Source organism: Peromyscus leucopus, chromosome 8b (assembly GCF_004664715.2).
Source record: "Peromyscus leucopus breed LL Stock chromosome 8b, UCI_PerLeu_2.1, whole genome shotgun sequence".
Classification (NCBI taxonomy): domain Eukaryota; kingdom Metazoa; phylum Chordata; class Mammalia; order Rodentia; family Cricetidae; genus Peromyscus; species Peromyscus leucopus.
This window is the reverse complement of record NC_051086.1, coordinates 53,407,288-53,476,310: the sequence shown is the minus strand read 5'-3', so window position 1 is coordinate 53,476,310 and position 69,023 is coordinate 53,407,288. Positions and strand designations below refer to the sequence as shown.

At 47.8% G+C, this 69,023-nt stretch overlaps 4 protein-coding genes and 1 long non-coding RNA gene across 5 annotated transcripts; 2 read left to right on the top strand and 3 right to left on the bottom strand.

The window, feature by feature from the left end:
* Positions 1–21,486: 21,486 nt before the first annotated feature.
* Zmynd15 (zinc finger MYND-type containing 15) lies at positions 21,487–27,979 on the bottom strand. Its single transcript, XM_028862165.2, has 13 exons — positions 27,390–27,979; positions 26,531–26,750; positions 26,275–26,430; positions 25,876–26,036; positions 24,961–25,113; positions 23,615–23,695; positions 23,336–23,452; positions 23,159–23,247; positions 22,965–23,063; positions 22,660–22,813; positions 22,518–22,576; positions 22,154–22,314; positions 21,487–21,781 (listed from the first exon to the last, which is right to left on the bottom strand). The coding sequence occupies exons 1-13, from the start codon at positions 27,961–27,963 to the stop codon at positions 21,610–21,612; spliced, it is 2,196 nt and encodes a 731-aa protein (XP_028717998.1). The 5' UTR covers positions 27,964–27,979; the 3' UTR covers positions 21,487–21,609.
* Positions 27,980–28,832: 853 nt separating this feature from the next.
* Cxcl16 (C-X-C motif chemokine ligand 16) lies at positions 28,833–33,769 on the top strand. The gene is made up of 5 exons (XM_028862159.2): positions 28,833–29,183; positions 29,421–29,559; positions 29,769–29,851; positions 32,483–32,923; positions 33,174–33,769. The coding sequence occupies exons 1-5, from the start codon at positions 29,114–29,116 to the stop codon at positions 33,218–33,220; spliced, it is 780 nt and encodes a 259-aa protein (XP_028717992.1). The 5' UTR covers positions 28,833–29,113; the 3' UTR covers positions 33,221–33,769.
* A 1,395-nt stretch (positions 33,770–35,164) lies between these two features.
* On the bottom strand, positions 35,165–37,116 carry Med11 (mediator complex subunit 11). The gene is made up of 3 exons (XM_028862167.2): positions 36,932–37,116; positions 36,659–36,789; positions 35,165–35,606 (listed from the first exon to the last, which is right to left on the bottom strand). The coding sequence occupies exons 1-3, from the start codon at positions 37,014–37,016 to the stop codon at positions 35,469–35,471; spliced, it is 354 nt and encodes a 117-aa protein (XP_028718000.1). The 5' UTR covers positions 37,017–37,116; the 3' UTR covers positions 35,165–35,468.
* A 17,440-nt stretch (positions 37,117–54,556) lies between these two features.
* Positions 54,557–62,893, bottom strand: Arrb2 (arrestin beta 2). The gene is made up of 15 exons (XM_028862158.2): positions 62,725–62,893; positions 59,540–59,570; positions 58,885–58,945; positions 58,727–58,771; positions 58,321–58,517; positions 58,151–58,210; positions 57,721–57,788; positions 57,445–57,583; positions 57,155–57,239; positions 56,793–56,865; positions 56,408–56,545; positions 55,702–55,785; positions 55,535–55,614; positions 55,367–55,421; positions 54,557–55,059 (listed from the first exon to the last, which is right to left on the bottom strand). The coding sequence occupies exons 1-15, from the start codon at positions 62,745–62,747 to the stop codon at positions 54,966–54,968; spliced, it is 1,233 nt and encodes a 410-aa protein (XP_028717991.1). The 5' UTR covers positions 62,748–62,893; the 3' UTR covers positions 54,557–54,965.
* Positions 58,511–60,683, top strand: LOC119086921. Its single transcript, XR_005090320.1, has 2 exons — positions 58,511–58,906; positions 59,914–60,683. It is a non-coding gene; the product is annotated as an uncharacterized LOC119086921 (long non-coding RNA).
* Positions 62,894–69,023: the final 6,130 nt, after the last annotated feature.

Sequence of the window (69,023 nt, the reverse complement as noted above, 5' to 3'; positions counted from 1 at the left end):
CAGCTTTCCTGCATGTTTCATTTCTTTCTTCCTTTTTGATTTTTTAAAATCTATTTTGTTACAGTGTTCTGCCTGTATGTATGCCTGCAGGCCATAAGAGGGCGCCAGATCTCATTACAGATAGCTGGGAGCCACCACGTGGTTGTTGGGAATTGAACTCCGGACCTCTGGAAGAGTAGACGGGGCTTTTAACTGCTGAGCCATCTCTCCAGCCCACGCTGCATGTTTCATTTCTTCTGTACCTGTCATTTCTTCATTTCTGAGTCTCCCCAGTCAGGTTTCCAGGACCAAGCCATGCAGGATGTGGCAAGTGGTTCCTGAACAGGGACTCCTGCCTATGGAGAGCTCAAACTGGTCAGATTGCTCCCATGAGATATACAAAAACAAAGGTTAAGATAAGGAGAAAAACAGAGGTTACAGAGTAGAGTGCAACTCTATGCGTTGGGTGTAAAACGTTGGACAGACAGGACTAGAGACAGGCAGTCAAATGCTGGTGCTTTGAAGGAGATTTTGAGGAACCTCAGACATAGAGTAAAAGGTCTATAGCTCCATCAATTCTTGGACTAAGTCTAGGAGACGTGCCCTTGGTTTCTCGAAGAAGGGACAGTAAGTTTGGATACCTAGGAAAGAATAGGCGAAGAGTTGGGGTACAGAACATAGTGGAAGGACCCAAAGGTTTTCACATTTCAATTTTGGTTTATGAAGCCTTAAACAAGATTCTGTAGCTCCGAGGCCATTTCCTCACAAAAGTCAGGATCTGTGGAACTGGATCCCAGAGGAGTCCAACCTCATAGGCCTTGCTCCTTGGGCTATGAAGGGGCTGAAAAGTATCTTTTTTTTTTTTTTTTTTTTTTTTTGCAAGTTTACCAATGAGCTAACACAGTTGCCCTAAAGGAATTATTCTCCAAAGGGAAAAACCCTTATTATTAACTGGGATTCACCACCAAGGTCTGAAAGAATTATACACAGACTTTGTGACCAGGCTCTTTTTTTTTTTTTTTTTTTTTTGTTTTTTGTTTTTGTTTTTTCGAGACAGGGTTTCTCTGTGTAGCTTTGAAGCCTGTCCTGGATCTCGCTTTGTAGACCAGGCTGGTGTCGAACTCACAGAGATCTGCCTGTTCTGCCTTCCAAGTGCTGGGATTAAAGGCTGCGCCACCACCGCCCGACTGTGACCTGGCTCTTACACGCAGCCTTGAGAGAAGCATGTTGCTGGGGAAGGAACTTACTGGTTTTTGAGATTTTTTTTCCATTTTATAGCAGGATGACCCAAATAACACAGGCCAGAGGCAGCTGTGTTCTGTTTCTCTCTCTTGTCAGTCAGGCTCTGGAGAACATGGAGAGCTGCCACTGTGCCAGAAGTCAAGTGCACTGGGAGCATGTAAGAAATGAGATGGGGAGGGATGTGGGGAGCCGATGAAGTCCTGAGTAAACATGAGCTGTTGACATGGGCGCAGCTGAGTTAAGGACTCTGACGCCTAAGAACCATAGATGTGGCAAAGCCTTCTCCCATCTGAGTTCTGGGGAGTGGTAAGGCCTTCCTCTGGTTTAAGTACCACTGTTTATGAGTGACTGACATTCTACAGCATGGCATGGTTCTTGTAGACTGCAACTTACTATACTCAAAATATATTTCCAAACAACTAGGGTGAGTTTTAATTCTTCCAACAAACACATGGACATGATAACATTAGGGTGGAAACTCTGATTACTCTGACTTGATCACTGTATGTGGCAGATGTGTATTTATTATATTATTTAGTATTTAATTAGAATAATGTAGCCGGGCGGTGGTGGCGCCCGCCTTTAATCCCAGCATCAGGAGGCAGAGGCAGGCAGATCTTTGTGAGTTGAGGCCAGCCTCGTCTACAGAGCAAGATCCAGGAAAGGCACAATACTACACAGAGAAACCCTGTCTCAAAAAACAAAACAAACAAACAAACAAAAAGAAAAAACCAAAAAAATTAGAATAATGGATCACATAAAGAAGTACAAATACTATGCTTCAACTTAAAAAATAACACCCTGTGGGGCTGGAGAGATGGCTTAGTGGTTAGGAAGGTAAGCTGCTTTTGCATATAGGACCCAAGTTCAGTTTCAAGCACCCACATCGGGTGACTCACAACTGCCTGTAACTCCAGCTACAGGGGATCCAATGCCTCTGGCCTCCACAGACACCTGCATTCACATGCACATAAATACACATAATTTAGAAATAATAAAAATAAATCTTAAAAAAAAAGCCCAGCTGAGTGTGATGGCACATAACTTTATTCCAACATTAGGAACTCTATGAGTCCCAGGACAGCTAGAGCTACTCAGTAAGGTCTTCTTGTCTTCAAAAGACAAAAACAAAAACAAAAAACAAACTAAACAAACAAAAAATGCCTTGGGGCTGAGGTGATGAGCAGAGTATGGGCTTAGCATGCATATGAACCTGGGTTCAATCCTAGCACAAAAACCACAACGAAATATTAAAGAAATTTTGGAAATGTTAAATAAAAACATTAGAGCCTTTAATCCCAGCACTTGAGAGGCAGAAGCAGGCAGATCTCTTATGAGTTCAAGGCCAGCCTGGTCTGCAGAGTGAGTTCCTGGACAGCTAGGGCTACACAGAGAAACCCTCCCTCAAAACAAAACAAAAAAGGAAAAACATTAGAGAAACGAGCCATGGGATGTCAGGTCTTTTAAAACATCAGAGAAGATGAGCGCAAAGGCGTCGTTTTGGGTTTTTTTTTTTTTAATTTTTATTTTATGTGAATCGGTGTTTTGCTTACATGTATGACTATGCATCATGTATGTGACGGGTGCCAAAGGAGCCGGAAGAGAGCAGCAGGTCTCCTGAGCCTGGAGTTACAGACGGTCGGGAGCCACCATGTGGGTGCTGGGAATTGAGTCCAGTCCTCTGCAAGAGCATCCAGTGCTCCTAACCACTGAGTCATCTCTTCAGAGCATTGTTTGTTTGGTCTCACTGTGTAGCTCTGGCTGGCCTGGAACTCACTATATAGACCAGGCTGCCTCTGCCTCTTGAGTGCTGGGATTAAAGGTGTGTGCCACCATGCCCTGCTACTTTGTTTTTGAGATAGGGTCTCACCATGGAACCCTGGCTGGCCTAGAAATTGCTATGTAGATCAGACTGACGTCTAGCTCACTTTACTGCCTAGCCAAAATCGAAGATAATGCACAGAGAAAATAAAAACACAACCAAAAAGAACGAAATAAGATGGCTAATCCTACCAAATATGTGGGTCACAACATGTAAATATTTTAAACTCTACAAAATAATCAGTTAAAATGTTAGAAATGCTTCTAAACTGAACTGATTAACAATATTCTGTTAGTAGTGGTTGCCCTGAGGAGGGGAACTGGGTGATGGTAAGGATGGAAAATTACTTTCGTTATTGTATCTGTGTGTGTGTGTGTGTGTGTGTGTGTGTGTGTGTGTGTGTGTGTATGTGTGTGAATTCTAGGCTGGCCTGGAACGAGCTGTGTAACTGAAGATGACCTTGAACTTCTGTGGTGTTTTGAATGACAATGGCCCGCATAGGATCATAGATTTGAATACTTGGTCACCAGACAGTGGCACTATTTGAAAGGGTTGGGAGGTGTGATGCTGTGGAGCAATCTTTTTACACTGTAAATATGTATTACTCTCATTGGTTAATAAAGCTCTTCCTGTAGCTAGGCAGGAAGAGATTTGGCAGGTGAGCCAGACTAGGAGGACTCTGGGAAGAAGAAGGGAGGAGTCTTAGGAGTTGTCAGCCAGATGCAGAAGAAGCAGGATGTGTAGAAAGTGAGGTTACAAGCCATGATCCACATGGTAGAATTTAGATAAGAAATGGGTTAATTTAAGTTGTAAGAGCTATTTAGTAACAAGCCTAAGCTATCAGACGAGCATTTATAATTAATATTAAGTCTCTGTGTAGTTATTTGGGAGCTGGCCAGCATTCCCTATGGAAAAAAATCCACCTACAGTGTGGTCTTGTTGGAGATAGTGTATCACTGGGGGTGGACCTTGAGGTTTCAAAAAACCTATTCCAAGTCCAGAGTCTCTCTCTTCCTGCTGCCTGGGATCTGGATGTAGAACTCTCAGCTACTTCTCCAGCACCATGTCTGCCTGCATGTCCCCATGCTCCCCACCATGATGAAAATGGACTAAACCTCTGAACTGTAAGCAAGCTCCAATTAATTGATTTTTTTTTTTTTAAATAAGGGTTGCTGTGGTCATGGTGTCTCTTCACAACAATAGAACATTGAATAAACCAATGTTGCCGGGCAGTGGTGGCACATGCCTGTAATCCCAGCACTCAGGAGGCAGAGGCAGGTTGATCTCTGTGAGTTTGAGGCCAGCCTGGTCTACAGAGCTAGTCCAGGACAGGCTCCAAAGCTACAGAGAAACAATACAAAACAAAAAGACAGTGTCTTATCTTCCTAGCATGTGCCACTTTGCTTGGTTTTATGTGCTTCTAGAGAGTGAACACAGGGCTTCCTGCATGCTAGGTAAACACTCTGTCAACTGAGTTACATACCCAGCACCATTTTCTTCTTTTAAACAGTAAAATACTTTCTCTGTAGAAAGTACTATAAATGATAACATTTCCCAATGAGCCCTTTTAAGCCAAGTGATAGCTGAATTATACATATAAATATTGATTAGATTCTGGGATACAGAAGAAACCTATCTTCATCTGTTCAGAGAGCTATGTTTTACTTGATGTTTTATTTTTTATGTGTTTGTCGTGTGCCTGTGTTGATGGGGATTGAACCCATGGCCTAGAGTATGTTAGGGAAGCACTCTACCACTGAGCTATGCCCTCAGCTGACACTTTTATTTTCCTTCATTTCTTGAGACAAGGTCTCTCTACAGAGCCTTGGGTGGTCTGGGACTCACTCTGTAGACCAGGCTGGCCTTGAACTCACAGAGATCATCCTGCCTCTGCCTCCCAAGTGCTGGCAGTAAAGGTGTGTACCACCATGCCCTGAAATAGCCCTCACTTTTGTCTTTTGAATTTTGCTGTCTGTTGCTTACTCAAGATAACAAAATAATAAATAAAAAATAAAAATTAAACCATATCTTACAGTGTTTTGTTAAATAGGCATTTCATTTCAATAGTATATATATTTGTAGTGGTGATATAAGAGCCATACACTTTTAGACACTTAAATCATATTGTTTTGAAATAGAAATATACTGGGAAACTGTCATAAACATAACGGCAATAGGAAATTACAGCTGAATTTATTAGTGTTTGTCAGACAAAGAAAAAATAGAGTACACAGATTTTGAGACCGTCAGTGAATGGCTAAGCATGGTGGCATAGCATTTTGGAAGGTAGAGACAGAAGGACCAGGTTCAACGCCATCCTCATGATGAGTGAGTGAGTTTGAGGAAATCCTGGGCTACATAAGACCCCAGCTCAAATAAAACATAACAAGGAGCTAGGTTCAATGGGTAAAGAGCCTGCTTTGTAAACGTAAGGACCTGTGTTCAAGATGCCCAGTGCTCGGTGCAAATGTCAGGTACTGTCATGTGAGTCTAGAATCCCAGTACTGGGGAGGCAGAGACAGGTGGATCCCTGGAGCTGTTGGCTAGTCAGCCTGGCTGAATCCAAGAGCTTGAGATTCAATAAGAGAACCTGTCTCAGAAAACAAGGCGGAGGGCCAGCCATGGTGGCACAGGCCTTTAATCTCGGCACTCAGGAAGCAGAAGCAGGCAGATCTCTGGGAGTCTGAGGTCAGCTTGGGTCACAAGTGAGCTCTGGGACAGCTAGAGCCACACAGAAAGGCCCTGTCTCAAAACAAAACAAGCAAACAAAATAGGTGTTGAATGTAAGTCTGTAGACAAGTCCTTAATTTTCTTTTTTCTTTTCTTTTTCTTTTTCTTTTTCTTTTTTTCTTTCTTTTTTTTTTTTTGTTTTTCGGACAGGGTTTCTCTGTGTAGTTTTGGTGCCTGTCCTGGATCTCACTCTGTAGACCAGGCTGGCCTCGAACTCACAGAGATCTGCCTGGCTCTCTCTCTCTCTTATATTCAACTGCTAGCTTCAAATTTTGGCTTTGTATATTTGACTTTGGATTGTCTGGAGAGGCCCGGAAGCCAGGAAGTACCTCCGAGAGGGAGGAGGGGAAGAGTTGGAAAGAAGGGACAGTAGCACTTACATGATGTGACTGCAGAGGGAAGGGGGGGAGAGGTTTAAGTGGTGACGGTTGGGGGAATGGGTCTGTTAAACCAAAGCCTCGGGGCTAGGCATGAGATACTTGTCTATGAGTCACTGATCAGGGACGCTTCAAGCCCCCCAAAGTAACACAGGCTATTGGTATTCTATTGCTGTTGGTCTGCCTGCTCTACCTAGATGGTAAGACCCTATTAATGAAGACACAACCCACTGTGATTGGAGGACATAGAGAAACCAGCCTGTCACTGATCTGGGAACTTACTCCCCGATGGCTTGTTTTGTAGTGATGGAAGTGGCAGTGTGGGCTGTTAGGGGAGAAAAGTCATCAGCAGTCTTACTCAGTGGTAGACCCTGCATGCGACAGTATCAACCTGACAGACAAGATGCGCACGAAACAGTGTCATGGATGCTTTCAGGGTAGTCAACTGTTTTCTGATAGGATTTGAGGCTTACTCCACAGGAGAAAATTCATGCCCAGTACCGTAACCTTGATCAAAGCCCATGCATGGCTGGGGAGGTCACAGGCCCCAGAGGGGTACCTAGTACTGTGGTTTTGTTAAATGGGCATGTTACCAAACTACCTTCTAGCTATGTTTATAGCCATAGATTTGTGTGCTTTCAATCTTGGTCAGAGAAGTTTCTTTTTGCAGTGGGCAGTGGTTAACACAGACTCATAACTGGTCAAAATGCTGAGAAGTGACTGGGAATGATAAGTCCTAAAGAGGACATTTATATCAACTATCCCAAAGCTCAGGGACTGTCGAGGAAGAGGGGGCAGAAAGAATGTAAGAGCAAGAGGATGGGAGAGTGCTATGAAATGCTGTCTTCTGGACCTGATATGACCATTCATATGATACTCATGAATTCACTGAATCTGTGGTTACTTACACAAGATCAAGCCTGTCAACATTCCAGCACTGATGGGGAGAGGCTCATGAGGCCCCATTCCTTACTGGTTCTGATTGGGAGAGGCCCATGAGGCCCTGGTTCTAACTGGTTCTGATAAGATGGCCCCAAAGCCATGCCATGTGAGCAGAACTAGTTGGACTCAGTGGGTTTCATTTATTATTTATTTATTTATTTTATTATTATTATTTATTTATTTTTTTTTTTTGGTTTTTCGAGACAGGGTTTCTCTGTGTAGCTTTGCGCCTTTCCTGGAACTCACTTTGGAGACCAGGCTGGCCTCGAACTCACAGAGATCCGCCTGCCTCTGCCTCCCGAGTGCTGGGATTAAAGGCGTGCGCCACCACCGCCCAGCAGTGGGTTTCATTTTTTTAAAAAAAAGGACTTACAGGCAGAAAGAGGTTGTGTTGGAGGTGGATCTGGAAAGAAGAGGAGGTGGAATTGGGAATGGATATGAGCAAGATGGGTTGTTGTATCACACATGAAATTGTCAAAGTTTAAATAAAAATATTCTTTAAAAAAAGAAAAAGGAAAAACATCATTAATTGAATTTGATTTAGTCAAATTTCACAGGATTTTGTTTTGTTTTAAATTTATTTAGTGTGTGTGTGTGTGTGTGTGTGTGTGTGTGTGTGTGTGTGTGTGGTGTGCCACCTTGCTCCTTCTTTCCTGCCTCTCCCTCACACAGTCACTCACTGTGCTCTTCGGTGTGTCACACAGTTACACTCTTTTGCCCAAACAGCTTTCCTGGCAAATGTGCATTGCAGTGAGCTGCTGGTCTGGTTCAAGGCCTTTGGCTTCTGCTACATCAACACTGGACCCTCACTGAGAGGTCTTTCTGCTCTCCTGCTGTCTCCCTGAGTCATGGACACCCTACAGTGGCGGTTCCACCAGCTCTCCCACACCCCCAGCATCGGGGCCAGCTCTCCCACGCTCAGGCCACCCCCGGCACTGCCTTGTGGCAGCCAGTGAGGGGCCAGGCCAACTCTCCCTCACCCACGCCACTGGGGCCGGCTCTCCAGTGCCAACACTGTGCCAGTGCCTCTGTGTGTGGCAGCTGGTGAGGGGCGGGACCATCTCTCCTGCAACTGTCGATGGGCAGAACCAGCTCAACATGGCTTCTGGACATCAGCATGGTTTCTGGTGGCTCCTAGACCGTAGGCATCTGAGTGGCTTTGGATAGTAATCTGGGCCACTGACATCAAACAGACCCTGGCTTCGGTGGGACCATGGATCCAGACATGGTCTTCCGCTGCAGCGTGGACCTGGATGTCACCATGGCCTCTATGACAGTGCAAGCCACTCAGATCAGTATGGCCCTCGGACATCAGCATGGCCTCTGGTGGCTGGCTCAGACATCAAATATCTGTATGGCCCTTGGTGGTAACACAGGCCACAAACCCCAGCTGCAGTAGGGCCACGGACCCAGAGGTGGCGCTCTGCACACCAGCCTGACATCACGTGGCCTCAGGTAGTTCTGCAGGCCACTCCTGTCGGCCTGCTCCTCACTCTTGTCAACAGTTCTGACTCTCCATAGCACATGAGCTGCTCTGCTCCTCTCCCATCTCTCCGTCACATACTTGCTCTTCCTAGTGGCGTCTGTCCCTGGTAGGGGCTCTGACTGTCTTCTGTGTGTCCCGTACTGTGGGGGTGGTGGGCTGGGACTGCTTTTCAACTTTTTATTGTTTTTGTTTTGTGTGTATGGATGTTCTGTCTGCACGTACGTCTGGGTATCACTGGTTTGTCTTGTGTGCACCATGGCCAGAAGAGGGGGTCTGATCCCCTAGGACTGGAGTCACCGATGCTTGTGAGTGGCCATGTGGATACTGGGGAGTGAACTCAGGTTCTCTGGGAGAGGAACCAGTGCTCTCAACCCTTGAGTCATCTTTCCTGCCCATTTGTTTCGTTCTTTTGAGATAGGAACTTGCCCTGTAGCTCAAGCTGGCCTTGAACTAACTATGTATCCCAGGCTAGCATCAAAGTAGTGATGATCCTCCTGAGTCAGGTTTCTGAGTAGTGGGACAAAGGTGTGCACCACCATGCCTGGCTCAGCTTGCAGTGTCAATAGTCCAGTAAAATGGAAAGAGGAGAACCAAGTGTACTCAGAGCTGTGTGAGGCTCATGCCCTAATCCCAGCATTTTGGAAATGGAATCAGGACAATGAGGAGTTCAAGGCCATCCTTAGCTACAAGATGAGTTAGAGGCCACTCTGGAGTACAGGAAACTTTGTTTCAAACAAATAGTATTTAAAAAAGCAAAACAAAACAAAACAAAAACAAAAAACACCACCGGGCTAGAAAGATGGCTCAGTGGTTAAGAGCACCAACTGCTCTTTCAGAGGTCCTGAGTTCAATTCCCAGCAACCACATGGTGGCTCACAATCACTTGTAATGAATCTGGTGCCCTCATTCTGGCCTGCAGGGACACATACAGGCAGAATACTGTATACATAATAAACAAATAAATCTAAAAAAAAAAAAAAAAAAAAAAAAAAAAAAAAAAAAAAAAAAAAACCACCAACAAAGTAGTATAGTAAAAGATGTTTACAGCAAAAGACAAGTGGATGCCTGGTTTAGCTGAGATGTAAGGGTAAGAAGAGGGTGATACACAGTACAAATATGAAATGCTTCGACTAAAGAGCCTGAAGGCTTGGACACTCGCTGGTAGGATGGTCCTGGAAGAGGGATAATGAGGGGATGCTTGTACTGGGCAGTCTGGAGCTGGCCAGTTCCTGCCAGAGCCTGGGTTTTGACCACGGAGTGTGTAGCTAAGATGGGGTGGAGGGAAAGATTGTACCAGAGTGCAGAGGACATGGAACTGAGATGTCAGGGTATTGGCTGGACGGTGCAGGTGGACTTGTACCCACACGAACAAACAAAGACTCATAACAGAAAAGCAAATGTATGCCAGACGCTTAAGCATTGATGAGCCAGGCGGTGGCGGCGGACGCCTTTAGTCCCAGCACTGGGGAGGCAGAGGCAGGCGGATCTCTGAGTTCGAGGCTAGCCTGGTCTACAGAGCAAGTTCTAGGACAGGCTCCAAAGCTACACAGAGAAACCCTGTCTGGTGGGGGAGAGGCAAAAAAAGCATTGATGAAATCAGTGGAAGTCCGGTGATGACAGGCTATGGAGAATGTGGTTTGTTGGTGTGTCCCTCAAAGATGCTTGGGTTTGGGAAAGAGAATATTTTGGGAGCAACAAGAAGCAAGAAAGACGCCTTCATTATTTCCAGGTACGCAGAGTGTGGGAGGAAAGGAAAATAGCTACCAGCTCTCCGTGCTGCAGGGAGAGCTGGTTTTCATGAGTGTAGGAGAGCAACAGGAAAGTTGAGAGCAGCCTGGTGACTTGGGGCAGTGTGTTAATGTCTTACCTTGAGTCCCAGAAAGCTCAACGGAAGGATCTGAGGCAGGATGGGGAGGATCTAGGAGACTGGGCTCTCAAGGGAGATGAATAGAGCTGTTTGTGGCTAAGGCTGGCTGAGGATGAAACTCAGGCACTATTATTATGTTTAATTTCATGCAAGGAGATAGATCCAGAGAAACTGGTCACTTGCCTAAGGTCATGGTTTGCTTTCCATAACTATAACAAAATACCTGAGATAATTAACCTCTAGAGAAGAACAGGTTTATCTTCGTTCGTCCTTTCTGTGTGTTCCTATTATTGGGTGAAGTAACCTAAAAATATTGATTACTCCCTGTTGGCTGAAGGTACTGAGTTTTTGTTTCCTTATTGATTTCTGTTTAATTGTTCAATCAGGGGCTGACGGGTGAGCTGTGGCTTATGACTTCAGAGAAAACTGGTTTGAAGCTGAGCTCTCCTAGCCTTCAGCAGAGTGGAGAGGCTGGCTTCTAGGAAGGTAGACAAACTGATAACAAGGTAACCAGACTCTAGAGAAATGCTTCTCAGAGCCAAGCTCCACCAGCCTCGGATGGGAAACACGAATAGGAGGTTTCTGTCCATGACCAGGTGAGCTCAGTTGTTTGGAGGCCTGTAGGGAAGCAGCTCATTCTAGCAGGAGTACATGTCAAAATGTTCACCTCGTGGCCAAGGAGCAAAAGAAAACAAGGAGAGGCCCAGGTACCACATTTCCCTTCAAGGCCGTAACCCGGTGACCTGAAAGACCTCCCATCATGCTCTACATGTTAGAAGTTCCTCCATCCTCCAATGGCAGCACTGTGAGGACCACATGGATCTTCAGGGGGGAATTCCAGAGCCTAAATATAGCTGTGATGAAACTAGCCAGCTTGGGGGGGGGGCTGGATTTAGGTTCTCCTGTGTTGTGTTTTACCTATGCCTTTACCCTTCTCACTGTGCTGGTGGGGTGGGCAGGGCTGATCGGTGATCTTAGAGCACTGTGGCTCTCCTTAAGAAGACCTGGCATGCTGGGGGGCAGTGGCGCACAAGGTGCACCCCTTTAATCCCAGCACTCGGGAGGCAGAGCCAGGTGGATCTCTGTGAGTTTGAGGCCAGCCTGGTCTACAGAGTGAGATCCAGGACAGGCACCAAAACTACACAGAGAAACCCTGTCTCAAAAAACAAACAAACAAACAAACAAAAAAGAGGACCAAGCACAAGTGTTTCTGATTTTCTGCATGGTTAATCACAGATGCCTGGTTGAAAGTGAGCTGACTTTGGAGCTGGGGAGAAAGTTTAGTGGGAAATGCTTGCCTTGTAGGCATGGAAGTCTGAGTCCAATTCCCAGACTTTGATCTCCGAAACTCATGTTTAAAAAAAAAGGGAGAAGTGCTGGCCGCTGTGATGACGCTGACTTGTGATCCTAACACTGGGAGACAGACAGGCGGAGCAGATCCCGGGGCTCGCTGGCCACTCAGCTTAGCCTACTAGACAAGCTCCAGACCGACGAAAGACTGTCTCAGCCCCAAACACACACACACACACACACACACACACACACACACACACAAAGAGAGAGAGAGAGGATTAGGGGCAGAGGGAAAAAGACTGGCATCCAGGAAGGAAGTGTTCCCAGGCAAAGCCTTTTTTACTGTCCTGGAAAACCTCATCCTTTAGCATGGAGGAGGCTAGTGAGGGGCATCAAGGCCCATGTCCTGAAGCTCAACTGCCTGGTGTGTTTGATTGATTAAGTCACATGGTCCCCTGTGAGTCAGTTTCCTTATCAGGAAGGGAGGGTAATGTTCCCTGACTTGTTGTGAAATTGGGGCATGTCAAGAACTCAGTGTATAATCCGGCACAGCGTGAGCACATGAGTATTTGATATTTGGGTTTCCCATCCCAGCCTGGCGGAGCTTGGCTCTGAGAAGCATTTCTCTAGAGTCTGGTTACCTTGTTATCAGTCTGTCTACCTTCCTAGAAGCCAGCCTCTCCTCTCTGCTGAAGGCTAAGAGAGCTCAGCTTCCAGCCAGTTTTCTCTGAAGTCCTAAGCCACAGCTCCCCCATCAGCCCCTGATTGAACAATTAAACAGAAATCAATAAGGAAACAAAAACACAGTACCTTCAACCAACAGGGTGTAATCAATATTTATTGACTACCTCACCCAACAATAGAATACTCGCTCTTTTCAAGTAGCCTTGGAACACATGCTAAGGTAGACCATACACTCGGGTCATAAAATCAATCCTCAGCGAGTTTTGAAAGTTGAGGTGAGGGACTAGAGAGGGCATTTGTTGATCCTACAGAGGACCCAGGTTTGGTCCCCAGCACCTATGTGACGGCTCAAAAATGTCTGTAACTCTAGTTCTAGGAGATCCAACACCCTCTTCTGACTTCTGTGGGCATCAGCCACACATGTGATGCACATACATACGTGGAGACAGAACACACACACACACACACACACACACACACACATGTGAAGAAAACATAAATTACCTTTAGAATGTTTTAAACATTGAGATCATACAGAGAGTTCTCTGATTACAGTGGGCTCAGACTAAAAACTGACAACAGAAAGGTAGCAAACATACTCTTCAAACACTAGGAAACTAAGCCCATGCCCCTGCCTCAGCACGTGGCCATCAACTAGGGCTGTTTGCTAACAACCCATAGCTTGCCAACTCTTATCTCATCTATGATGCCCCAGTGAGAAAGCAAAAGCTTTGAAAGCTGCCAGTCATCCCTGAGTGGAGGAACTCTTGTGGGTTCCTTGGAATCACTAGTACCTCCCAAAACCACCCTGTGTGTCCCCAAAAGTGAAGCCCCATTGGCTCTACAGCGGTTCTTGTCAATGGCTCCTTAGATTTCTGACTATGGTTCCTCTCTCCTGGGCCTCAGGCCTGAGGCGGAAAGGCTGAGCTGGGACTGACTGATAGTGTCTCCAGCCCCCAACCTACATATTTACCAGATGCCTATAAAAAGTTCTCTTCCTTGATCAGAAACTCCATGCAAAGTAGGGACATCGGTTCCTCGCTCAACAAGCAGGTCCAGACTGTCTTGGATCCTGATTGGTAGCAAACTGGGCCCCTTTTCACTTCATCCTTCACTTATCATGGAGAAAATTTAGGAATTGCTCACATGTCCAAAACTAGAGCTGATTACAGTGTGAACTTTAATGAGTGTGTAGTCAACCCCGAAGAGAGGCTGCTCGAAGACTTTACAAACTGGCCGTAATAAACTGAACATGAAAAAGGAAGTTGTTGGCTCCGCAGACAAAGGGCTTGCTGCCAAGCCTGATGCCCTGATTCTGATACCAACAAGATACTCTCTAACCTATGCACATGCACCTTGGTGCAAGCATGTGCCAATTAAGTAATTAATGTAATAAAAATTACAAAGGGCCGGGCGGTGGTGGCGCACGCCTTTAATCCCAGCACTCGGGAGGCAGAGCCAGGCGGATCTCTGTGAGTTCGAGGCCAGCCTGGGCTACCAAGTGAGTTCCAGGAAAGGCGCAAAGCTACACAGAGAAACCCTGTCTCGAAAAACCAAAAAAAAAAAAAAAAAAAAAAAATTACAAAGGAATCAGAATTATGCGCAGCATGATTAAAATTTTGTCTAAAACAAAGCCAACCCTACATTCTGGTGAAAAGTGTCTACAAATACAGCTACATGGTTACAGTGATTCTTCCTGTAGACCGAGACTGAGGGTCATTTATATTCATTGAGAGTGGTCAGTGGACCTGGGTGCATTTGGATAATGTTCTGTATATACAGGGTGTGGTGGACAGTTTACTGTATGCCTCAGAGCAGCATAACAAAGGATTTTGAATGTTACTGACACAAAATGATAAAAGTGATACCAGTCACTCTGATCTGTCATGGCACATTATACTTGAATAGTTGAAATTATATAACAATTAAAAAAATCAAGCTGGGCATGGTGGTGCATGCCTTTAATCCCAGCACTCAGGAGGCAGAGGCAGGAGGATATCTGTGAGTTCGAGGCCAGCCTGGTCTACAAAGCAAGTTCCAGGACAGTCAGGACTCTGTTACACAGAGAAACCGTGTCTCAAAAAACCAAAAATGAATGAATGAATGAATAAATAAATAAATAAGCCAAATATGGTGGCTCATGCATGTAATCATAGCACTCAAGAGGCTGAAGCCAGACAATTACTGAGAGTTAAATGCTAGCCTCAGCTATATAGTAAATTCCAAGCCAGCTAGAGCTAAATAGTAATAATAAGATTCTGTTTCAAAACTGGATGTGGTGGCACATGCTTACAATTCTAGCACTCAGGAGGCTGAGAATTTGAAGTCAACCTGGCCTATTTAGTAAATTCTAGACTATGGGCTGGAGAGACCTATCTCATAAATAAACAAATAAAGAAGGCTGGGCATGTGGCACACACCTTTAATCCCAGCACTCGAGAGGCAGACAGATCTCTGAGTTCAAGGGCAATTTGGTCTACAAAGTGAGTTCCAGGACATCCAGAGCTACACAGAGAAGCCCTGTCTTGAAAAACCAAAACCAAACCCAAAAACAAAACAAAACAAAAAACAAACAAAACAAAGCAAAACCCACAAATAAATAAATATAACTGAAAATATATTCACTATAAAATGCATAGAAAGTGCTAGACTACAAGATGGTGGCATTTCAAAAGTAAAATAAGCACGTTTTCCTGGTAGTTGTTTCTGTGTCTCCATAGGAAGAAGCAGGCGTAGGTATTGGAAGGAAGTGAAGGGCAGAGAAAGTTAGGGTCCCAGAGGAAGGCTCCCACACACTCCTCCTCCACCTACGTTCGATCTCCAGCCTGCCACCACCACTCTATGGAATGCCAGTTTGCTGCCAAGAGCAGCCGTCTTTCCATTTCCTACCTGGCCCACATTAACTGATGCCCTTCCTGTTTCTAGCCTCTCCTGATTTTCTGGCTTTCCCGCCCTCTCTCCTGGCTTCTCTGTAGCCTTCCTGGATCCTCTTTCTTTCCACACTATTATATTTTGCCTCCCATGTGAATTCTGCTTTTGGCTTTTTTTTCACTTTGGGGATCCTATTCGAGGCGTTGGCATGCTAGGCAAGGTCTCCACTGCTACGCCACCTTCCCAGCACTTGTGGCTTGACGGCCACCCCTCAGTCCCTTCAGGTGCTCGAATCTATTCTCACGGTCACATGAGCTGATCTTGGGCTTCATCGATCATAATCTTCCCCAGAATGTCCCACAAGGACTTCAAGCCCCAGCACAAACTGTCTTTCTCCTTCACCCTCTTTAGCTGTCAGTGCTCTGCATTCTTATGGTGTCCTGGCTGTGGCAGATAGTGCTCTCTTGTGTCCACCTTCCATTATCTGTCCTCTCTCTGTCCTTCACTTCCCTCCAGCGTGGATCACATCCATTGTTTCTACCTCTCCGTTAGCCCAGAGGGTTCTCTGCCGGTCAGCTCTGTCTTCTCCAGTTTTTCTTGCTTATCATCTCTTATAGTCTTTGTTGTTGTTGTTATTATTATTATTTTGAGACACGATCTCGCATATCTTGGGCCAGCCTTGCTGTGTGGCAGAGGATGACTTCAAACTTCTGATCCCCTGTTTCCACCTCTCAAGTGCTGAGTTTACAGGTGCACCACCAGGCATGCATGGTTTTACGTGGTGCTGGGGAACTACCCCAGATCTTTGCCCATGCAGGGCAAACACTGTACCAATTGAGCTACATCTTCCAACTCCAATAGAATAGGAATATCTTTCTAAAATTTCTGTAGTGATTGCTGAGTGGTTGTGATATCTGAGGCACTTTTCTAGGGTACGGTTATAAACAAGATGGTCTCCTTTGGGCCAGTGAGAAGGTTCAGCGGGTAAAGGTACTTGTCACCAAACCTGGCAACCTGAGTTTGATCCCTGAGACCCAGCTAGGAGGAGAGAACCAGCTCTGCAGCTTCTCTCATGACCTTTGTATATGTGCTGTGATGCATACACACAGGTAAATGAATATAATCAAAATGTGCTTTTTCAAATATGGTCTCCTTTTTCATGGATGTTATTTTTTTTAGTAGTTTTAGTGTGCCTATGATAATTAGTAAATGAACAAATGAATGAAATATGCCTAAAGAAAAGAAAAGGACTGTGATAAGAGTGGTGGTGGGGTAGCCTGGCATGGTGGTCCCTACTTACAATCTCTGCACTCTACAGTCTAAGGCAGGAGGACCCCCAGTTCAAGGCCAAGCTGGGGTTATATAGTTGAGACACTGAGAGAAAGGGAGAGGGGAAGAAAGAGGGAGAGGAAGTGAGAGAGAGGCTGGGTCTGATTTTAAACTCCAACCAGACTGGACTTCTTGTCTTTTGTCCCAAGTGCTTTGCCTACTTTTACTTTGGCCCCAGGACCTTTGCACGGGCTATGATATAGCTGCCATGTTTCTCCCCTCTCCTTGGTGAACTCCCATGTTTCCTCAGGTCGTGGCTTAAGAATCAGCTGTTCCTGGAAGTCTTGCCTGACCATCCAGAGGTTGTCTTGGTGCCTCTTCTAGGTCCCAAAGAATGTAGTTCTTTTATTCTCACACCAATCACGCTGTGTTGTAATTTTCTTGTCTGTTTCCTTCAGGCCATGGCCTATAGTAAGAGATGGCATTTTATATCACGATGCAGTGCATTTACATATGTATAAGCAGATGTGACACATGCAGGTGAACCAGAATAGTATTTACTAGTACTGCATATAATACACATATATAATACACGTTAATACTTCACTTTATTCTATTTTGTTAGACTCTATTTCATTTTAAAAGATGGTTTTTTTTTTTTTTTTGTTTGTTTGTTTGTCTTGTTTTTTAAAAAAGTCTTAGTCACCTGTATTGGTATACACCTTTAATTCCAGCACTTGGGAGACAGAGGCAGGCAGATATGTGCGTTTGAGGCCAGCATGATTTTACAGGGTGAGTTCCAGGACAGCCAGGGCTACACATAGAAACTCTGTTTCAAAAACAATAAATAAATATAAAAATAAAGTCTCACATGGCCCAAGCTAGCCTCAAGTTCTCTGTACCTGAGTGTGACCTTGGGTTTCTGATCCGCCTACCATCACCTCCCAAATGTGAGGACTACTGGTGTGTGCCACCACGTCCGCCCAGCTGAGAAAGTGTTTTGAGACCTACTAATTGGATTTGTGATTCACACAAAATGTCTTAAACCCACATTTTCAAAATCCTACCCTGTAATAGGCTAGCACACTTTTTTTTTTTTTTTTTTTTTTTTGCCAAAGGCCTGTTAGTTATTTTAGCATTTGTAGTCATGGGGTTCTTATTGTCAATCATATTAGACCTCATTGGTGTCATAAAATACCTGAGAAAGGATTTACTGCTGTTCTTTGGGTCTTGCCATCTCACAGGTTTCTGTCTACGATCTGTGTCTCTATGACTTGGGCCTGAAATGAGGCAGATCATCCTGGCCAAGAGGACCTATGGAGCTCAGCTTCTTACCTCAAAGCAACCAGGAAGCAAAAAGAGACAGACAGGGGCCTGGGACAACATGACACCCCACTGACATGCCTCCAAAGACTTGCCTTCTCCTACTTCCCACCACCTGGTAATAATTCAGTAACAAGAATCCTTTAAAGAATTAATTGATTAAGCCAGAGCTCTCACCACTGATCTCTTCCAAAAAGCCCATTGTCTGGTAGCTGAGACTTTTAGGGAGACATTTCACATCAAATCACAGCACACACAGGGTACATCCAGCTCACCCCTGCATGGTCTGGAAAGCCCCGCTCCTGTGTCTCTCCAAACCCTGCCCTCTCAGAGAATCACCGACAAGGGGTGGCTCCAGAAAGCCCGGTTCTGCCTTCTTGACAGCCATGGCAGCTCCTCCCCTGCAGCTGCCTGCAGCCCAAGTCCCCACCTAAGCACTCAGCTTTTGACTGTGCTTGGGCACAAACCCAGCTTGTGGTGGACACATCATCACCCCTCACCTACGAGCTATATAATCTCCTTGCTTTAGATTGGGTGTATGGCTTCTCTGGCCTTGATTTCTGGGGCTGGAGAACCCACCCGGAAATTGCTTTGCTCAAATAAACCTGTTGTTATACTTTTTCAGTTCAGCTTAATCTGGCTCACTGTGTCAGTAGAGAAACCTTTTATCAGGGGACAGAAAACCTATTATAGTCAATGTCTGCATTTGTGTCCTAAAGCATCAGTTGATATGCAAAGTGATGTTTATGGCTCTGTTTCTACAGCTCTACAGACACTCTAACTTGAAGTTCACATAATTTATACACTATGAAATATTCTCTTCCTGGTTTTGTTTATTCTTTTCCTTCCTTCTCTCCTTCCTTCTCTCCTTCCTTCCTTCCTTTCATTCTTTCTTCTTGAACAGAGTCTCAGGACCTGGCTTTGAACTAGAGGTTCTCTGGCTTTAGCCTTCTCAATTTATGCAATAACAGGCATGAAACCATGCTCAGGGGGAAGTGAATTCAGAAAGGAGCAGTTTGCATAGGAAACTTTTTGTTTTGATTTTTGAGACAGGGTTTCTTTGTGTAGTCCTGGTTATCCTGGAACTCTCTCTGTAGACCAGGCTGGCCTCAAACTCACTGAGATCCACCTGCCTCTCTCTCCTGAGTGCTGGAATTAAAGGCATGCACCACCACCACCCGGCTATGAAACATTTTTATTAGAAAAGTACTGTCTGTTCATGGGAGAAAAGTGAACGGGTCGGTGGAACAAAGTGAGTAAAGGAATCTTTGGCAATCCCACGGCTTGCAGATAGCATATCCTTTCCTTTTTTTTTTGCCAGGAATTTTGGGTTTATTTTTGGCTGGAGAAGGAGCAGTGAAACATTTTGTTTCTCTTCAGCTCACCCGGAAACCCAGCTTCTCCTCTCTGACTACAGAGACTGAAGCTAAGGAGAAATGATAAGGAGGGGGAAGTAGAAAGCATGAGTGTGTGGGAGTAATTAGATACACGGCATAACAAGTTCCTAGGCCTGGGCCCCTCCACACCTTTAGAGACAGATGGAGTGCCTACCCTTTGTTGGTGTGTAACCAAAAGGGTAGACTAGGAATTATGATTGCGAGAAAGGGGAAATCAAAGGTGTTTTCAGGGCTTGTGGGATGTGTCTGTCTAGCTTTCAAGTATGAAGCAGGAAATGCCTCCCTCTCTAAGGAAGTGAAATAATAATTGAGCAAGAAAATGGGTAATTCCACAATGACAGAATGCATATTGTCATTTAGAGGTGTCTGGCTTGAAGGGACAGAGGAACTAGAAGTCATGAGCTTAGCTGGTTGAGGTTGGCGAGGACGGCATGAAAACACACTGCCAATCATCTAGACCTAGTGGCGTGTTTGTGGAAATTAAAGACACGGATAAAGGACAAATGCAACCCCAAAGAAGCAGTCAGCAGTCAGTTTCAGAAACATTCTAGGGGACAAGCTGCTTCCTTTAGGTTCTCAACGAATAAGCTCTGTGAAAATGCAAGAGAAGAGGCAGAGAGAGGTCTGTTATAGAATAATAGCGGCTTTAAGACATAACCAAAGGCGGTGTGCAAATCTCAGTCCTCTCATTCTTTTTTAAAAAATGTTTTAAAAAAATCAGATTCATTCATTTTATCTGATGTGTGTACATATTTTGCCTGCATGTGTATACTTGTGCGCCTGGTGCCCAAGGAGGTCAGAAGATGGCATCCAATCCCCTCCAACTGGGGTTACAGTTGTGAACCACCATGTAGGTGCTGGCAATGGAACCTGGGTCCTCTGCAAGAGCAGCAAATTCTCTTAACCTCTGAGCCATTTATCTCTCCAGCCCCCCCGCCCCATCATTCTTTCGGTGAGGTCTCACTTTGTAGTTCAGACTGGCCTAGAATTTGGGGAGCTCCTCCGGCCTCAGCTTCCCAGATGTTGGGATTACAGCCATCTGCCATTATACTCAGCTCTCATTATTTCTTGATCGGAACAGAGCAACACTAAAGGCATATTTGAGCTAACTGGGGGAATTTTAATGTGAGCAGGACATTGTGTTAAGAAACTCCTGGGGCTGGTGAGATGGCCCCTCAACTGATGGGGCTTGTCCCCAAGCCTGACACCTGAGTTCCTTTCCTAGGACCCACATGGTGGAAAGAGAAAGCCGCCTCCAAGCACCATTTTTTTAGACAGTAGCATAGGTTGTCCTTGAACTGAAGGCAATCCTCCTGTCTTAGATTCTTGGTGATGGAACTGCAGAATAAGTCATCACACCTGACTTGGGGGGTTCTTTATCAGCTCTGCAAAGCTAATGATATGGAAATGTTTTTTTTAACATTAAAAACTTTAAAACCTATTTATCATAAACTTGTGTATGCAGTGTCTTTACACATGCCTGTGCCTGTGGAGGTGAGGACAGCTAGCAGGAACTGATTCTCTCCTTCCAGGTGGATCCTGGGGACTGAGCTCAGGTTTTACTAGGCTTGGCAGCAGGTGCCTTTCCCTGCTGAGCCATCCTGCTGGCCTCTGGAGAGGCCATCATGTTGACATAAAGGACAGTTAGTTACCAGCGCTCTTGATTGGCCGTGGAGAAATCTTGGAAAGCCAGGCTCCGTTTGCATGACCCTGTTGTAATACGGCTCACCACATCGACCCCGTACTGTGTCGCTGCTTTCCTATTCCTGTCTACCAAACCTCACTTTCAACCTACACTGGGGGTGGGGTAAGAAAGAGAGGTCCCTGAAGGGGACGTTGGCAGGGAGGTCTAGGTTCTGGATGTGTGGGATTGTGAAGAATGGGAGAAGGTGGAGTTTTGCTCTTCAAAACTCCAAACCAAGTGTGGATTGTGCCCCATGGAGGTTCTCTGCTTCCCAGCCCAGCGAGGGGTAGCCACTTTCGGCTTTTTTGGTCTTTCGTTGTTTTGGTGGGAGACCCGGATGTTACCAGACTGGAAACCGTCTTACCAACACTGGGAGAGGATTTGGGGATTACCAGGGGAGGTTGTATACCCGACTCCCCGCATAGTAAAAAGGACCGGGAGAAAGTTATCCCTAAATCCTCATCTCTATTCCCAGGGTAATGAACCGATCAGGAGGGTGAAGTCAAAGGAACTCAGAGGCTTCAAACAAGGGATTTTATTTAACCTTTCCTGTGTGCTGACATTCAGTCCTCCCCCGGGCCTTGGAGTGTTTTCCTTTCGGAAGCATGCTTGGGAAGGGAGTGGACCGCTGCCAACTCGGCACTCATCTGCGCCGGCGGGGCCTGCGCGCTGCCTTCTTTTCTCCTCGGCGCCTTCGAGCCGGGACCGGAGGAGCAGCGGGAGTCGGGGGTCGAGGCGCAGGGCCGGGTGCCGAGCGGACGGAGCCGCTTTGGGCAGGCTTGTAGACCAAATGGAAGATGAAGGCGTTGCAGTACCTGCAGCGAGGGCGTGGTCGGGGGCAGGACTGGTGAGGCTAGGGCACAGGCTCGGGGCTAGGTGCAGTTAAGGTGGCGGTGGGTGGTGTGAGGGACTCTAAACCTGACGCCTGGGTTCGATCCCCAGAAAAAAATAGAGGAGCAAAAGAGTCTTTTTAGGAGGAGTAGGGTGAGGAGTTGAGAGATGTTGTGAGCGGGATCTAAAAGGTTGTTTGTGTTGGAGGTTGTTCCAGACCAGCAAGGAGTAACGAGGACAGAGATGCAGGGTTGTAAGCCTGGGGCGGAGAGAATCCCAGGAGTACAGAGACCTTTTAGGCTATAGAGTATATGAATCAGGGGTCAGGAGAGCAACAGGCAGCCATGGGCCCTTACCACGGCATGCAGTTGTCAGCAGCTCTGAGGCGGAATGGGGAGCGGAAGGGGTTGGGCTGGGGCGAGCTGGTGCCCCCTCCTGTGGCCACCGCCATGGTCTGGTCATCCATCACACAGCCGTACTCACTGCTCTCAGTGAAGAAAGCTGGCACTCGGAGAGACTGAGGTGTGGGTGGGTCCTCAGACACTCCCTGGCAGGCTCCTTCGCCCAGATACATCCCAAGCCCCACCCTCCCAGATAGATAAAGCCTCAGAAGAGACCAGGATGCTGGAGAGGTACTCCCCGAGTCAGTGGAGCAGTTGAGGGGTGGGTGAGCCCAGTCCTTGAGAGAAAGAAAGGAACTGGGTAGGTGAGATTATCCACCTGCAGTCGGGGCAGAGAGCTCAGCCATGTGTCCTTGAGACCAAAGCCAGAGTTAAATCCTGCCAAGAGAGGAGGACACGGGTGTCCACGGTGCGCTTCTTTTACATTCCCCACATCCCCGTCCTTGAGCCCAGGCTCTTACCAATAACCAGGTCAGGCTTGGGTCCCTGGAGCAGGTGGTAGGGCCGGGTGGACACCCTGATTTGCAGATCCCTTCGCCCTCCCTTCTCCTTGGTCCCAGAGCTGAGCCGTGCTGATACCCCAGAACCAGGACGCACAGACACCTCAGGGCCATCCTGTGGGTCCAGGAGTGGGGTGGGGAAGCCACTGGAAGTCCAGGTAATGGGAGCACCAGGAAGAGCAGAGGAAGGTGGAGGGGAAGGAGAGAGGGACCCGCCAGGCTATCAGAGGCGGGGCTGGAGAAGCAGGTCCCTCTCTAGTTCTCACCCTCTGCATAGTAAAATGCTGCTGGTCACTCTCAGGTGGTAGACTGTCGCCCACAAACTGCAGCTCCAGGGCCACGTGGGGCAGAAGGACCAAGAGCTCCTTAAGAGACCGAGAGAGAGAAGGTCAGCTCGGGGGTCCCACACTACGACCACATCCATCTGTTCAAGGCACACACTCTCTGAGTCGGGGCTTACCCAAAACACCATGAGGAGATCAAATTCCTTCCCGGCCTCTACCACGTGGATCTTCAGTGACTGCTTGTTCTGGATGTTGAGCTCAGGGACTGGTGAGAAGTCCACTCATTAAAGATCCGGGCTCCCCTCCTGCCACCCCCCACCCCTCCACCCTCCCATCCTGTCTGCACGCCTTACAGGACTGGGGTACCAGGTGGGTGATGACGTAGTACACAGTCAGCGGGTAGGTGAGAAGCACAGCCATGGGGGAGTCCAGGCTAAGGCCTCTCCACGTGTAGTAATCCTGCCATGAACCTGGGGAGAGTTGTCTTAATGGGGGGCCTGATCCCAGGCTTGGGCCTCCATCTCTAATAAGCACCGCCCCACCCCCTCTTCTCAGGCACCAGGTTTCTGTCCGCCACCCCCTCCAGGATCTCTGTCCCAACTCCTAGTTCTTTCAGGACCCCTCCAGCTCACCAAAGAGGCTCCTGGGAGGGTCCAGAGGCACCGGGGGCATCAATGCAGGTCCATCTCCCTGCAGAAGCTGGTAGGGATCACCTGAGTGGATGAGAAACAGTGCCTAGGGGCTGTATGCCCCCACCTGCCTCGTCTCCCTCCTGGAAGAGCTGTGCACCCTGGGAGAAGGACTGAAGCTGAAGCAGGATTGGAGTTAGCCTGGGGACAGGGTTATTGAATGGGTCAGGCAGAATGACTCCTTTGAGGTCTACGGAAAGACTTAAAGTAGTCCTAATGGTGTTAGTACAGGGGTGGTGTGTATAGTAGTGGTTATATGGGACCTGGTCCAGTCCCCCAGCCCCCCCATGGTGTTAGTACAGGGGTGGTGTGTATAGTAGTGGTTATATGGGACCTGGTCCACTCCCCCAACCCCTCCCATGGTGTTAGTACAGGGGTGGTGTGTATAGTAGTGGTTATATGGGACCTGGTCCACTCCCCCAAACCTCCCATGGTGTTAGTACAGGGGTGGTGTGTATAGTAGTGGTTATATGGGACCTGGTCCAGTCCGCCAGCCCCACAACCTTCCTCTAGGCTTAAGAGTCCGTTCCTTAGTTATATACATTTCGATTGGCTTTGAAAATTATAAATTTATAAACTCAAGTTCCATTTGCTTTTGGGATACCATCTTACAAGGACTTCAATTTGCAGTAAGGCTCGTTAAGGAAGGGAATGGCTCAGTTGTCTTTAGCCTACTGGCTATGGGTGGGTTAGGACTTCTGTTGATCTTTTCTGTGTCGAACACACAGATTGCAAGCCCAGCGCCACTTTGAGATGTTTGGCAGCAGTTAACTCCTCAGCTCACACACGATTGAGCCGGTATGATAACGAGTATTCAGAGATGGGTAATGCCTGGGGGGTGCTCAACAACCTAAGACAGAGCACCTGTGTGGCCTGGGCAGATGTCTCCATGACGGGTAAGGTGACCTGCTGACGTCCCATGCAACCTAAGTCAGAAGCTCATTTTTTAGTAAAAGGGGGACCTGTAGGGCCCTGGCACCTGTTTTGGGTAACTGTTGCCTTGCTTGCTGACCTTGACCTTGATATCCTCCCAATGCTAATTCCCTGCTGGATTCCACCCTCCTGAATGCTTAAGGGAAGTTCCTTGTCTGTGTATCCTGCATAATGGGCGTTAACAGCTTAGATGCAAGATTGTAAAACATCGGTAGTGAACTTCTGCCCTCCGGGATTCTCCCATTGTCCTGTAAGCCTGTATTTAAGACCTCTTCCCTCCTTCAATAAACAGCATTCGGCATTAAAAAAAAAAAAAAAAAAAAAAGAGTCCACTCTTGGCAAGAGGACCCACATACCATTGAGAAGGTGACTGAGGGATGGTGTGCTGCCCCAGGGGTTCCTGGGGGCGCCAGGCCCTGGAATCAGCATGCTGAGCTGGGTCCAATAGCCACGAGTGAGGCCCCGAGAGGCCAGGAAAGCTTCCTTGTTAAAGGTTTCACTGGTCACCTCTGCAGAAGGGGGTAAAGATCGAGGGCTTGGTGGCTAGGCCCCAGGACTTTAGCTTTCCTCTGTTATCCCTAAGGACCCTGACTTTGAGCCTGGTTCTATCTAGGGAGGGAATTTTCTTTTGAGTGTCTACCATGTCCAGGCACCAAGAGCTTACATAACCTTTGAAATAATTAAATATGATTTATTATTCGCTAGTATTCCTCTTTTACAGATGAGGAAACTTGGGTTTAAAGTGGGAATTTTTTGTTTTGAGGCAGGGTCTCATTATAGCACAGGCTGGCTTTAAAGTCACTATGTAGCAGAGGATGGCTTTGAACCCTTGCTCCTCCTCTCTCCACCTTCCAGGTGCTGGGATGACAGGTATGCCTGTCAGGGCCAGCTCTTGTTTTGTCCTGTTTTAGAGACAAGGTGTCATGTAGCACAGGGTGCCCTGGAACATTAGATCCTCCTGCCTCAGCCTCCCAAGTGCTGGGAACGTGCCACCATGCCTGGCTAAGTGGAATATTTGAGGTCGTGCAACTGAACAGTGGTAGAAGTGGGCAGCAAGTGTTTGAATCAATGCCCTCAGATGCCCTGGTCTCTCTTAGGGGTCCGGTCCTTCGGCCTCAGCTGCTCTGTCTCTGATCCGTCATACCCAGTGCACCAGCTCGTATTCCAAGGATGCAGACTTCAACCAAATACTCATTCTTCGAGCCCTGGAGCCAATCCCAAAGACCTGGTCCCAGGTTCCCCTCCCTGCCACGCTGGCCTTCTTACGGTACCCGCGGTGTAGGTGAAAGGCAGGCTTGCCAGTTCTCCTGCTCGCTCCATGAAAGTGGCAAGTCTCGGGCACCAAAATCTGTGGCTCACATCATCTGGGCATCGGTGCCAGTCGGCCTGGAAACAAGCCTCTCCACAGTATAAGACAGCGCTGCACTGGGGGCTGGGGACACAGGGGGGAACTGTTCGTCCTGTCGGCTGTAATCTGCGTGTTTGTATTGCATCCTGCGGCTAACTTGTTTCTCCTAAACCTTTCCTACCTTCCTGGCCCTCCCTCTGTCTGTCTGCGGGGACCCCACCCCACCCCACCCCACCCCACCCCACCCCACCCCGCCCGCCTTTCTACTTTGGTTGTCTGACTGCTGGAGTCTTCTCTTGACTCCAGCCTTGGGGGTGCTCACCAGGGTGTCAGCTTCACTTCGAAGCTGTGCTTGTGACAGACATGGCATGTCCTAGCCCGGAGGGAAGCGAAAGTGAAGCCTGGCCGAGGGCCCCATGTCCGCATGGGGGTCTTCGCTAACTTCACGCCCAGCCTCGGGACAAGGCTCTCCAGATCTCTGCATGGGGATGAAGGTGGGTATCAGGCTGAAAGGGCTGGGGGGTGGGGGATGGGTCCGATCCCACACCTTCCCACCCTCTGATAGCAGATATGTGTACCGATGCAGGTGGGCATCTCCCACAGTAAGCTGTCGGGGCTTTCGGGGGTCCCCAGACCCCATAGGGCAGGCCATGCTATGGCAAAGGAGAGCATAGGCCCGAGGAGCCAGATTCTCAGTGGCTGGGCTCTGGCTTCCATCCATTAGCAGATCAATGCCCAAGATGGTGCCATGCTCATCTGTCACCAGCAAAAGGCAGGAGAGGTGCAGGGGGGCAGCCTCTGGGGAAAGAGGGACAATTTGGGTGAGAGAAGGGGGCAGATAGTCATAGTCAGATATTCCAAATGTAGATGCCTTGAGGGGCAGACAACTTCAATGAGTAGAAGGGACTAGATCAAAGAGGCGGTCCCCATCTAAAGGGGGGGCGCAGGGCCAGAATGTAAGTCACATAGGCACCTAATCAAAATCGGGGTTTTTGTTTCTTTGTTATTTCACGCCTATGGGTGTTTTCTCCACATGTATGTCTGTACCTCACATGTATGCAGTGCCTGCGGGAGGCAGGAGAAGGTGTGGGATCCCCTTGGAAATGGAGTCACAGAAGGTAGTGAGCCACCATGGGGATGCTGGGGATTGAACCTGGGTCCTCTGGAAGAGCAGCCAGTGCACTTAACCTCCTAACCATCTCTCCAGCCCTAGCACCTGGATTTTTCTTCAGATGCAAGGTCTCTGGACTTTCATTCTTTACAGTGCCTAGATGCTGATTCAAGTTAAAAAGACAAAAGCACACCGTAGCAGAACTTTGGGCATCAGATTTGCGCGAGGGTTACCAGCTTGTGACTCTTACTGGGGTTTGGGTGACGTGGGAGGAGTTCAGAAAGGTGTCTGGACGGGGACAGGGCAGGGCCCCCCTGGGTTCTCACCACTCCTCCGCCCTTTCCTCTTTTCAGGAGCCCTTTCATCCTCTCCTCTGTCCTCTCGGCATCTGTCATCACAGCTTGTCTCTTGCTGGGTCACCTGTGACTCGGCTGGAGGCTTTGCTTCTTGGGGCAATTCCCTGCTTGGAGGGGCCGGCTCCCCACCTCCCTGTGGTTCCACCTTCTCCGTGCCTGAACTGGCCTTTCCATTCTCCTCTTCATCTTCTTCCTCTTCCCCTTCTTCCCCATCCTCTAGGCTGACAAAACTGACGTAAGGACTCAGGTCCCTCAGATGGAGTGGAGGCTCATCTCCCAGGAGCCGGGAAGCCCCCAGGCCTGGCCCAGGACCTGGCTCTGCACCTTGCCCCAGGCTGATGCCCACACTCCGGTTTGGTAAGACGTGGAGCACCCAGAGGGCAGGGTCCTGGGGCAGCCTCCTTATCTGAGCCTCCAGTTGACGCCATCGGCCCTCAAGGTTGGTCCCCATGGTCCCCTTCTCTGCCACGAACTTGCGGAACCAGCCAAAGAGAAGGGCAGCGAAATCAAGGAACTCATCCCGGTATCCTGACACAAACTCCATGTCTTCAGACACACAGGGCCTGGACCCAGACTGAGCAGAAAGGGATGTATGGTAACCGTCAGGAACAGGGGTAGTGGTGAGGGTATGGGCTGAGTCACAAAAAGGAGAAGGGTATGTATGGGTTTGAGATAAAATCTATGGAGTCTTAGGAAATGAGAATAGGATTTGCAGGGATAAGGGTGGAGGGAAGCTGGATGGGAAAGTGGATATTTAGGGTTAAAGATGAGTACTCAGAAATGAAATCATAGTTTGGGGCACAAAACTCAATGACTCAAATCCTAAAGCAAGACTTGAATTAAGGGAAGACAGGAGGTAAGGCTAATCAATACTATGGGGAAAGGCTTGCTGAGAAGGGAAAAACTTGGGGTCTGTTGATCAGTGGGAAATACAAGCGAGAGTTAGGTACTGAGGCTTCTCCTGGGCGAGGATCAGTTTGGTGTGAGCCCCAGCACACCCAACCCCTTTCCAGCCGCTCCTCTCCTCCGGTACCTGCAGCCGCCGCCACTTTTCGAAGGTAAATACCTCGTGCTGGAGGACCGTGGTGACGTCAGGGCTGCCCGAGCCCACGGCTCATAACCTGGGTGGCATGCTTAGGCGTCTGGCCAGTGCGTGCGTGCGCACTCCCACAGGCCTGGTGACCTGCTTGACTGCTTCACCTTGGCCATGTGACTGGATCCCACTGTGACCCAGCGGACCAGGGAAGTGAAAGCATCTTGGAGCTGGGAAGCAGACAGACATCCCGAACCCAACCGAGTCATTCTTCCGGGGGGGGGGGGGGTGGGGGGGGGGACGGCTAGCCCTCTCCGATTCCTCCGGCGCCACGGTCCGAGCTTTCTTTCGATTTTGTTAGGCAGTCTTGGCTGACCCCACGACTGCTGGTGAGTCTAGAGTCGGGTGAAGGAGCTCCGCCTTCGGGGGTTCCCCGACGGACGTGGGACGTGGGAGCTGGGCGCAGCGCAGGCTCCCCGGTACTGACCAGGCGGTCGGTTCGGGATATCGCGCGGGGGACGGAGGGCACCACCACCTCGCGCCCTCTCCCCACCTGAGCTCCGCAGAACTTGAGGCAGGCGGGGTGAAGAAGCGAAAGCAAGAGAATCAGCTGGATGTCGGCGAGGTGCCCTGGCGGCAAGAAGCTCCGCAGAGCCCGGAGATGAGGCGGGGCCTCGGACCCCGGCCCCTAGCGCTCTTTTTCTTCTTGCTGAATCTGCTGGCCCGGCCAGGTTAGTCAAGGGGCTGGACTGGGACAGAATGGAAGCTGTGGAGGGGCACAAGAACTGAGAGATTAAGAACTCAGCCCAGAGCTGCCAAAGGCATCAGCCAGGACTAGGGGAAGGCTGTCTGGGGTTAGACTGGGACTGGCCTTACACTGGTCTGGCGGGTAGGGGAGGCTGAGTGCGACAGCTGAGTTAGAAACCGAATAGTCTGAGCACCAAGGCCGATCCCTGTTTCCCCTTCAGGTGATGGCAACCAGGGCAGTGTCGCTGGAAGCTGCTCCTGTAGTAAGAGAATTCGTTCTGGCACCCTGGTGCCGCCTGCTACTGTGGATCATATCCGAAAACACCTGAAAACATACGATCGCTGTCCATTCTCCATCAGGTACGGATCCCTACCCCACCCCACCCCCGGGAGTTACAGGACCTGAACACCCAGTCGGGATGGGGGAGCCTAGCTCCTTACCAGTTTCACTTATGTGGGGATTTCCAGCTCTAGTGGGACTCACCTTGGGGTGACTTCACATCTTTGGAATGAGGAAAAGTAGGAAGGGGAAGGAGTGGTCATGGGAGACTAGATTGATCGTCTTGCAGGTTTCAGTTACCATCCACGAGTGTGTGTGGAGGAAGCCAAGACGCGTGGGTTCGTGAATTGGTAAGCTGCTTTGACAGCAAAGGTGAGAGAGCCTTTTCTTTTCTCCAGTGGGCCTCCATCTTACAATTTCCTTTGCCTCTGCCACACAGCACTTTCCAACTCTGGCTGAAGTGCTTTCTTAATTCTGAGCCTTCTCAATATCTTTTCTGTCATCTTCCTGGTTTCGGCCAATTTGCTCTACCACACACGCCATTTTCTTCTTCTATATAATTTATTTTTATTCCGTATGCATTCATGTTTTGTGTAAATGTATGTCTTATGAAGGTGCTGAATCCCCTAAAAATGGAGTTACAGGCAGTTATGAGGTGTCATGTGGGTGCTGGGAATTGAACCCAAGTTCTCTGGAAAAGCAGCCGGCACCCTTAACCACTGAGCCATCTCTCTAGCCCTACTTTATATTTTCTTGAAGTCACTACTATAATATAGCGTGTACCCGAGATTGGTCATGCTAAAAAAGTGCTCTACCACTGAGCTATCACCCTGTTTTTAAAACATTTTCAGACAGGGTCTGGCTAAGTTGACCAGGATGGTCTTGAACTTGGTATCCTCCTGTCTCAACCTCTCTAGTAGGTTGAGGTCTCTACAACGGGCTTGGCTTTCACTATTGTATTGTAATTGAAATCACTTGAAGGTACTCTTTTCATTTTCTAATACTTAATGATGAAAATAAATGTTAAAGTTGAAAGAGTTTATCCAGGTGTGGATAACCCTAACATTCTGGGAGGCAGAGGCAGGTGGATCTCTGTGATTCTGAGGCCAGCCTGGTCCACAGAGTGAGTTTTAGGACAGCCAGGGCTCAAAACAAAACAAAACAAAAAGCTGAAAGAATTATACAGAGAACAACCTCTATGAACATCAACTACATTCTTCAATATTTGATTTACAATTTTATATTTATATAAAGCAAATACACGATCAGTAACATTTACAGTATTGGTTCTACAGCATTTTACTAGACTTGCATTATTGCAAACCTGTTCTGTTGTCTATCCATCTCTCTACCCATCATCAATCTTCCTGCTCCCCCCCCTAAAGTGATCCTCACAAGTGCTAAGATTACAGGCATGTACTATCACTCTCCTTTCAACTCACCTTATTTTAAATGTTTTTCACCATAAATTGCAGATATTATTGTATTTAATCACCAAACATTTTCAGCATGTATTTTACTGAGTTCAATTTTTTTTTTTATTTGTTTGTTTTGGTTTTGGTTTTGGTTTTTCAAGACAGTGCTTCTCTGTGTAGCCTTGGCTGTTCTGGAATTTACTCTGTAGACCAGGCTGGCCTTGAATTCATAGACATCCGCCTGCTTCTGCCTTCCTGAGCACTAGGATTAAAGGCCCAACTCTGAGTTCAGTACTTTATAGCTCTTTTTTTTCTTTCTAGGTTAAAAAAAAAAAAACAACCTCAATCAACTAAATGAAAAAACCTTAAGTATTCATAAGCCAGTTTTCAAACATACAAGAAACATACAAGCCAGATGTGGTAGTACATACCTTTAAGCCCAGCACTTGGGAGATAGAGGTGGATGGATCTCTGTGAGTTTGAGGCCAGCCTAGTCTACAGAGTAGTCAGGGATACACAGAGAAACCCTGTCTCCAAAAAACAAACAAACAAATAAGAAAGATAGAAAACAGGAAATGTTCTTCAATAGTCTACCTGGTGTCAACGCTACCCACACTGCCTTTCAGGCTACGGAGACCTACATTATTTCCTTCAACCCTCCCAGATGCCCTGGGCCTTGTTACCAGGAAGTGAGTCCCAGAACAGCTGTAGATGAGGAGTAAAGTCCCTCCAGAGTCCAATGCAGTGCAGCACCCCTGCTTGCCCTGTGACTTTGGGGTTTGTGGTTCGTGATCCTCGTCTGTCTGTCCCTCTGCCTCTGTCTTCCTCCCCTGGCCTTCAGCTGCCCTGCCCCAAATCTCTTTGTGCACAGAACTGGGGAATGAGTCCAGGACCTCACCTCATACATGCTAGGCAAGAACTCTGCCACTGAGGTGTAGACACAGCTCTTAACTGTCCCCTGGATGCTCCCCATGCCCTCCCTCTGCTGGGCTCAGAACACGACACCCAAATAGGTGATTTCAGCAGTTGAGAGACTCAACAAGGCAAATCACTCTGACTTTTCTCCACCTTTCTGGGTGCCAGCAGGCCACAGAGGAATTCCATGACTTATGTCACCCGGAACTGAGGCATAATAGATACTTTCATGCTATAGGAGTCCTGGCCAGGACTCGGAGGCCAAAAAGAATCTGGCAAGGCCATACTGGTCCCCTCCCTGTTACCCTGGGGTGGGGGTGGGGACTGGAGATTTAATCCAGTCTTGTACATGCTACACCCCAACCCCCGCCCCCCTTGTTCACAGCCACTACTCAGAACCCTTCCTGTCCAATCATACAACTGTCCATTCCTCATCCAGTCTAAGCACAATGGAATAGGTTCCTGTGTCCCATCAGACTTTGACTCAACTTGTTCTGCTTTTCTGGTTAATCTGCTTTTTTTTTTTCTTATTGGCGGCAGTGGCAGGGTGTGTGTGTGTGTGTGTGTGTGTGTGTGTGTGTGTGTGTGTGTGTGTGTGTAAAACCCTGAAGATAGGTGAGGAAGATACTTCAGCTGCTCCAGTAGCCCTGATCCTTGTTTGTTTTTTCTCCAGAGTGTGGAAACGGTCACGGGAAGAGTTTCCACCGCCAGGAGCATTTGCCTCATGCTAGCACCCGGACCCCAGTGGCCACGGAGGGGACACCTCCAGACACAAGCACCCCTGCAACGATTCAGAGTACCCAGCAGTCCACTTTGCCACCTGGAACACTGTCCTTGAACAATGAGCTCACCCACCACAGTGGATCCACTGCCCTCACGTCAGGCTATGAAACCACTGCCCTCACGTCAGGCTATGATCCCGAAGCTGGACCTGAGGCTGAGGCCAATAAAAACCGGTCAGAGGGCAGCCAGCAGGAAGGACGGCCAGGGGCTTCAGCTGGCATACAAGCCGCAGTACCGGTGGTGTCTCTCCTGGCCATTGTTTTCCTTCTCATGGCAGCCATAGTCTACATGCTGTGCAACAGGAGGAGAGTCAGACGGCAGAGCTCTGCAGGTACGTGAGACTCCTGAGCCTCACCTCAGGGACTGGAGCCTTCCTGGTAAGGGTCCTGCCCTGGTAGCTGCTAACAGAGGTACCAGATAGCAAGGCTGTCAGCACCATGGGCCGCGAGGGAAGTCGGCCAGCATGGACTAGGTCTTTAGGTTAATTAGTGTCTAGGAGTCTGACTTTCCATTCAGTTCATGTCCTGCCTCAGTTCTGCTTCATCTCAGAGTTCATCTCCCAATTTCTTTACTCTTTCCAGATCTGCAGCTCCATTATACACTTGTGAACCAAGACGCCAGCGCCTGAAGAACGGAAGCTTGAGAGAGAGGACTCGGGAGATAGGTGGCAGGCTGGGCTCCATCAGTGAACTGGACCATCGTTCATTCGTTCTTTCCTATGCTGTTCTGAGACAAAGTACTGAGATCACAATCCAGGGCAGCTCTGAGTTGTTGATTCTCTGCCTCTGCCGCCTAGGTTCTGGGATTACAGACATAAGTCACATCTGCTCTAATCTACTTCTGTAAAAAATGTATAAGATTTTAGAGTTCTGTTTTGTTTAGCCAGGCTCTTATTTAGTCCAAGCCTGCCTCAAATTCCCTATGTATCTGAGGATGACTATTGATTCTCCTACCTCCACGTCCATAGTGGATTACACACTTGCTAAACACCTTTTTTTTTTGAGATAAAGTTCTCTATGTAACAGCCTTGGCTGTCCTGGAACTCGCTTTGTAGACCAGGCTGGCTTCAAACTCACAGAGATCCACCTGCCTCTGCTCTTCATGATTAATAATATATGAGCAGCCCCCGCCTCCCTTAGTCCTCTCCCCTGCTGCTAATAAAATGTACTATTCTAAATTATGTGGTCTAGAAGTACAGCCCCAGGCTGGAGAAATGGCTCAGAGGTTAAGAGCACTGGCTGCTCTTCCAGAGATCCTGAGTTCAATTCCCAGCACCCACATGGTGGCTCACAGCCATCTGTAATGAGATCTGGTGCCCTCTTCTGGCCTGCAGGCAAACATGCAGGCAGATCACTGTATACAAAATAAATAAATAAATCTAGAAGTACAGCCCCTGGGTAGAGTGCCTGTCTAGCATGAGTAAAGTTCTAGGTTTAACCCTCCCACTACCAATAAATTAATTTTTTTAAATGTCTGTTTTTTACATTGTATAACAATAAACTGGCCAATTTCTGTGTCTTTAACTGTAATAGTAAAATTGCTTTTAGAATTAGTGGCTGAAGGCTGCAATTGTTCTTGCAGAGGACTCATGCAGTGGCTCACAACCGTATGTAACCCCAGTTTCTGGGGACCCGACAACCCCCCTTTGGCCTCCACAGGCACCAGGTATGCACATATATGTACAAAGGCAAACTACTATCCATACACATAAACATAAACAACTTTTTTATTTTTTAGAATTACTAACTTCTGCAGACACTGGCTTCAGTTTTTGTCCCCTTAGAAGGGCTGATGGTGCCCCCAGGCCACAAGTTCCCCTTCCCACTACATCAGCTCTTCTCCAATCCCACACCGAAAGCCCTAGGCCTTCTCCCTGCTGTGCTGACTGCTGTGCTGATTCCGTGCAGGCTGTACTCACTTCCTCAATCTCTTGGATCCCAGAGAGCAAGCCTGATCTTTATAAAAAAAAGTTACAGCTTTTATTATTAAAACAGTTCCTGTTTTGTTTCTTCCAATGAGGAACATAACCTCTCTCTCTCTCTCTCTCTCTCTCTCTCTCTCTCTCTCTAGGTTTTTTTGAGACAGGGTTTCTCTGTGTAGTCCTGGCTGTCCTGGAACCCACTCTGTAGACTAGGCTGGCCTCCAACTCACAAAGATCTGCCTGCCTCTGCCTCTTGAGGGCTGGGACAAAGGTGTGTGCCACCACTCGGGCTCCATAACTTCTTTTTGAAGAAAGGTCTTGCTATGTACTTAGCCCCGGGTGGTCTCAAACTTCAGCAACCTCCCCCTCCCTTTCCCAAGTGCTGGGATTACAGGTTCAAGCCATCATGCCTGCTTATGAGAATATTTTTACTGGGGGGCTGGAGAGATGGCTCAGAGGTTAAAAGTGGTGACTGCTCTTCCAGAGGGTCCAGGTTCAATTCCTAGCACCCATATGGTGGCTCACTACCTTCTGTAACTCCATTTCCAAGGGGATCCAACACCCTCTTCTGGCTTCCACAGGCACTGCATATATGTGGTGAACAGACATACATGTGGGAAAATCGCCATACTTGTAAAGTAAAAAAAGACCTTAACAAAAAAAGGATATTTTTATTGGATCTTCTGGAACCCCAGGCCAGGGTGTGCATGAGGAAGAGGGTTGGGCAGTTGTCTCTCTGGCTCCCCTCTGAGCTTGTGGAGTGGAAAGCAGAGCCATCTTGCTGGAGGAGCCAGAACACATCTGTGGGCAGGCGTGGGTTGGAGTCTCTAGTTCTGCTTTCTGCTCCATGGTCCTCATCTGCCCTGACCAGTACAGCACGCATCACTCTGCTCCCCAGCCTACCAGTCTCTGGCTTCGGTCCCAGGGTGCAGGTCACACTCTGCATCATCTTGACTTAGTTCTCCAGCATCTGTTCACAGGTGCGTGCCACATCGCTGATCTTGAGGCGGGCATAGTCCACTCGCTTCAGCGCCATTTGACAATCCTTCCTGGAGGAGTAGCTGGAGCCCTCGTGGGGCTGCCCTGTGGCCACCTACAGGACAGTTGGATCGATCAGTGGAGCACTGCCTTTCGTGACCACCCCACAACCAGGCATCAGGTCTCTGATCTCATTTCGGTCCTGAGTTTGACCTACTTTAGCTGTGTGCTAGCTCAGCGAGCTAAGGCAAACCACTTAACCCATGTGAACCTCATCTGTGAAATGTGGCCGGCCGTGAGTACTTCCTAGAGTTGGAGGATAAGACTGCAGAGTAAGGACTTTGGAAGTCTCCTAGTGCTGTCCCTTTACTTGGTCCCCAAGCATATGGGGCGTCATCAGGTCAAGTTTCTGGGAGCAAAGTTCAGTGGCTTCAGTTTTATGTTTTGTTCAGCACTGGGGCCTCCTTTATAGTAGGCAGGTGCTCTGTCATGGGGCCCCGCCCTCTTTTTTTACCTACTGGGTCTAAATTGCCCAGACAGGTTTTGAATTTGTGATTCTCCGGCCTCTTGAGTGGCTGAGATTACAGGCCTATACCACCTGGTCAGACTAGGTATTGTTTACACACCCTATACACTTTTAATCCCTAGCTTTTACAGGACTAAACCAGCCCTGAAATGAGGCTACTTCAAGCCGGGCGGTGGTGGCACACGCCTTTAATCCCAGATCTTTGGAGGCAGAGGCAGAGGCAGGCAAATCTGAGTTGGAAGCCCAGCCTGGTCTACAGAGCTAGTTCCAGGACAGGCTCCAAAGCTACACAGAGAAACCTTGTCTTGAAAAAGCAAAAAAAAGAAAGAAAAGAAAGAAAGAAAAGAAAGAAAAAGAAAAGAAAGAAAGAAAGAAAGAGAGAGAGAGAGAGAAAGAAAGAAAGGAGAGAGAGAGAAAGAGAGAGAGAGAGAAAGAAAGAAAGAAAGAAAGAAAGAAAGAAAGAAAGAAAGAAAGAAAGAAAGAAAGAAAGAAAGAAAGAAAGAAAGAAAAGGAAAAAGAAAATGCCTACGCCGGCATAAGAGTCAGCCTTACCCAGCTAAAGCTGGGAATCCCTAAGGCTAGGGCTGTGGTGGAGAGCTGGGGTCCCGCCCAGCACTTTCCTTGGGTTCCGCCACACCCACCTGGGTTAGGTAGCGGATCTGAGCCGACAGCTCCGCCTCCACGTGCTGCACAGAAGCGGTGAAGGCTGCCGCCTGCCGGTCTAGCAGGCGCTCGTTGGTTTTTTCCTTGGACAGTTCCAGGATCGCCGTTCCTGCCAGGGCGGGGAGAGGGCGGCGTTAGACGGAGGCTGGCCACGTAGCCCCGCCCCCAGGCCAGCACTCAGGTCCCGCCCACGCCGCGCGGGACTCCCGCCCGGCCTTCGCTCCCTGAGCTCCGCTCCTCGCCTCCCGGACCTGCGTTCTGGAGGATGGCGCCGATTTCGCGCTCGATGTCCTCCAGGGCGCGCAGCCGCTCGTTCGCCAGGCTGTAGGTAGCCATGGTTCCCGTGGAAAGTCCCGCAGGACGTCTTTTTCGAGACGAGGCGCCAAGGCCCGGAAATGCCTGTTAGTGTGCGCCTGCGCAGAGGCCACTGTAGCGAACACTACAATTCCCAGGATGCTCAGCGCGGCCTCGCCCTTCCGGGTCCACCTGGTCTAGTATGACTTCCAGGGCCTCTAGGGCCAGGTTAGATCGTGGGGGTGGAAAGAGGCGGTGTTGATGTTTTTGTTTTCTGGCAGGGTCTCGCTGTAGACCAGGCTGGGCAGGAACTCACAGAGATGGAGATACTCTAAAGAGACACTTGTGTCTCTTCATCCTGACTGTGAGACAACTGAAAGAATGGATCCCAAAGGAATGGATATTTTCCTAGACTCTCATGCTGGGAGAAGGAAAGGCACCAGCCAGAGGGGGGACTTGTCTTCCAGAGGTTTTACACAGTTCTGATAACCCGCACACCACATTACAGAGTGAGACTGAACCCAGGTAATGATGCGTCAGGGGTGGGTGTGACCACCCCTTGACTGGGACTACTTAGATGTACACATTCTTAGTCCTCTATAAATAACCTTGATGTTACTTCAGGACCGTGAAGGCTGACTGAAGGGGCTTGCTGGATCTCTGTGTCCCTCTTCCCGATGTGGCCACATTGAGTAAGCCTCCTTTTTCGTCGGCATTCCACTTTTAATTTGGCTGTTTTAATTGATTTATTGAGGAAGAGTGGCCAGACATGACTTTCGCACAAGTTTTGCCCCTCACCCCAACCCCTGCAAGTTGAATAACAAAGTCTCCGCCTCCCTAATGCTGGGATTAAAGGTGTGAGCCACCGCTGAAACAGTTCTGTGGCCCAAAAGCTGTTTAGGCCTGTCAGATTTAACTGACACTGTCTGATGGCATTATTGAATTTATAAGAATTTGTTAAGCATTGGCCCTGTGCAGGTGAGGGCGGTGGAAATTCGAGTGTGTTCCTCCATACTGGGTAGTCATGGGCTCTTTGCTGGCCAATCTCTCCCAAGGGAAGCCTGATGGAGTGTTAAGCTATTCTCCCTAAGGCTCCTTCCTGATCCGGAGCCCAGGTGGTTCTCGGGTCCTGACTCCTTTCTATCTCTGGTTATCAATTAGGTGCTGCTCTAGGGATATAAAGACAAACAAGATGGTCTCCCACTCCAGTGTTTTGTTAGTGCAGGTGCAAAGCTTTTTTATTTTTAAGATTTATTTGTTTTTGTTTTGTTTTGTTTGTTTTTCGAGACAGGGTTTCTCTGTGTTGTTTTGGTGTCTGTCCTGGATCTCACTCTGCAGACCAGGCTGGCCTCGAACTCACAGAGATCCTCCTGGCTCTGCCTCCTGAGTGCTGGGATTAAAGGTGTGTGCCACCACTGCCTGGCCCTCTGTCATTTTTGCCCCTTCAACTTTATACCCAGGTGCCCACCAAGGTGAAAACCCTGTTTTCCTTTTCCAACAAAGAAGTCTCCAAGACCTTGGGAGAAAAATTGGGGAACTCTTCATGCAAGTAAAATAAATGAAAAGAGCAGCTGGGTGTGGTGGTCCACGCCTTTAATCCTGGCATTTAGGAGTTCAAAGGCAGCCTGGTTTACATAGCCAGTCCCAAGGCCAGCCAGGACTACATAGTGAGACCCTGTCTCAAGAAACAAACAAAATGACAAAGAGGAATGGGAAAACGGGGCATATTGTCACCTGCCTATGACCCTAGCCCTGGGCAGGTAGAGGCAGGAGGATCAGAATTTCAAGGTCATCCTCAGCTAAACAGTGAGCTCATGGCCAGCTTGTGCTCAATGGAATTCTCTCTGCAAGAAAACCAAACAAACTAAAAACTACACACTAAAAAGTGAAGAAATAAGTAGTGATGGTGCTAACCTTAACGCCAGAGGCCACAGACAGCAAAGTCAAGGCTAACCTAAAGATCCCAAATGCTGGCACTGTGGCTTAGAAGCTTTGTTTGGAACTCTGGGTTTTATCCTCAGCACGGAAAAGAAAAACAGCCAAAAGAGAAAGGGACGGGAATGAGTGTGGAAACATTAGATGATGGCTGGGGGCCAGAGGCTGGTGGTGGTTGGCTCAGCAGTGAAGTGGTAACTAAACCAACAGTAAGTTCTAGGGAGCAGACTGCCCTTAAGTTAGTGGTCGTGATGTGACTTGGGGTAAAGCTGGTACCAAAATTCAAGGGCTTATTTGAAGGAATTAAACTACCAGATCTTGACTTTACACATCTTGGCAACTACCCCTTACCCCAGGAGAATACTCAAGTGTTTTTTCTTTTTTTAGATTAGAACCTCTGGGGGCCAGAGAGATGGCTCAGCAGTTAAAAGCACTGGCTGCTCTTCCAGAGAACCCGGGTTCAATTCCCAGCACCCACATGGCAGCTAACAACTACCTGTAATTCCAGTTCCAGGGGATCTGCCCGATGCCCTCTTCTGGCCTCTGTGGACACACATTCACTCAAGCACACACACATAAATAATAAATAAATAAATAAATAAACAAACAAACAAACAAATCTGGCCTCTGTGGACACACATTCACTCAAGCACACACACATATAAACAAACAAACAAACAAAAATTAGGATTTTGCTGTGTACCTGGCTGGCCTGGGAAACACTACAGATCCAACCGGCCTCAGAAATTCTTCTGTACTGTTTCTGCCTCCAAGTACTGGAGGTGCATGTGTGCCACCACACCTTGCCTCAGAGAGTTCTTTGTTGGAGATGGAAAGCAGGTCTTTTTGCTTGGTGGGTACCTGGGTACAGTTGAGAAAAAAAGCATGGCCCTGAAAACAAATCAAGTGATTGTTTATGTACTTGGTTATGGTTTCTACACTTGACAGCCAAATTTATAGTTTCCAGGTTCAAGATTCCAGGATGCTCCTTGGGAAACTTGATTACTCAGAGAAACAATCTAATTAACACCAGGGTTCTAACAAAATCCTTAGCCAGACAAGACCATGTTGAAATTCATTGCTGGTAAGTCCCGGTGTATACATGGAATAGTTAGTCAACTTCTTTTCACCTCAGGCTCTCCTGGAATTGGACATCCTCCTGCCTCAGCCTCTTGAGCACAGGGATTACAAATTCACACTACCACTTCACTTTTGAATATGACCAGACAGAAAAGGATTTCTAGATATTTGAAGAACTTTCTAGCATGAAAGCAATAAATACAGAGGAAAAACAAATCCTCGTGGGCTCAGATAAGAGATTTTGTATGTTCGATTGTTTTTTTTGAGACTGTGGCATATTCCTGTGGTCAGAGCTAACTTGAAAGACTGGGGTAGGAGGATCACTGGAGCCCAGGAGTCTGTGGGCTGCCTGGGCAACATAGCAAGAATGCCCCCATTTATTCTGTTTTATTTATTTTCTGAGACAGTGTCTTGGTATGTTGCCTATGTTCCTTGTCTCTTCTTCCAAACAAACAAACAGGGTTGATTACAGAAGAATGGCATGGAAAACTAAATCATGAAGATATGAAAAGATCATCATGGGCCGAGCAGTGGTAGCACACGCCTTTAATCCCAGCACTCCAGAGGCAGAGGCAGGTGGGTCTCTGTGAATTTGAGGCCAGCCTGGACTGTATATCAAGTTTCAGGACAGCCAGGGCTACACAGAAAAACCCTGTCTCAAAAGGAAAAGAAAAAAGTCCATCATGGGATGAAAGAGAAACTGAGGAACTCTGCATTCAGGTAAAGAAAATGAAAAGCTGGTATGTAGCAGATGGGAATTTGAGCACCAGCCAGTTCCAGGCCTGTAACACAAATTGCTAAACGGTTTTTTAATTAAAAAAAACCCGGTACCAGATATTGGGGTAAATGCTGAAAGATCAGAGAGATAAAAGAACAAGCTACTGCCACCTCTTACATCTAGGAATCCTCAGCCTGAAAAGCTCCAGCCAAAAAAGCCTTTAGTTTCTGTCTCCTCACCCTTACATACCTTTCTCTGCCCAGTCATCACTTCCTGGGATTAAAGGCATGTATGCTTCCCAGTACTTGGATTAAAGGTGTGTGCCACCACTGCCTGGTTCTGTTTTCTCTCCTAGACTGAGTCAATCTCATGTAGTCCAGGGTGGCTTTGAACTCACCCGAGTGCTAGGATTAAAGGTGTGTGTCACCACTGTCTGGTCTCTATGTTTAATCTAGTGACTTGTTCTGTTCTCTGATCTTCAGGTAAGTTTTGTTAGGGTACAAAATATATATTAGCACATTTCCCCTTTTTTGTCGAAAATAATAAAAGAAGGTTATAACTGATGTAAGAAAAACTATGTATAATAAGTATATATATATATTATATATTACATTAACAATTTCCAGTCCATTGACATTTGACAAATCCAGAGAAAATACTCCATATTATATCCTATTTTGGTGAGTCCAAAGTGTTGTACTTAATTCACTTTTGTTTGTTTTTTCTTTTCTTTCCTTTTTTTTTTTATTTTATTTTTTTCGACATTTTCTGTTGTTTGCTTTCCTGGATCTCACTCTGTAGACCAGGCTGGCCTTGAACTCACAAACATCCACCTGCCTTTGCCTCCAAGTGCTGGGATTAAAGGCGGCCGCCGCCGCCGCCTCCGCCGCCGCCGCCACCACCACCCAACTTAATTCACTTTCTATCCTAACTTGTATTGCTACCTAAAACTGTCTTTTGGTGTCTTTCGAACTTATACACTTGGGGTTGGGGATTTAGTTCAGTGGTAGAGTGCTTACCTAGCAAACACAAGGCCCTGGGTTCAGTCCTCAGCTCTGGAAAAAAAAAAAGACAAAATAACAAACTTATACACTTTATACCTCTGAAGTGTTTGAAGATGACCTGTCTATCTAAAATATATCTGTTTGAACTTTTGAAAAACATTATTCCTAACTCTGAATTACAAGTTTGATTTGTAATTGACTATAACTATGACTAACTTGCATTTCTGTATATCCTAATTAGTCTCTGAAGTGTGAAGATAACTTGTCTATCTAAAATATATTGTTTGACTGAAAAATAAATACTTAAGTTTGATTGTATGACTAACTATACTTGCATTTTTTTATTTATTAGTTGTAATATAACTTTCAAGAACTAGTATGTTGCACTACATTGTTAAATGAACTGTATAGGTACAATACCTTGAACAAGATAAGTGTATGTACAGTATATTCCAATAAAATCAATCTCAAATTTGTATCAATATACAAAATTTGTATATAATATACAAAAATCCAATGTAAAATAATTAAAACTAGTAGTTGCTTTTTAAAAGTAGATTCAATAATCTGCCTTTTTTTTTTTGTCTTATCATATCCATATCCTCCCTTTTGTCTTTTCAGAGTAGATTCAATAATCTGTCCTTTTATCCTGTCATTTCTATACCTTTTTTTTTTCAGAGTAGATTCAATATTCTACCTTTTATCTTAATCTATATTGTCTTTTTTTTTCTTTTCAGAGTAGATTCAATAATCTACCCTTTTATCCTATCATTTCTATATAATATATTTCTATATCATGTCCCCCTTTCTTCTTTTAGAAAGAGACTGACTATAACCAATAACACTTTTTAACTAATCCCTCCCTAAACAAAGACAAATATCCATAATCCATTTTTTGGGAATGTGGTTATAGTTTTCTAGGCTACTTTCTGCTGATTGGGGATACTGGTAGTCTTATGGGGACACAAAGAAAATTTAGGATTGTGGTCAAGTCCTGATTGTGAGGCTATATCATCTTAGCTAGGCATCTCGATATTGTCCTGAGCAGTTTGTAGTCCAAAGCCAATCTTTGGGTAGTGTTTGTCAGCTTAATGGTATTATCATTGTCCTGATGGAATCATCATTGTGGGGTCCCATCACCTTTTTGTAGACTTCAAAGTCACTGTTAGGCATGGTCATGGCTCACTGCAGAAAATCTTTTTTAATGGGACATTTTTTCCAGATGATTTGCCCTTTTTCTTCAGATGTCTCATTTGTCCAGTATTCATCAGATTCCATGGCTGGATGCCTTCATTCTCCTGAAAGACAAAAACAAAACCCTTTCCCAACCCTAACTTTGGGGAGTTTCTAAATCTAATCTTTATCAATTTTGATTTATGGTTTTTTGTTTTCTCTCCTGTAGCTATCACCCCAAGCAGTATGGTTTTTTACAATAGGCATTAGGTGTTATTATTTAGCTGTGTTGTGTTCTTACCCTGCAAGGAAGTGTCATGAAACACAACAAAATCCGCTTATAAGAGTTTATTAGAGATAAAGGGATAGAGAGTGCACAGGCCTGTGGGAGAGACACGTGCGTGGAGAAGAGAGAGAGAAGAAGAGAGAACCGGGAACATGGCGCTCTGCTTTAAAACCAGCTGGGGGCGTGGCCAGGTCACGTCACTACTCCACTCGTGTGCGTAGATCACATGGTCACGTTGCGCGCTTACGTGGCCATGTAACGTCACGGATCCTGGTTACACGAGACGCCTTGACCCGGAAATGGCTATCCTGACTGGAATTGGCTAGGCGAAAGTGTCCGCCTGGTATATGCGACCGTGGGGGCGTGTTGTGAACCCTTCATTAGGTTCTTTAATTGCTCTGAAAAGAAGTTTCTTCTACAATGACAGGAAAGGACTGAACCAAATTTGACATGGGGGCCTGCAAGAGGTCCCTCAGGGAGTTTCTCAATGGCAAAGGCAAGGGATTACCTTGTCTGTTCCTTGTTGATCTACATTTGTTAGTCCAGTGTCTGCCTTTGCCACACCTTTTGCATAATCCAGAAGGGAGGGGCATTCTGTTGGGATTTTTCCTTGAAAAAAAAAAAAACATTATTTCAAGAATACCCTGTTTACAGTCCCTTTTAGATGACCTTGTTTACTACAACATTTGACATTACTATTTTTCTTCAAACCTCTGGAAATCACCTCTCCTATCCCAGCACCATCATGATCATGAGATTCAATATTAATTGTATCTCAGATCCATTCCTCCAAGAGTGCTGATCTTGCTTTTAATGGCCTAACCTTTTTTTTCCTTTTTTTTTTTTTTCAAGATTTATTTATTTGTTGTATACATTGATGATTTGCCTTTATGTATGTCCTGGAATTGGAGTTATGGACAGTTGTGAGCTGCCTTGTGGGTGCTGGGAATTGAACCTGGGTCCTTTGTAAGAGCAAACAGTGCTCTTAACCACTGAGCCATCTCTCCAGCCCGGCCTAATTATTCTTTTGCATTGTGCATTAGTATTTTCAAAAGCCAGAGATTCAATTATTATTTGTCTAGCTTCTGAATTTGGTATCATTCTATTTACTGCTGAAGTCATTCTTTGTAAGAAATCAGTGAAGGTGTCTTTTGGGCCATGTATAACTTTTGTAAATGACTCCATTTTCTTTCCTACTTCTTCAGTTCTGTCGCAAGCATTCAAGGCTGCCTTGTGGTCATCATATAAAGATTGTCTTTGTATATCAGCATTCTGCATAAAATTAGGGTGAAGTCATCATATAAAGATTGTCTTGGCTGGGCGGTGCACACCTTTAATCCCAGCACTCGGGAGGCAGAGCCAGGTGGATCTCTGTGAGTTCGAGGCCAGCCTGGGCTACCAAGTGAGTCCCAGGAAAGGTGCAAAGCTACACAGAGAAACCCTGTCTCGAAAAAACAAAAAAAAAAAAAAAAAAGATTGTCTTTATATACCAGCATAATCGTCTTCTCCAAGAAGCTGATCTTGGGAAATTTCCATACCTCTAGCCCTACTTTGTTGTTCAGTGGTCTTAGCCTTATCCTTCCACCAGGTCCTCCATTGTAAATCAGGACCAGCCTCTAAGATTGCTGTAACCAAATCTCTTCAGTTAAGGGATAATTCTATTACAAGTTGACCATGAGTTTAACATCTGCTTCATGAAAGACGAGTGGATGCCATATGACACTATTGCTTCTTTGAATCTCCTCAAATCTAACATTTGCACAGGAGTCCAGTCAGCTCTTATACAGCCTTGAGGACATCTATCACTTTGTAGTTCCTGTAAGGTTACTGTGTAGATTAAGGTTGGCTGTTTGAAAGCCTTAGGCTGTTTCTCTGTAACCTTATAATGCAATGTTGAGATTGGTTCTCCTTTAAATTCTTCTGTCTGGGTCTGAGTTTCTCTATGATCTGTTTTAACAAGTTTTTCTAAAACTTTTATCTTGGCACTCATATTAACCAACTTTTTAAATGATAAAACAAAAATGGTCAAACAAATAATATTTATAATTGACATTATATCTATCTCATCAACATTAATTATCCTCTCATTTAATTGTTCCATTTTCAGACTGTTTAATGTATAGTCAAACAGAGACCAAATGCCTTCCATTGTAAAAATGTTTCCCGTTTTTTTAATGTGGGAAAAAGACTTTCTTTTAACTAATTCATCCCTTTAGGAAACTCCAATTGACTCACCGAATCTGCTGACAATGATGATTCAGATGACGGTGTGGCAGCAGCCTGAGGAGGGGCCCAGAGAAAGCTAAAGCCCACCGGGAGAGGAAAGAAGCGGAGACCCAGCCCTCTGCCCGGGGGACGCGTGTGAACGTCCCTAACTCCTGTGGTTTGGAGCCTCTGGCATCCTCTCCTCCTGTTTATTATGCCCGACAGCTCCACCTACCCTTTCCTGCCAAGCTGTTGGCCATTCAGCGATTTATTAGACCATCCAGTGTTTTAGACAGGCACAGTATCACAGCTTCACAGAGTTAGACAAATGCAACATAAAAGAATGCAGCACATCTCTGCATCATTAAACAAATGTCCACAGCATAAACAAATAAATGTACACATCTTAAACTAATGTCCCACAACAAGAGACAGTCTTAGCGCTGACCCCAGGCCAAATGAATCACAGTCTGTGTTGAAAGGTCCCAGGTGACTTGTATGCACAATAAAATGTGAAACACTGCCCAAGGGCACTCACTGAGCATTCGTGGTGAGACCTGAGTTGTCCCTGCCCTGAGCTGGGGCAGGTGGAAAAAGGAAGAGGAGAAGGACGAGACCTGTGTTAGGGGCCTGGCTTGGAAGTGACTCACATTTCATCAAAGGAAACTTAGCCACATGTTTTCACCACCTCTGAAAATGCAGGCCTTTTCTAAGTGGCTGGCTACTGCGGCTACACCTCAGGAGGATAGATTTTTAAGGGGGTATGTACAGATTCACAAAGCTAAACTCCTAGTTAGGAAGACAGAATAAAAACATTTTGGTCTGTACAGACTGTCAGATTTCCCCAGAGAAGAGGCAGCAAGGACATCCACGAGCTGAGAAAGAGGTCATTTATGAGAGGTGACCACGAACCCCAGATCAATAGAAAGATTGTGAAATATGTCTTCAAGGAGATGAAAGGGATGAACATCTTTAATTTTGAAAGGGCAAAAATGTAGACTCTTGGAAGAGAGTATAGGGCTGGATTCATGATGCATTTGGAGAATAAGCAAATTTCAAATGACTGTTACTCCAGGGAAACAAGGTTGTATAAAAAAAGAGAGGGCCACAGAGTCCACTATAAATCTTCGTCAAGGCATAATTCAGTACCGGATATTGATTGGACCCCAACTGTACAATACTCAGGGGATGGGGTCAGGATGGAAAGCATTGTACTGAGGATCAGGAGGGACAAAGATGGGCTCTGCCTTCACCGTCTGCCAGGTTTGTCCAAGCTGTGGCCTGCATCTATAAATTCATCTTCAAATGTGGCCTACAAGATCATAAACTTGCCCGGCAGTGGTGGCGCATGCCTTTAATCCCAGCACTCAGGAGGCAGAGCCAGGCGGATCTCTGTGAGTTCGAGGCCAGCCTGGGCTACCAAGTGAATTCTAGGAGAGGCGCAAAGCTACACAGAGAAACCCTGTCTGAAAAAAAAAAAAAAAAAGATCATAAACTTACTTAAACCATAATGAAAATTTAAAAAAAAAAATCTTGCCACTCCCCTTCCTCCTCTTATTAATTTTTTTTTGCAGTTTATTTTTTATTTTTGTGGGTTTTTTCTTTCAGTTTGTTTATATGGTGTATTTTTTTTTAATTATTTATTTTGTATATATGTCTGCAGGCCAGAAGAGAACACCAGATTTCATTACAGATGGTTGTAAGTCACCATGTGAGTGCTGGGAATTGAACTCAGGACCTCTGGAAGAGCTGTCAGTGTTCTTAACCGCTGAGCCATCTCTCCAGCCCCTATATGGTGTATAAATTTTTTGTATTTGATTTGATACTGGGTGTATTTTTTTTTTTTTTTTTTTTTTTTTTAAGATTTATTTATTTATTATGTATACAGAAGAGGGCACCATATCTCATTACAAATGGTTGTGGTTACTGGGAATTGAACTCAGGACCTCTGGAAGAGCAGTCAGTGCTCTTAACCTCTGAGCCATCTCTCCAGCCCTATATGGTGTGTAACACTGACAGATTTTCGTATGTTGAACCATCCTTGCATACCTAGGATGAATATTTTTTATTTTTATAAGATTCATTTTATTTAGGCTGGGCGGTGGTGGCACATGCCTTTAATCCCAGCACTTGGGAGGCAGAGGCAGGCAGATCTCTATGAGTTCGAGGTCAGCCTGGTCTCCAAAGTGAGTTCGAGGAAAGGCGCAAATCTACACAGAGAAACCCTGTCTCAACCGCCCCCCCCCAAAAAAAAAGATTTATATTTTATTTATTCATGTATTTTGTATACAGTGTTCTGTCTGCATGTCATGCCGGAAAAGGGCATCAGATCTCATTCTAGATGGTTGTGAGCCATCATGTGGTTGCTGGGAATTGAACTCCAGACCTCTGGAAGAGCAAGCAGTGCTCTTAACCTCTGAGCCATCTCTTCAGCCCCTGCAGTTTTTATTTTGCAACTCAATTTTGCAGTTACAGCATAGTCTGCAGTCTGAGCTTTGTAGGTGACAGCATTGTGTCATATGTCATAGCTGGGCATCTGCTAGAAGATGCTGAAAGGGGAAGTCAAGAAGGAGCAAAATGAATACGTTCAGAGATGGGGGGCAGGTAAATGTCCTCAGAAACATTTGAAGGAGGATCCCTCCAGGAGAAAGAAATCAGGCCTTTACTTTTCTTCTTGTAAAAACTCTTGTTGTTTTTGAGACAGGGTTTCTCTGTGTAGTGGTTTCCTGGACTCACTTGAGACCTGGTCAGAGATCCACTGCCTCTGCTCCCATGCTAGAACAGACTGGCCTCAAACTGTGTCACAGAGATCCTCCTGGCTCTGTCTCCTGAGTGCTGGGATTAAAGATGTGCACCACCACTGCCAGCCTTGTTAAAACTCTTAAAGCTCAGGAGGCAGAAGTAGGCAGATCTATGTGAGTTTGAAGATAGCCTAGTCTATGTAGTGAATTCTAGGACAGCTAGGGCTATGTAATGAGACACTAAATGAAAAAAAACCAACCAAACAACAACAACAACAACAACAAAAACCCAAACATGGTGCATACCTTTAATCCCAGCACTTGGGAGGCAGAGGCAGGTGGATCTCTGTGAGTTCCTGGCCTACAGAGCAAGTTCCAGGACAGCTAGGGCTACACAGAAAAACCATGTCTTGAAAAAACAAAAACAAACCCAAACAAATACAACCACCACACAAAGGAATATTGTAGCACATAGGACTCTTTTTTGTATGTATATGGTGCTGTAGATAAACTCAGGGTCTTGAATGCGCTAGGCAAACACTACTCCAGCGCTTATCTGCTGCCTTAAAAGGTCTGTATTTATGACCTTGAAAATAAAAAGTAAATTTGAAAAAAGAACCAAGCTTGAGAGTAAGTCCAAGCATTTGGAAGGCAGAGGTAGAAGGAAGAAGTCAAGGTCAGGCTTATCTACTTGTCTCAAAAAACCAAACCAAGGGGCTGTAGAGATGGCTCAGCAGTTAACACTGACTGCTCTTCCAGAGGACCCAGGTTCAATTCCCAGCACCACATAGTGGCTCACAACCAACCATAACTCCAGTCCTAGGAGATCCAACACCTTCCTCTCATATCTATAGGTACCGCATGCATGTAGTAGGCAGACATACATGCAAGCAAACTACCCACATACATAAAGTAAAAATAAAGATTAAAAATAAAACAACAACAACAAAATCCAAACTAAAACCAGAAAAAAGTGGGAGAGAAAATCGAGATAGACATTCCTGTGAAAGAGACTTCGGAGTGGAGGAGAGGTCCCCCCCCCTTGCTTTCTTCCGTATGTCCTCTCTCTCCTTCCTTTCTTCACGTTCCCTTCAATGGAAGGGACTGGAGTGGGTTTATTTACCTTGGAGGAAGAGCCGGTAGAGAGAGACAGAGGTTGAAGAGGAGGAGGTGGTTTGATGAACAGAGATCTAGGAGGAGATGAGAGGGGAGGCGTGAGCAGAGATGGAGGGGCTGGCCTTGCTCTAGGGATGCACCATAACCTTCCTGTCTGTCTTCTACATCAATGTAGGGGAGCAGGTGGGATGCCAAAATCACTCATGTTTTCTTTCTTCCCCTTATCTGGAAAAGGGGGAGAAGCCACTGAGCATGAGGCAGGGGTAGAATTAGTAGTATGGGGCAGAGGAGGAGGTAACGGAGTTATTAGGTACTGAAAGCCAAGCCTAGGTTAGAGACCATCAGTGGTCCTGGATCTCTACTCAGGCCTCAGCACAGTGTCAGAAGCTACGTGTTCAAAGGTATTTGTCGAATGAACAAATAAGTGTGGTCATGTGACTCCTGTCATTGGCAGTGTACGCCAACCAGCCACTGGCCCTGATGTTAGCATAAAGAGGTGGGGGTGGGTGATGGATCTAGCGGTGAGGTTTTCATGGTGAAAGGGAAGGGAAACCAAGAGTGCCCATGAGATAGTGGTTGATAAGGTCTTGGAAAAGATCTTGGTGTGTGAACTGGAAAGAACAGGAAGTGTCAAATCATGAGCCAGTTAGGAAATGGCTATAAAAGTCTACCTTGGACTAAAAGTGTGCACATTAATAATATCAGAAGGAAGCCGGGCGGTGGTGGCACATGCCTTTAATCCCATCACTCGGAAGGCAGAGCCAGGAGGATCTCTGTGAGTTCGAGGCCAGCCTGGGCTACCAAGTGAGTTCCAGGAAAGGTGCAAAGCTACACAGAGAAACCCTGTCTCGAAAAACCAAAAAATAAAAAATAAAAATAAAGAAAAAAAATAATATCAGAAGGAAGTGTTTTGCTATAATCTCAGCACCCTGAAGCCTAAATCTCAAGAGTTCAAGCCAGTCTGGGCTACAGAGTGGAGACCATGCCTCAAAACAGGCAACAGAAATGTTTTGGAACTAAATAAAGGTGAAAGCTATACCACACTGTGGTGTGGAGATATCGAACAATGTCACACCATGTGCTCTAAAGTAAAAAGGGAACAAAATACAAATGCAGAAGATGCAGCCAGGTGGTGGTGGCGCACGCCTTTAATCCCGGCACTTGGGAGGCAGAGGCAGGGTCTCTGTGAGTTCGAGGCCAGCCTGGTTCCAGGACAGCCAGGACTGTTACACAGAGTGACCCTGTCTCAGAAAAACAAACAAGCAAACAGCAACAACAACAACAAAAGGAGCAGAAGATATAACAACCTGGGAAAATACCGTATACTACAAAGGGTTAATTTCCTCCCCCCCCCCCCCCCTTCCTTCTTGTGCTTTGGGCAGCTAGGCAAGCGCTCCACCAATGAGCTAACAGACCCTGCCTTCTGCCTGTTCTTTCCCTCAGGCCTGGGAATTGAACCCAGGACGCACACAGCCCGGGTGAGTGCTTTCTCACCGGGCGATACTCCAGCCTTTATTAGTGTACTCATTTTATTTTCCATTTGTCCGTGTGTGCTTCGTTTATTATTTATGTATTTGAGACAGGATCTCCCTGTGTAGCCCTAGCTGGCCTTGAACTCACAGGTTTGCCTGCCTCTGCGGAGATCAAAGGTGTGCACCCCCACACCCAGCATTTATTGGTTTTGTAGACAATGTCTCACTCTATTTCTGGCTGTCCTGGAACTCATCATAGATGAGCCTAGCCCCAGACTTGAGGCAATTATCCTGCCTTTGACTCCTGAGTATGGGGATTATAGTGTGTCATGATGTCTAGATTATCGGTGTATGTTATTGTACAAAATAATGGGTTTCATTATGCCATCCATGCACATATATGATGTTTTGACCACATTCCCTGCCTTATTACCCTCTCTTACCCCCTTTACTCCATGGACCCCTTCTTCTTGCTCATCAGTTCTTTTTCTATGCTACCTTTGCACACATGTGAGAAAACATGCAATGCTCGTCTGAGACTTGATTAGTTTACATGACAAGATTTTGTTGTATTCTTTAAAAATCTGTATTATGTAGGAGCGTTTATGTACATGTCCCACGGTTCATGTGTGGAGGTCAGAGGACAGTTTGTCTTGTGTGTTCGGGTATTGAACTTGGGTCTTCAAGATTGATAGTAAGCACCTTTGATCACGGCACCATTTCTCCAGCACTATTTTGCTGCACTCTTAAGAGCTTTTCGTCTCTTCAAGGTGTGTGTGGATGGATGTGGCTCAGGGACAGAGCCCTTGCCTAGCATGCTGAGGTCCTGTGTTTAACAGTTTGCACGGCCCCACCTACCTAACCCCCTAAAAGAAATACAAAGGCATCAGCTCGGGAAGTTGGGTTTATCTTCTCTTATAATCAGATAAATGTAATTGAGATAGGAAATACTTGGGGCAGGTGAGATGGTTCAGAGGTGAAGAGCAGTGATTTTTCTTTAGAAGACCAAGGTTTGATTCTCAGAATCTACCTGGCAGCTCACAGCTACCTGTAATCCAGTCCCAGGGGATCTGACACCCTCAACATGAGTACTGCACATTCGTGATACAAAAATATACATGCCAGCAAGACACTCAGATGTTAAAAAAAAAAAAAAAAAAAAAAAAAAAAGCTGGGGCATGGTGGCATACGCCTTTAATCCCAACACTTAGGAGGCAGAGACAGGCAGATTTGTGAGTTGGTCAGCCTGGTTTGGTCTACATAGCGAGTTCCAGGACAGCCAGGGCTATGTAATGAAACCCTGTCTGCAAATAAACAAACAAACAAATAAATATAAATAAAAACGAAACAGTAACACTGTATTTTACCTGCAATGATATGATTAGAAATATGTTCACCCTCTCTGAATTAAAAAAAAAATGCTTAATTTTGTGTGTGTGTGTGTGTGTGTGTGTGTGTGTGTGTGTGTGTATCTGTATGAAGGTTATGTGCACATGAACACAAGTGCCATGGAGGCCGGAAGGGAGACTCAGATCCCTGGAGTCGGAGTTCTAGTCTATTGTGAGCTGCCTGACATGAGTGCGGGAACCAAACTCGGGTCCTCTGCAAGAGCAGTCCATGGCCTTCCACTGCCGAGCCCACCCTCCAGCCTGCAGCCCCTCCTTTCAGGGCTCTGACCTACAGTGCATGGCACACAGCCCGAAAGACAGAGCTTTAAGGATAACTTATAAAACAGAACTAAAAAAAAAAAAAGTGGACATTCAGAGTGTCCATTAGGAAACCAGTAAACATAAATGACATCTAGTGACTAACAGCTGCTCCTTAAAGGGATGGGGTGGGTGTGAGCAGGGCTGCAGGAAGCTTCTTCCGGGTCACACTATCAAGTGAAGGCAGCGAGATGTGGATGAGCTCATGGCTTGCTGCCCCTGTATTGAGATGAGGCAGTGAGGATTTCATGTGTGTGACTCAACACAAAGAACGGTCTTTGAATAAACAAGGGTAGCGGTGGTTGGTAGGAGGAAGAAATCAGGGTCAGGGACGGGCAGGAGGGAGCTTGCCTTTTCACTACCGTCTTATACTGTTCAGATTCTTTTTTAAGCCATGTGCATGGACTGCCTTCTAAACAGCACTGAAAGCATCAGTTTTTGTTGTTGTTGTTGTTCTTTTTTTTTTTTGGGGGGGGGTTTCGAGACAGGGTTTCTCTGTGTAGCTTTGTGCCTTTCCTGGAACTTACTTGGTAGCCCAGGCTGGCGGTATTGTTGTTCTTAAAGGCATCATTCTCCAACCCATAGTCATGGGTTTTTCCTCTGGATCTTCTGACTCAGAACCTGAGACTGAAGAGCCTAATTCTGGATCTTTATCTTGCCTCCCTGGTGAAGCTAGGTCTATGGCCTTAGAGGTCAAGGAGCAGGGTCACAGGGGTCAGGGACACTAGAGGCAAAGACTTGAAAGGAGCTAATTCCTTCGTGACAAATCCGGCACGGGTAGGGGAGATGGCCTGTGGATAAATGATTGAATTACAACTTCATGAGCTCCGGCACAGACCAGTGCCCGTGCAAGCTGCTCCCATTTGTCTCAACAAAAGCCACCTCACTTCTTGTTGGCTGCTCCGGTCCCTGGTCTGAGTTTATACGCTACACCTTCCAGCCTTCTCGCGAGGCTTTGCCATGGTCCAAATGTTTGTCTATGTACACCCCCTAACTCATTTTCAGTTCTCTGCATAAAGTTCACTTCCTCTAGGGAAATCATGCCCCAAGCTCAGCCTACATCACACCGGTACATTCTCGATTCCCATTCCTGGGACACAGGTAGGGCCACCAGGGGATGATTTAAAATGTGTATGTCCTTATACCATGCTTGGCACACAGTAGGGATGTTCATGGGATGGAGACTTTAGAAAGGTGTCCTAGCTAACTTTATGTCAACTTGACACAAGCTAGGGTCACTGGAAAGGAGGGAACCTTAATTGAGAAAATGCCTCCATAAGATCAGGCCGTAGGCAGGCATGCAGGGCTTTTTCTTAGTGATCAATGGGGGAGGGTCCAGCACATTGTGGGTGGTGTCACCCCTGGGCAAGTGGTCCTGGGTTCTATAAAAAAGCAGACTGAGCAGGCCATGGAGAGTGAGCCAGTAAATAGCACTCCTCCATGGCCTCTGCATCAGCTCCTGCCTCTAGGTTCCTACTCTTTGAGTTCCTGTACCAACTTCCTTCAACATGGGCTATGGTGTAGAAAGTGCGAGCCAAATAAACCCTTTCCTCCCCAACTTGCTTTGGTCATGGTGTTTCATCGCAGCAAGAGTCACCCTAACTAGGACAGAAAGGTCACCTGTAGGTGTGACAGTGGGTGATGGGGGGAGGTGAGGAATGTCTGTAGAGTGTGGCTGACGCCCGGCTTTGGCCCACAGTATGACTCTTACTGAGTTGCTTGTACGGCATCTGTCTGGGGAGGTATGCAGATGTGGTTATCAAGTCCCAGAAGCAGACTGCTTCACAAACCGGAAGGAACAAACAGTGGAGACAAACCTAACAAGATCACAGTGTGGTCATGTGTCGCCAGCCTCAACAGAGAGCTCCCCCCCACCCCACCCCGCAGCTCCCTGGACCATCTCACCTTCAGGGAAGTTAGTTAGTGTTTTCCTTGTAGAAGACTGTTTACTTTGTGGCTTTACCAAGCTCTACCCTGGAGTGTGCACCGACCAAACCAAGTGTCAATATTTACCTTGGGACACAGGCATAGCAGTAAACATTTATTGATAAGCCGTGTAAGGTACCCTGAAGATGTAGGAGAAAGCATCGTGGACGGGCACACTGTACACCCCTCAAACTCTGCTGAGAAAACACGTACACACTCATGCCTATTCAAAGGTTTATTTCTTCCCTACGCTCTGAAACAAAGACATGGCCGTGTGTGCCCTCCACACACAGTCTCATCTTCAAGGAATGGGAGGCAGAAGTGAAGACTTGGGGGGGGGGGCAGGTTGGTCTGAGGCCAAATGCGGGAGTTCTTTCTACTCCTTTCTCTAACTCACTCCTCATTTTCCGTGTTCCCTTCCCAAAAGCCTTAGGTGCGCATACAGCTCGCCACCCCAGGGAGCAGGGCGAGGGCCGCAGAGCTGAAGTCAGAAGATTAACGCCCACGTTCAACAGATGTCGGGTCCAGTGCGTATCTTGGGTGGGTGGGGAAGGAGGAGAGGCTGGGACCCTCCCACCGGAAATGAGAGCGGGATCTCGGTCCTGCCCTACCTCTCCCAGCCCCTCTTCCTAGCAGAATTGGTCATCACAGTCATCATCCTTCATCCCCTTCAGCCGGAGCCGGGCAAAGTCCTCAAACACAATGTCGTCATCTGTGGCGTAGCTTGGTGACAATAGCGAGGGGACGAGGTAAGGGCTTCCGACTGTTCCTGGGGCCGCCCGCTCCGCTTCCCTCCCACCCCATCCTAGAGTCTGGCACTTGAGCAGTACTAGAACCAGACAGAGAGGTTCACAAGAGACCCACCCGGGGCAGTGGCAGCCTCAACAGGCCGGCTCATCTGATTTGGTACTTCTACCCATCTCCCCCACCAGAAGGAAACACCCACAAGGTAAGAGGGTGGATCTGGATGATACGGGGGGACCTCTGTCCTAGAGGATCACAGTAAGAGAAGGCAGGGAGTGTTCCTTACTTGGTATCGAATTCGATGAGGTTGGTATCCACGGGGACATCTGTTTCCCGGGGGGCTGAAAGGCAGAGGGGGCGTGGGTGGAGGGGCACGAGAAGGATCTGGTGCCTCTTTTCTCCACTGGCCGGTTCCGTCCCTCTCTGCGGGGCTCAGGGTGTGGGAAGTGCTCACCTGACTGGGGTCTGGGGAGGGTGATGTGGTCATGGGGCTTGGGGTGCATGAGAACAAAAGGCAGCTCCACGGAGACATCCCTGGGGAGGGAGAGGGGCGGCATGAAGAGGACAACTGCCACGGAAGCCACGGAGCACCACGTGACCAGGCGCCCCCACAATACTCACCCGCCTCGGGACACCACCAGCTTCACCTTGACCCTGTAGGACACCAGGATCCCCAGCACTTCCTTGTTGGCCCCCTCCTTCACTCTGCAATCGGGAGGAGGGGGGCTGGGGTCAGGGACCCAGAGCTCCCGCGGCAGCCGCCCAGCCACGGCAATGCAAAGGCTCGCTGCGTTCCTCCGTGCAGAACCCTCCCGGGGCCTCCTTTGATCGGCAGCACGCTCCTCTCTCTCCCCTACTTCTCTTTTTGTGGTCCCTTCTCACCGTGTGGGCCCGTGTGGTGGCGGAGCGCGTACCCAATGCAAAGGCAGGGCTGGGTGAAGCTCCTGCCTTCCGGGGCTACGGGCGCCCAAGGTCAGGATCGTGGCACACGGCAATCCTCACGCACCCTGGGAACCTCCCCACCTGAGTCTGAAGCTTGCAGTTCTCTCCGCCCGGAGGCCTCTTCGCTTGCACATCCCCTGTGGCCCTTCCTCCTTATCCCTCCCGCTTCGCTTGCTCTCCCCACTTAACACTCGCTCCAAACACGCTGTCTAGTTTACCACTTATCTGATTGTCCGTCTTCCCTCCCTGAGAATGTGAGAGGTTTTTTTTTTTGTCACTTGTGTTCAGTGATACCTCCCTGGCACCTAGGACAGAGCCTGGCACACGGCCTGCATTGAACGGAAGCCTGTCCCCCGTCCCCCACGTCCGCCAGCCCCGCCCTCACATGGTGCTGGAAGCCAAATTGGTGTCTTCGTGCTTGAGCTGCCCGTCCAGGGCCAGGCCACGCTTCTCCCGGTTGTCACTGAGCAGGGGGGTTATGGTGTACACCTTGCAGAACGTGGAACTGGGAGATACCTGGTCACTGGGGGTGGGAACAAGGGAACAAGATTCTTGGAGAGACTGGGCCGGGGGAGGTTTCCCCTCACCACCCTCAGGCAGTACCTCCTCCCTCACTGTCCATTTGGGCACAGGTTATGAAGGGGTCGGTTCGGAACAGCCTGGCGCCCCCTGGCTATCGAGGGCCCTGAGAAGTGAGATGGGCTGTGTGGAGAATTCTGCCTTCTGATGTTCTCCCCTAAGCTTGGGTCCCACACCTGTCCCATACTCACTCTTGCTCAAGCTGGGCCACAGGACACTTGTACTGCGCGGTACTGAAGAGGCAAATGTCGGCATACTGTCTCACTGTGGGGCAGGGGACCAAGCGGCTTTGGGTGAAGTAGAGACCACCACAGTGCCACAATTCCAGACCACACGGTGTGACCCCCGCTTGGGGGGGCAGCACACCCCCACCCCTGGTCAACAGCCCTCCTATAACAAACACCGAGGCCGCACATCATCCCGGAACAGACTCAATTCCTTATGCCCTGGTAAGTCTCCCACACCGGGATAGGGCCCGGGCGGACATGGCAGCCGAAGTCCCTTGTCAGCACAGACCGCCTCCCCAAAGCCCACGTCCACCCCCACCTCCTACCAGAGACTCTGATCTTCTTGACCGTCTTGGCGGAGTTGTTGGTGACATGGACGTTGACATTGAGTGGCTCCCCATGGTAGTACAGCTTTTGGAGGGAGGCGATTGTTTCTCACTGGCTCCGTCCTGGGTACTCCCCGACAGAGGCTGCTCTGCCCCACCCCCACCCCCAGCCCCAGCCAGTTCGGCGCCTCCACCCCAAGTGAGACAACCGCCACCATCCTGCCTGTGGCTTCACCCCTCCCCTAGACTCTGGCCTGCTTTGTGGCATCTCTGTCACCCTCACACCTCACCTCTTTGTCCAGGGAAGCCTCTAGGTGCAGGGACCTCCGGTCAGACATGAGGAAGTGGCGTGTGGTTTCAGCGGAGGGCTGGGGGCCGGGTGTCTCTGGAGCAAACTGTACCTTTCTGATGATAAGTCTCACGGAGTTCCTGAGTCAGGGTTGGTGGAGGGGAAGGGTCGGTTCCAAGATACTACAACCCAACTCAGATTTCCTACCTCCCACAGGGGCCTGGGGCTCCACGAGGCTGGGAGGGAGTGGTTAAACCAGAGAGAGAGTTTCTCTCACCTTTTGTGGCTTTTTTCCTCTAGTGATTTGGCACAGAAGGCACGAATCTCAAAGTCAACTCCGCAGGCCTTGGGAAGGGGAGGAAAGGCCACCTCTTACCCAAGGCTCCCGTCACCTCTTCCAACACACCCCTTCCTTCCTCTTTGCTTCATTCCCCTTCGGTGTGGACTTTTGCCCCATCACGGAAACAGGGACGCTCTTGCCTCACTGTCTCGCTCTAGTCTGGCACCTGGCAGAGGCTGGCTCAGGGCAGTGCATGGAGGAACCCCCATACCCAGGCACATGTTCCAGGTGCAGTGACCACACCATGTCCACGGGGACACTTCCCTGTCCTCAGGAGCCCCTGAACTTCACCCTCCAGCTCAGCTGTGTCTGTGCTTCTGCGAAGGCCAGTTCTGCTCCCATCCTGTGAGAGCTGTCCCTCCCGTACCTTCCCCGTGTCCTCTGGTCCTGGCTGCAGCGTGACCGAGCAGGGCAAATTCTGGGGTATCTGTGGCAGAGAAGAGGAGGGGTTTCAGTCCCTGGTAACAGGTGCCTCGTCCCATGTCAATCCCACAGCCCCACTCCCCACACCCTTCAGAGAATGGGGAGCATCCTCACTGTGAAAAAAAAGGGATGGGCATGGTGGCCCAGCTTCTTCAGCAGTCGGTCCTGTAGCCGGGTGGGGGGCCGGGGTGGGTTGGGCATCGGGGGGAAGGCTTGGTAGGTGGCGATGAACAGATCTTTGCGGAAAGACAGGCCCAGTACATCCAGGTCTTCTCGGCCATAGCGGAAGGCGCAGGTGAGGGTCACAAAGACTGGAAAGTGAGGGGAAGGTGGGATGATCAGGAGTAACCCCTTCCTTCATGTCACCCACATCCTTCCTCAGCATGACAGACTCCCCTGAATCCCACTGTCTGCTCCTGCTTCAGCCTTCCATCTCTCTGGGACATCCTACCAAATGCCAACCCATCAAATGTCTTCATTTTCCTGCCTCCCCTCCAGCTCCTGAACTTGGGTCTAATACCTTTGCGATCCTTCAGGTAGTCAGGATCCACAAGCACCACGCCATCTAGGAAAGGGAAACATGAGTTCATTTTCTGAAGGGGGCCTTTCCCCATTCCCAGATGCAGGAACCTCCTCCCCGCCTGGGGGATGAGCTGTCTCCCTTCTCGGCCAACTTACCCACAGGATCCACTTTGTCCAGGTGATCTACAAAGTCGCGCTTGCCCAAGTACACAGTGAGCTGAGGATGTCAAGGGTCACAGGGAACATTGGGGAGGACAGTGGCAAGCCACCAGAGCCCTCAAAGATGGCGGTCCTGTCCTGGGCTCCCCTTGGCGGTGTTATCAGGAAGGGGATTCTCCCAGTGTTATTGGAAGCTGAGAGTGGGAGTTTCCCAGATCACTCAGTCCAGTCTTGGTTTAGACTTTTATCTGCTCATTCGGTCCCCTTTTATACCTCTGCCCACCAGCCACGGGTAGATGTGTGTATGTGTGTGTTCCCATGTCTCCAGGGAGCCCTCAGCCAGGCCAGGCAGTTAGCAGCCCTCCCCACAAAGGGCTCTGATAAACAGGCCACAGCCTGGGGAACTATTAACTTTTCCTAGCCCCAAGTACCCTGGGGTGGTTCCTAAGGGAGCTACAAGCTTGCTTAGGAACCTAAGCCCGGTCCCCACCCAGGCCTGGGGCTTCTTCAGCCTGTGGCAAGGGGCTTGAGGAGGGAAGGAAGTCTGCTTTTAGCTGTCACAGGAAGTGGGGAGCTAAGGGTTGGGGATGAACTGGGGGTAGGCTGGGCCCAGGGAGGATCAAAGGGTAAGTAAGCCCCGTGGGTGACTCACCTTGCAGTTAGGGCTGGACTTCTTGAAGACCCTAACAAAACAGAAAGGGAGACCCCACTGCCTCCCTTAGACTCTGCAGGGACCAGCACGCCAGGACTTATCCCGCCCCAGCCCCAGCACTGGAATTCACCCCAGATCCCTGCTCTACCCTCCCCACTTCTTCTTATAAAGTCCTAGTATTTCCCACACGGCAGCCCCTTGAAGCCAACTGTCAGGACAAACACTTGCTCCTTTGGTGTGTGTAATGGCCACTGGCTGCATCTAGATTCTCCTGAGGGGTCCCTCCCCAGAAGGAGATGTGAACTGAATGGCTACACAATGTCTGGGTCAGAACAAACACACTTTTTTTTTTTTTTTTTTTTTTTTTGAGACAGGGGTCTTACTACGTAACCCTGGCCGTCCTAGAACTTGATATGTAGAGCAGGATGCCCCCAGCTCTGAGCTCCATCTGCCTCTGCCTTCTCGATGCTGGGATGAAAGGCCATGAACCACCACACTCAGTCAAACTAGCTACTTTTCCACTGACCGCTTGCTTCAAGGACCCCTGGGGTGACTCCTGGAGTAAGCCTTGACTTTGCCCCTCAGACCGTTTTTACTGAAGGCACTGCTCACATCTGACTATTTCATGAACCTCCAACACCCCCATCTCTGACCTCAGCAGCTTAAAAAAAAAATCCATTTGTCGTTCAAGGCTTAACTCAGACATCCTCTCCTTCATTGAAGACTCAGCCTCGACTTTGATCACTCCCCCCCTTCATTTTGGTTCCTTTCATTCACATCTTGTTTATATTTTACTTGTGATTTCATCAAGGGCAGCAGCTCTTAGACCGCGGCCCTCAGGACCTTGTACACTGAGGCGTCCCAACACAGCAGCAGCCACGTAACAAAGACGATGCCGGCTACCGTTTACTGGGTGGCTGCTCTGTTCCTAGCAGTGTTCCAATTGCATTGCTACTGCGCTTACAGCCCAACGACCGAAGTCGAGATATTGCTGTTCTACAGCGAAGAAACCAAAGTATAGCGAGGTCGAGAATTTTGTCAACGGTCACAGAGAACGTACATGGTGGAACTCGGACATAAACTTAGGGCAGACAACTCTGGCTTTAAGTCTCTGCTCTCAACCATTAAATTGCTTTCTTTTTTCCGTTTTTCTTTTTGGTTTTTCAAGACAGCGTTTCTCTGTGTAGTTTTGGTGCCTGTCTTGGATCTCGCTCTGTAGACCAGGCTGGCCTCGAACTCACAGAGATCCGCCTGGTTCTACCTCCCGGAGTGCTGGGATTAAAGGTGTGCACCACCACCTCCCGGCACAACCATTAAATTGTTAAACTGGCCTGTCGCTGACAGTTTGTCAAGTCGAAGGGGGTTTTCTATACAGGCACTGAAACTATCTAAGCCTAGTCTCCACCCACTGCTGGGAGCGTAGGGAACTGTCTAGTGACCGACCCCAGGGCTCTGGCTATTTCGAAGCACCATGCTACCTCTTGTGATGCGCTTTGCCTCAGCAGCAATTCCTGGAAAGGGTCCCCAGATAACAAACTGAAATACTGCTCCGCGTTCCATCCTTCCTTCAACTCACTCGCATAGTTTCTGCTAGGAAAAACCATTTTGTCCCTTCCCTCTCAAAGGCCAAGCGGTCCATACATCCACAGGCCAGCACACAGGGTCACATGACAAACTCATAGCGTGCCCCTGAGTATCCCCGAGCAATAAAGGCACATATGGACATGGCAGCAGTTAGAATCATCATTCTAATTTCTGTCCCAATTAGGACCGACAGCTAGTCCATCAGCTAGGATGTCTCCCTTCCACTTCTGCTCTCCCTCTGTCCTGTGTTTTCCCCCCACCAGGAGCCCTGGCAGAAGGCTGTGACAGCCACAATCGGTGTGCCTCTCGGTCAGTTGCTACAGGGCATCTGCCCTCCACATCTTCCCCAGCCATCTCTTGCCAGGTTGGGGAGGGGAAGCATGCACATACTGAGGCTGGCCGAAGAGGCAGAGTAAGGGAATTGCCAGGGAGGTGCCCAGCTGTGGGAGGTAGCTAGAGCAGATGCCCTTTTGTACTTCCTGCTATTCTCTCCATTTCCTATGGCCCAGAATTTGATGAGACTTGTAGAGAATTATGCCAAGTCAGCAGTCTCTCGTTGGTCCATCTATTCCTTCTCCTGAACCACCCAACGGAAATTTGGGGGCCTCCCCCAAGTAAGTGACTTCCCCTTTCTCTGGGGTGTTTAACGCCAAATCCAGGAGGCCAATATTCCCTCTGATCATCTCTCTCCGATATTGGTCCTCTTGATGCTTACAAGCCTAAATTCTCCTACCCCCAGGGCAGTGGGAGTGGTAGGGCTGATCCCATGTTTTGCAGAAGTGATGTTCAGGATCAGGCCCTAATTCTTGGTTCTCTGGCTGGAGGCACAGAACCCCGACCCATTCTCTTGCTCTCGATCCCTTGGAACTCAAGCATTCACCCCCCCTGTCCTCTTGGGGGCGTTGGGTCACAACAGGAAGTGGATTTTGCTATAGACCAAAAAAGAGAACTCTGGTATCTGTGGAAGGAAGGAGCCCCGATTGCACAGAAAACATCCGGGGAGAGGATGTGTGTGTCCAGGGCAGATATTACCTCTCCCCCTCCCCGGGACAAGAATACCGCCCAATTTCAGCGAGGGTCCCTTTGCACTCTACTCCCTCAAGAAGCTGTTGCTCCTAGTAACCTAGGAGAAGACCGAAGTTTGGTAGCAGAGCTATCTGGCCCTCGGGACAGGTGGGAGCAACCAGACTGTGGGGTATTGGACAGGAGGCTTTCCATTGGTTGGGCATCAGTCTAGGGGAATCCCTTCCCAGCATCCAGTCTCCCAGCACACAACCCCTCGGGGCCGGCCACCTGCTCCTCCTTCCTCCGCCCCTGCATCTCAGCCTGCACAGAGAACCCAGTAGTCCGACTCCTACATCTCTTCGAGAACCCAGGCGTGGGTTTCCTGATCCCTACAGCTCTTGCAATCTGCAGGAGTCCAAGCACGCACCCCGCCCAGTATCTTTAAGGACCTAGGCTTGCGGCCCCGGACCGCTACCCTCTAGGGACCCAGGCGTCCGGCCCCCGGGTTTCGCGCCCGGTGTCCTTGTCTGGAGATCATCCCCGCATCCTCCGCGGGCCACCGCCCGTGCCCCGCAGCACGGCCCCACCTCCCTTACCTGGTCCCGGGTTTTTCCCCCATGGTGCGCGCGCGCTCGCCACCCTCCACCAGCCGGGTTCGCGGCTCGCTCGCAGCCTTCTTGCCTGCTGCCAGGTCCCCCCCGCTCCTCCCCGCGCCACTGCGCACGCGCACCCTCGCTCTTTCTCCTCCTTCCCCTCCCCTCGGGTCTGGGTTTCGGGGAGCCGGGGCCAGCTGCGTCAGCCGGATCCCGCGCGCCGCTGCGCTGCCCGCCCTCCCGCCCGCCCTCCCCGGACTGGCTCCGCCCCACGCCTCCGTCCTCGGTCTCCCTAGGGGACGCCTCTCAGCGCGGTCCCTTCTCCCACTCTCCCCGCCCATCTCGCCGCCCCTCCTCAACCCCTTGGAACCAGATTGGGCCCCTTTAAATGGAGGCGGCTGCCTTCCAGGCGGTTAGAGCCATCTGATTGGCCTTCGGTATCCATAGCCCTGCAGGAATCCCTCCCCTTTGTTTGCTTTCACGGCGGCGGTGGAGGGACGGGATAGCGGGGGCGGTGGGGATGAGCTCCAGCCCTGTCGTCTGGGTCTGAGGACCAGGCTCTGCGCACGTGGGTGAACCGTAGCAGATGCATGATGGTGCCTGCTTCGGTGTGCGCTGCTCATCCCCGCCTTGCAGCCTTGTGTGGCCCGCCTTCCTGCGTTCTTGTGGTCTTTCGGCTCCCCCTGGTGTACGGTCTTTGATTTTTGCAGGGTCACTTTTGAATTTTTCTCAGACTTTGCCATCTCCTCTACCATCTACCCCAGCTTACCATCCACACAATCCATCCACCTCTCTCTTTGTCCATCCTTCCCTCCCTCTCCCTAGTTCGTGTTAGTCACTGTGCCAAGCCATCGGGGCAACACATGAATTACAATGGCCTAACTTTCCTGGGATCCTTGAGACACTGACAGATAGTATGCGCCCAGGAATGCTATAATAGAGGTATGACTCAGAACATCAAGCAACGAAAAGCGCTTGGCCAGCAGAGGGGGAGGAATGGAGTGCAGTCCGTCACTCCGGAGGATAGGAAATTTGAGGACAGCCGTTCCGAAGGATGGGCAGAAGTGGGGAAGGACATCCTAAAGACTGAGTGAGGCAAAGCACATCCTGTTCTGAAGTGCTTGTGGGTTAGGTGGACGGAGACAGAGAGCTGCAGAGGACTAGAACCGGTTGTGGAGGACTTTGAGCAGGTGAAAGACAGCCCGAGGAACCGGTGGTGTTAATTTAATTTAAATTTTCTTCTAGGGCCTCAAACATGCTTGGCAGGTGTCACCACTAAGCTATATACCAGAAGAATGGCAAGACTGCTAGAAATACACTGGCCAAGGGAAAAGGGTGACTGCTGGAGTGGAAGAGGCCACATAATGCCATATTAGAGGTTCATTTCTGGGGTGACATTGGCTGGGTTTGGGGGAGGATGAAGGATGACTGATATTTTCAGACAGGTTTATCTTCTCTTTGCTCTTTGTCTCTTCTTGGTGCTCTTCCTCATTTCCCCCAAATGGAATACCTTTGGGCTTCTCCTTCCACATTGCCACAACAACATCCTGGAAGTCTCAGATCAACTTTGACTTTCATACAGAGGCCTTGCTCATCACCTGCTCTCACAGCCCCCATCATCACCTCTTTCATCTCTTTTATTATTTTATTTTATGTGTATGCGTATTGGCCTGCATGTATGTATGTATGTATGTGCACCACCGCACAGAACGGAGGTCAGATGAAGGCATCAGACTCCCTGGAACTGGAGTCACAGACAGTTATAAGCCTCCACGTGGGTGCTAGGAATTGAACTCAGGTCCTCCGTATGAACAAGTGCTCTTTTTTTTTTATTTTATTTTTATTTTTTTTTTAAGATTTATTTATTATGTATACAATGTTCTGTTTGCATGTATCTCTGCAGGCCAGAAGCTGGGAATTGAACTCGGGACCTCTGGAAGAACAGCCAGTGTTCTTAACCTCTGAGCCATCTCTCCAGCCCTGAACAAGTGCTCTTAATGAAGCCATTTCTCTTAGCCCCAATTTGACTCTTTGAGACAGGTCTCACTACAGAGGCCTGGCTGGCCTGGAACTTGCTGTGTAGACCTGGGTGGTCTTGAACTCACAGAGTGTCCGGAATAAAGATGTGAAGCACCAAACTTAAGTTTACTCTTAAGGTTTTAGTCATATTTTCTTGACTCGCGAATGGCTTTTTATTCAGGTTTGACCCTTGCCAAATGAGTCATGGTCAAAAGTAATACAATCTATATCTAAAGTGGTATTTGGGGACAAGGGATATAGCCTAGTTGGTAGAGTGCTTGCCTAGCATATGGAAAAACCCTGTGTTGTATCCCTGGCGTTTGCAAAACTGGGTGTGGTGGAGCATGGGGGATAAAAAAATTCAAATTCTGCTGGGCAGTGGTGGCGCACGCCTTTAATCCCAGCACTCGGGAGGCAGAGCCAGGCGGATCTCTGTGAGTTCGAGGCCAGCCTGGGCTACCAAGTGAGCTCCAGGAAAGGCGCAAAGCTACACAGAGAAACCCTGTCTCGGAAAAAAACAAAAAAAAAAAAACAAAAAAAAAAAAAAAATTCAAATTCAAGGTCATACTCAGCCACAGACCAAGTTTGAGATTAGCTTGGGCTACTTGTGACATTGTCTCAAACACACACACACACACACACACACACACACACACACACACACCAACAAAATATAACAATAACCAACAACAACGGCAACAAAATTACAAAGAGCTGTTGGTAAGAGTAAAGCGAAAGGTAGTGGTCTGTATAGCGTGAAATCTGTATGGCTCAGTGGGTAAAGGCACTTAACGCCTTCATGTGTGCCTTCATAGTTTTCCCAATTGGCTTTCCCCTAAGAAAGACTAACCGTGTAGACTGATCACTCTCTGGACATACACATTCCAGGTATTTGGAGAACAGCCTCAGGAAAGGCTTTCTCTGGAATCAGATTATCTCCCTTAGCCATTTTCAAGACTACAGGAAACACCACCCAGGTGGGTGCCCAACTTCCAAGGACTAACAATGATAACAGCCCACATGCAAGTCTCCTGATTTATGGTAAATTCCACAAGGAGACACCGCCTAGGAGAGGCGGGCGTTAAGTAATAGCTTTACACAATTTAGCTTGGACCCTCCCTTTATATACCGAGACTTCCAGGGCACAAAGGGGAGAAGAGAAAAGAGAATGGAAGAACTAGATGGGTAAGAACTTGAGAGGAACGAACTGAGATGGGGAAGAACTAGATTGAAGGGCTAAAAGAGAGGACTAGAGGAACGAGATGGAAGATGAAGAAGAGCCAGATGGGGAAGAACAAGATGAGGAAGAGCCAGATGAGAGAGGAGACGGGAGAGGAGCTGATAGGGGAAAGAACTAGATAGATGAGAACCTAGAAGGGACAGAACTAGATGAAGGAATTAAGATAGAACCTAGAGGGGACAGTAGATAAATATAGAAAGAAATCAGGCCAGGAAGGAGCTAGACATGAGAACAGAATAGAAACTGTCCAGAGAGAACTATCACAGAATAATAAAGTGTATGAACTAAGGAGTTTTGTGTACATAGATTCATTTCTTTTCATCAAAGATTAATTATTAGCTGGTTGTAGATTCTTCCCGACCCTGGGAGGGGGCTATCGAGGGGCTGGACCTCCATAGTCCCCGATAGGGTGATCCTACCCAAAAGCCTGAGCCGTGGTTCACTGTGAGACCCGAGGGGCTGCCTGGGCTTTTGTGCTCCCTAACTAGGACTCTCTCGTTCCTAGAGGTTTGACTTTAGTGCAGATGGGAGAAAGTCTGCAATATTTGTCTGTCTGTCTTCCCTATCACCCTCTTCCCCATCTCCCCTCCATTTACATTTCTCTCCACATACAGGTCTTCTTTTACCTTCATGTCATTACATACACACACATACAGACATACACTCCCATATACATACATACACACATATATACATGCACACATATACATGCACACATACATACATATGCACATATACATACATACACTCTTTATATACATATACACATGTACATAGACACATACATTCACTCAAACATACATACACTCTTCACACATACACATACACATATATACATACATACATGATATATATGCCAACTATGAGAAAAATATATTTGTCTTCCTGAATCTGGCTTAGTTCACTCAATATCAGCAGCTCTTACCCTGTGGGTTGTGACCCCTTTGGGGTCAAATGACCCTTTCACAGGGGTTGCGTCTCAGATATTTACACTATGATTCATAACAACAGCAAAATTACAGTTATGAAGCCGCAATGAAATAACTGTATTCTTGGGGGTCACCACAACATGAGGAACTGGAAAAAAGGGTCACAGCAACAGGAAGGCTGAGAACCAGTTCTCAATATGCTGATATCCAGTTTGGTATATTTTCCTGCAAATTACATAATCGAATTGTTCTTTACAGCTGCATAAAGTACCATTGTGTACGTGTGTGTGCACATGTGTACGTGTGTGTGTGTGTGTGTGTGTGTGTGTGTGTGTGTGTGCGCGCGCGTGTTACATCTCTTCATCAGTCGGTGAGCGTCTAGATTGGCTCCACATGTTGGCTACTGTGAATGCTGCAGCTAATGAAGGTGGATGTGCCCGGATCTCTGCAGGATTCTACCTTAGATCCTTTAATGTGTATACCCAGAAGTGGTATGTCTGGATCATGTGATAGTTGTAGTTTTAGGAATCTTCATGCTGATCTCCACGGGGCCACACAATTCACACCCTGTCACTAGCACATATCTTGTATAATATTAGTGGGGCCAGCCTTAATATTATACATCCCAGGGGCTCAGGAGAGAGAACTACTAACGGCGAGGACTATTTTCAGGAAATAGAATCTCAACACAATGAGCTCTGTAGTCCACTTGCTTTAATTCCTCTGACATAACATCCTTTATACACAGCTTCAGTTCTGTTCTTGTGCCTAGCTCCTTTCTTGTCTGATTTCCCTATTTATTACTCCCTCTAAGTTCTATCTTAATTTTCTCATCTTAATTCTGCCTCAACTAGGTCCTTTTTATCTTGTTCTTACCCAGTAAATACTTCCCCATCTGGCTCTTCCTCATCTTCCATCTCATTCCTCTAGTACTCTCTTCTAGCCCTTCAATCTAGTTCTTCCCCATCTCAATTTGTTGCTCTCAAGTTCTTACCCATCTAGTTCTTCCATTCTCTTTTCTCTTCTCTGTCCTCCAGTGCCCTGGAAGTCCTGGTATATATACACTTATAAGCAGTATTCCCTTAGCAGTGCAAAGCCAGGCTTCCAGGGTCAAATGGAGGGGTGATAAGAATCACATAGGGAGGCAGTAACTGTTAATTATCATTTGTAACCCAAAGGGGAAGTGACCAATGGGGAAATGAATTAACTAAAGGCTAAATTCAGGTAATATCTAAGAAGAGGACTCTTATGTTCTCAACGATAATCTTAAACGTGATTGGTAGAAAGTGTTAAGAATCTATAAGTTGCTAGGTCAATGGGAGAAAATAAAACTGTCTTCTTTTTTCCTGTGGCTCCTATCTGTCCAAGCTATCTGCCGTTTTTTCTGCAGGGTGGGAGAAAGTGTGCTTGGTCGCTAGGCAACCTGTGTACAGCTAGATGCCTCTGGTGATAGTTAAAGGGAGATCTGGAACTAGAGGTAAGGTTTGGGAAAGGAGGAAGTAAGGCTTAATTGGCACATCCGCCAGGCCTTCTCAAACAGGTAGCCTGGATGGTTAAGTCTGTTCTTAGAGAGTACAAAGTCAGAATGATGCCTCTACGTCCTGCATCCAAAGTGTGTGGTGTGGTGTGTGTGTGTGTGTGTGTGTGTGTGTGTGTGTGTGTGTGTGTTTAAGCCAGAGGCCAACCTTAGATGTCCTTCCTCAGAAATCATCTACCTTGTTTTTTGAGACAAGGCCTTTCTTTAACTGAAACCTGGGGCTTCCTGATTGGGCTCAGCTGCCAGTCAGCCTCCCGAGTCTAGGGTTTCAAGCATCTGCCATTATGCCTGGCTTCTTAGGTGGGGCTTGAACTCAAGTCCTCATGCTTGCATAACCAGCATTTTGCTGATTGGCTCTTCAGTGAACTGATATGGTTTTAATTTGCATTACCTGCAAGCTAAGGATGCTGAAGTTTTTTTCATGTATTTATCTATTCTTTCTTTTTTTAAGATTTATTTATTTATTTATTATGCATACAGTGTTCTGCCTACATGCCAGAAGAGGGCGCCAGATTGAATTATAGATGGTTGTGAGCCACCATGTGGGTGCTGGGAATTAAGAGCCAGTGCTCTTAAC

What these genes read in the sequence shown, in the direction of transcription:
- Zmynd15 (XM_028862165.2), bottom strand. Translation starts at nt 27,963, where the DNA reads ATGGAGTTTGTGTCAGGATACCGGGATGAGTTCCTTGATTTCGCTGCC. An exon ending in CCACCTGGTACCCCAGTCCT is followed by an intron (nt 23,248 to 23,335) that starts GTAAGGCGTGCA and finishes ACTTCTCACCAG; the next exon opens with TCCCTGAGCTCAACATCCAG. An exon ending in ATCTCCTCATGGTGTTTTGG is followed by an intron (nt 23,064 to 23,158) that starts GTAAGCCCCGAC and finishes CGGTCTCTTAAG; the next exon opens with GAGCTCTTGGTCCTTCTGCC.
- Cxcl16 (XM_028862159.2), top strand. Translation starts at nt 29,114, where the DNA reads ATGAGGCGGGGCCTCGGACCCCGGCCCCTAGCGCTCTTTTTCTTCTTG. An exon ending in GAATCTGCTGGCCCGGCCAG is followed by an intron (nt 29,184 to 29,420) that starts GTTAGTCAAGGG and finishes TTTCCCCTTCAG; the next exon opens with GTGATGGCAACCAGGGCAGT. An exon ending in CAGACGGCAGAGCTCTGCAG is followed by an intron (nt 32,924 to 33,173) that starts GTACGTGAGACT and finishes TACTCTTTCCAG; the next exon opens with ATCTGCAGCTCCATTATACA.
- Med11 (XM_028862167.2), bottom strand. Translation starts at nt 37,016, where the DNA reads ATGGCTACCTACAGCCTGGCGAACGAGCGGCTGCGCGCCCTGGAGGAC. An exon ending in CGCCATCCTCCAGAACGCAG is followed by an intron (nt 36,790 to 36,931) that starts GTCCGGGAGGCG and finishes CCGCCCTGGCAG; the next exon opens with GAACGGCGATCCTGGAACTG. An exon ending in AGATCCGCTACCTAACCCAG is followed by an intron (nt 35,607 to 36,658) that starts GTGGGTGTGGCG and finishes ACTGTCCTGTAG; the next exon opens with GTGGCCACAGGGCAGCCCCA.
- Arrb2 (XM_028862158.2), bottom strand. Translation starts at nt 62,747, where the DNA reads ATGGGGGAAAAACCCGGGACCAG. An exon ending in GACCAGAGGACACGGGGAAG is followed by an intron (nt 57,789 to 58,150) that starts GTACGGGAGGGA and finishes CCCCTTCCCAAG; the next exon opens with GCCTGCGGAGTTGACTTTGA. An exon ending in CCTCCCCAGACCCCAGTCAG is followed by an intron (nt 55,422 to 55,534) that starts GTGAGCACTTCC and finishes TCTGCCTTTCAG; the next exon opens with CCCCCCGGGAAACAGATGTC.